Genomic DNA, 72,089 nt, shown 5'->3' with positions numbered 1-72,089 from the left:
CAGGCACACACTAACATTGACCCTCTACTTAATTTCTGAGGATGTGTCCTCCATACATTCAAAAAGTGACACGTTTAGATTTAATTATTAAAGAACACGTTGTGATAACCAAAAAATTGTAAATGCCTTATATTTTCCTCATTAGGAGAAAAAAATAAAGTTACATGTTAACAAACTGAATAATAAACAGCCATACATATAAAGAGTTAGGAAACACTTTAAGTATTAACACAAAAAATTTACCAAGAAAAACTGTAAGTGAAAAATAAGGTACAAGATATTGTATGATATGTTTCAAATATGTTCAAAACAGGAAAATAAACCAATGTACATAAATATTATTTACAGAGTCACAATTCTGAAAATTTACACAAGAAATTGATTGTTTTCTCTCTGGTTGGATGGGTTATAGGTTATGGATGGGGGAATGCGATGGGAAGACCTCTCGAGCAACTTTTTTTTTTACCTTAAAAATGTTTAACTATGCATACATATTACCTATGCAAAAATTAAATGTATGCTTAAAACAGCAAGTTTTTTCCTATTACTAAACTCATCTTGTCTGAGTCACTTCCATGTTTTTAAATTGCAATGCTATTATTTATAGTTAATCCCTCCAAATTCTTGAGTTATCCTTATTCCTCTTTTCAGATATCATGTCTATCACCAAGTCCAAATGACTGTACCATAAAAATACATGTTGAGTTCTCTTTATTCTTTCTGCTACCCACTTCCTTCCTCCATTCTCCAGCAGGCTAAGTCCCCAAATTTTCCTGAGCATAGTACTGCAAAATCTTGAAACTGTTCTTGCTTTTACACTTGCCTCCTTCAAATCCCTCTTCCCCACAGTGGCCAGAGTGGCCTTCAGATTACAAAAGCCCTACTGTAATTGTGAGTACACAGGTAGAAGAATGACTACATGCCGTATCCTGTGCAACTGCTGCCTACCTCTCTGACATGGCCTCATACTTTTCCTCCATCTGCCCATGACTTAATCACCACGTGGGTTCTTTTCTGTTCCTCCATGCACCAGCTCTTTCACCTCCATGGTCTTTGTTCTTGCTCTTCCCATTGCCTGTTCTGCGCTCTCCCATAGCTAGATTTATCTAGTTATTCAGCTTAAATGTCACCCCCTCAAAAAGGGCTTTTCTAATACCCAACCTAAAAGAACACCCTACTTGTCCCCGCTTGTTCTCCAACATATCACTGTTATATTCTTCATTTTTGACAGTTTTAAACCTATCCTCTTTGCTCTTTGACTGGCTCCCTCCACTGGAATATAAACTCCCTGAGAGCAAGGACTTCATGTAGCATAACTAGTGCTGAATTGCTGACCCATCCATACACTAAGCCTTCCAAATGATAGATACCTACAACATTTTGTAAAAGAAAGAAATTCCTTTCCACGGTTTCTGATTGGGAAATATCTGAGGAATCTGCAACAGTTTCCCAAAGAAACAACCATCGTGGGTGGAGCCAGGACTACAATCTTTTCCTCTGAATTCCAGTCTCATATTTTCATCACTACTGGATGCCTTGTGTAGTAAACTAGTTCAGGTCATCCTAAGATACACCTCTTAAAACACACACACGCACGCACACACACACACACACACATCTTTCTTTTTAATATTATAAAATTGCCTGAGATTAGAAAGCTTCCTCAGCTGAGATGAGAGGACTTCTGGAGACTAGTTGATATCTCTACATGACTTTCAATTCTTTTTTTTAATGAAATTTATTGTCAAATTGGTTTCCTTACAACACCCAGTACTCATCCCAAAAAATGCCCTCTTCAATACCCATCACCCACCCTCTCCTCCCTCCCACCCCCCATCAACGCTCAGTTTGTTCTCAATTTTTAAGAGTCTCTTACGCTTTCGCTCTCTCCCACTCTAACCTTTTTTTTTCCTTCCCCTCCCCCATGGGTTTCTGTTAAGTTTCTCAGGATCCACCTAAGAGTGAATCCATATGGTATCTGTCTTTCTCTGTATGGCTTATTTCACTTAGCGTCACACTCTCCAGTTCCATCCACGTTGCTACAATGGGCCATATTTCATTCTTTCTCATTGCCACGTAGTACTCCATTGTGCCTATAAACCACAATTTCTTTATCCATTCATCAGTTGATGGACATTTAGGCTCTTTCCATAATTTGGCGATTGTTGAGAGTGCTGCTATAAACATTGGGGTACAAGTGCCCCCATGCATCAGTATTCCTGTATCACTTGGGTAAATTCCTAGCAGTGCTACTGCTGGGTCATAGGGTAGGTCTATTTTTAATTTTCTGAGGAACCTCCACACTGCTTTCCAGAGTGGCTGCACCAAGTTGCATTCCCACCAACAGTGCAAGAGGGTTCCCGTTTCTCCACATCCTCGCCAGCATCTATAGTCTCCTGATTCGTTCATTTTGGCCACTCTGACTGGCATGAGGTGATATCTGAGTGTGGTTGTGATTTGTATTTCCCTGATGAGGAGCGACGTTGAGCATCTTTTCATGTGCCTGTTGGCCATCTGGATGTCTTCTTTAGAGAAGTGTCTATTCATGTTTTTTTGCCCATTTCTTCACTGGATTATTTGTTTTTCGGGTGTGGAGTTTGGTGAGCTCTTTATACATTTTGGATACTAGCCCTTTGTCCGATATGTCATTTGCAAATATCTTTTCCCATTCTGTTGGTTGCCTTTTAGTTTTGTTGACTGTTTCCTTTGCTGTGCAGAAGCTTTTAATCTTCATGAGGTCCCAATAGTTCATTTTTGCTTTTAATTCCCTTGCCTTTGGGGATGTCTCAAGTAAGAAATTGCTACGGCTGAGGTCAGGGAAGTCTTTTCCTGCTTTCTCCTCTAGGGTTTTGATGGTCTCCTGTCTCACATTCAGGTCCTTTATCCATTTTGAGTTTATTTTTGTGAATTGTGTGAGAAAGTGGTCTAGTTTCAATCTTCTGCATGTTACTGTCCAGTTCTCCCAGCACCATTTGTTAAACAGACTTTTTTCCATTGGATGTTCTTTCCTGCTTTGTCAAAGATTAGTTGACCATACGTTTGTGGGTCTAGTTCTGGGGTTTCTATTCTCTTCCATGGGTCTACGTGTCTGGTTTTGTGCCAATACCATGCTGTCTTGATGATGACAGCTTTGGAGTAGAGGCTAAAGTCTGGGATTGTGATGCCTCCTGCTTTGGTTTCTTCAAAATTACTTTGGCTATTTGAGGCCTTTTGTGCTTACATATAAATTTTAGGATTGCTTGTTCTAGTTTCGAGAAGAATGCTGGTGCAATTTTGATTGGGATTGCATTGAATGTGTAGATAGCTTTGGGTAGTATTGACATTTTGACAATATTTATTCTTCCAATCCATGAGCAGGGAATGTCTTTCCATTTCTTTATATCTTCTTCAATTTCCTTCATAAGCTTTCTATAGTTTTCAGCATACAGATCTTTTACATCTTTGGTTAGATTTATTCCTAGGTATTTTATGCTTCTTGGTGCAATTGTGAATGGGATCAGTTTCTTTATTTGTCTTTCTGTTGCTTCATTATTAGTGTATAAGAATGCAACTGATTTCTGCACATTGATTTTGTATCCTGCAATGTTGCTAAATTCATGTATCAGTTCTAGCAGACTTATGGTGGAGTCTATCGGATTTTCCATGTATAATATCATGTCATCTGCAAAAAGTGAAAGCTTCACTTCATCTTTGCCAGCTTTGATGGCTTTGATTTCCTTTTGTTGTCTGATTGCTGATGCTAGGACTTCCAACACTATGTTAAACAACAGTGGTGAGAGTGGGCATCCCTGTCGTGTTCCTGATCTCAGGGAAAAAGCTCTCAGTTTTTCCCCATTGAGGATGATGTTAGTTGTGGGCTTTTCATAAATGGCTTTTATGATCTTTAAGTATGTTCCTTCTATCCCGACTTTCTCGAGGGTTTTTATTAAGAAAGGGTGCTGGATTTTGTCAAAGGCCTTTTCTGCATCGATTGACAGGATCATATGGTTCTTATCCTTTCTTTTATTAATGTGATGTATCAGGTTGATTGATTTGCGACTGTTGAACCAATCCTGCATCCCAGGAATGAATCCCACTTGATCATGGTGAATAATTCTTTTTATATGCTGTTGAATTCGATTTGCTAGTATCTTCTTGAGAATTTTTGCATCCATATTCATCAGGGATATTGGCCTGTAGTTCTCTTTTTTTTACTGGGTCTCTGTCTGCTTTAGGAATCAGAGTAATACTGGCTTCATAGAATGAGTCTGGAAGTTTTCCTTCCCTTTCTGTTTTTTGGAATAGCTTGAGAAGGATAGGTATTACCTCTGCTTTAAACGTCTGGTAGAACTCCCCTGGGAAGCCATCTGGTCCTGGACTCTTATTTGTTGGGAGATTTTTGATAACTGATTCAATTTCCTCACTGGTTATGGGTCTGTTCAAGCTTTCTATTTCTTCCTGATTGAGTTTTGGAAGTGTGTGGGTGTTTAGAAATTTGTCCATTTCTTACAGGTTGTCCAGTGTGTTGGCATATAATTTTTCATAGTATTCCCTGATAATTGCTTGTATTTCTGAGGGATTGGTTGTAAGAATTCCATTTTCATTCATGATTTTATCCATTTGGGTCATCTCCCTTTTCTTTTTGAGAAGCCTGGCTAGAGGTTTATCAATTTTGATTATTTTTTCAAAAAACCAACTCTTGCTTTCATTGATCTGCCCTACAGTTTTTTTAGATTCTATATTGTTTATTTCTGCTCTGATCTTTACTATTTCTCTTCTTCTGCTGGGTTTGGGGTGGTTTTGCTGTTCTGCTTCTATTTCCTTTAGGTGTGCTGTTAGATTTTGTATTTGGGATTTTTCTTGTTTCTTGAGATAGGCCTGGATTGCAATGTCTTTTCCTCTTAGGACTGCCTTTGCTGCATCCCAAAGCATTTGGATTATTGTTTTTTCATTTTTGTCTGTTTCCATATATTTTTAAATTTCTTCTGTAATTGCCTGGTTGACCCATTCATTCTTTAGTAGGGGGTTCTTTAACCTCCATGCTTTTGGAGGTTTTCCAGACTTTTTCCTGTGGTTGATCTCAAGCATCATAGCATTGTGGTCTAAAAGTATGCATGGTATGATCTCAATTCTTGTATACATATGAAGGGATGTTTTGTGACCCAGTATGTGATCTATCTTGGAGAATGTTCCATGTGCACTCAAGAAGAAAGTATATTCTGTTGCTTTGGGATGCAGAGTTCTAAATATATCTGTCAAGTCCATCTGGTCCAATGTATCATTCAGGCCCTTGTTTCTTTATTGATCCTGTGTCTAGATGATCTGTCCATTGTTGTAAGTTGGGTATTAAAGTCCCCTGCAATGACCACATTCTTATCAATAAGGTTGCTTATGTTTATGAGTAATTGTTTTATATATTTAGGGGCTCCCATATTTGGTGCAAAGATATTTATAATTGTTAGCTCTTCCTGATGGATAGACCCTGTAATTATTATATAATGCCCTTCTTCATCTCTTGTTACAGCCTTTAATTTGAAGTCTAGTTTGTCTGATATAAGTATGGCTACTCCAGCTTTGTTTTGACTTCCAGTGGCATGATAAATAGTTCTCCATCCCCTCACTTTCAATCTGAAGGTGTCCTCAGATCTAAAATGAGTCTCTTGTACACAGAAAATAGATGGGTCTTGGTTTTTATCCATTCTGATACCCTATGTTTTTTGGTTGGTGCATTTAGTCCATTTACGTTCAGTGTTATTATAAAAAGATATGGGTTTAAAGTCATTGTGATGTCTGTAGGTTTTATGCTTGTAGCGATGTCTCTGGTACTTTGTCTCACAGGATCCCTCTTAGGATCTTTTCTAGGGCTGGTTTATTGGTGACAAATTCCTTCAGTTTTTGTTTGTTTGGGAAGACCTTTAGCTCTCCTTCTATTCTAAATGACAGATTTGCTGGATAAAGGATTCTCAGCTGCATATTTTTTTCTGTTCATCACATTGAAGATTTCCTGCCGTTCCTTTCTGGCCTGCCAAGTTTCAGTAGATAGATCGGTCACGAGTCTTATAGGTCTCCCTTTATATGTTAGAGCACGTTTATCCCTAGCTGCTTTCAGAATTTTCTCTTTATCCTTGTATTTTGCCAGTTTCACTATAATATGTCATGCAGAAGATCGATTTGAGTTACATCTGAAGGGAGTTCTCTTTGCCTCCTGGATTTCAATGCCTTTTTCCTTCCTCAGATCAGGGAAGTTCTCAACTATTATTTCTTCAAGTACTCCTTCAGCACCTTTCCCTCTCTCTTCCTCCTCTGGAATACCAATTATGCGTAGATTATTTCTCTTTAGTGCATCACTTAGTTCTCTAATTTTCCCCTCATACTCCTGAAGTTTTTCATCTCACTTTTTCTCAACTTCTTCTTTTTCCATAATTTTATCTTCTAGTTCACCTATTCTCTCCTCTGCCTCTTTATTCTGAGCTGTGTCGTCTCCATTTTATTTTGCAGCTCATTAATAGTATATTTTACTCCTCCTGGCTTTTCCTTAGTCCCTTGATCTCTGTAGCAATAGAGTCTCTGCTGTCCTTTATACTGTTTTCAAGTCCAGCGATTAATTTTATGACTATTATTTTAAATTCACTTTCTGTTATATTGTTTAAATCGTTTTTGATCAGTTCGTTAGCTGTTGTTATTTCCTGGAGATTCTTTTGAGGGGAATTCTTCCGTTTCATCATTTTGCATAGTCCCTGGAGTGTTGTGGAACTGCAGGGCACTTCCCCTGTGCTGTCTTGAATAACTTGCATTGGTGGGTGGGGCCGCAGTCAGACCTGATGTCTGCCTCCAGCCCACCGGCTGTGGCCACAGTCAGACTGGTGTGTGTCTTCTCTTCCCCTCTCCTAGGGGCGGAATCACTGTAGGGTGGTGTGGCCCGTCTGGGCTACTTGCACACTGCCAGACTTGTGGTGGTGGGGATCTGGCGTATTAGCTGGGGTGGATCGACTAGGTGCACAGGGGCGGGAGGGGAAGGCTCAGCTTGCTTTTTTGGGAGATCCGCTTCAGGAGAGGCCTACGGAACTGGGAGGGAGTCAGGCCTGCCACCAGAGGGATGGATCCACAGAAGCACAGCGTTGAGTGTTTGCGGGGTGCAAGCAAGTTCCCTGACAGGAACTGGTTCCCTTTGGGATTTTGGCTGGGGGATGGGTGAGGGAGATGGCACTGGTGAGTGCCTTTGTTCCCCGCCAAGCTGAGCTCTGTTGTCAGGGACTCAACAACTCTCCCTCCCGTTGTTGTTGTCCTCTAGCCTTCCTGCTCTCTGAGCAGCGCTGTTAACTTATAACATTCCAGATGTTAAGTCCCGCTGGCTGTCAGAATACACTCTGTCTGTCCCCTCTGCTTTTGAAAGCCAGACTTGGGGGCTCTGCCTTGCAGGGCAGGCTGTCCCTCCACTGCCCCAGCTCCCTCCCTCCAGTCCATGTAACACTCACAGCCTCTCCGCCTCTCTGCCCTTCCTACCCTCTTCCGTGGGCCTCTCGTCTACGCTTGACTCTGGAGAATCCCTTCTGCTAGTCTTCTCGTGGTTTTCTGGGTTATTTAGGCAGGTGTGGGTGGAATCTAAGTGATCAGCAGGACGCGGTGAGCCCAGTGTCCTCCTACTCTGCAATCTTCCTCTCTCTGACTTTCAATTAATTCTAAAACATTGTGATACATTCTGAGAAGTGAGAGCCTGGGAGTTTTATAATTAACAAACAAACAAACAAAAACAAAAACACTTTGTATTTCCAAAGATCACTCATCTCTCCTCTGCCCTCCTGTTCCCTTTCTTCTCTCCCCCAACTCTTTTTGTATCTGCACATGTGGCTTTGTGGTGCAGGTATCTCTGTGATTATGGTTTCTCTGTCCCTTTATTTTTTCTCCTATTTTTTCATAGGTGTCTTCTCATTTTTTTCCTTCTGTTCTTGTGTCTTTTCCATTTATCTTATATTTCTAGCTTTCTGTCTTTCTGAAATTTCAGCTTACGGATAACCTTTCAAGAAGCAAAATGACAGATATTCAAAGTTATTTGAAGTTATTTTCCTATTATTCAAACTTATTTTCCTATTTCCACAATAGGAAAAAACTTGCAAACAGCATTATCTCTATCTCTTTATTTCCTTTCTCTACCTTTCATCATGTCCCACTGCACCTCTGGCTGAACTGGATATAAATTTGAGCTAAAGTGTATTCGACTGTATATTGTATTTTTTTTTAATTTTACTTTGTTGTCTTAAATTTAATATAACTCAGATTTATCCCATCTTCACTTTTAATGTATAACAAAGAGAGTAATTAAAGGGAGCTTTGTATGATTAAATATTTTTTTCTGTATGTAATATTCCTAAGTTGACAAATAGACCTTCCTTTTTCCAATGCAAAACACATGAGCTAAATACACAAAAAAGTGAATAACTATAAATGCTATCACAAGAGAGAAATTCTTCTTGAGAGAACACATCCCTAGAAGAATTAGTGCATAAGACACCACAAAAATCTCTTATTTAAGGAGAATTATTCCTAAAAAAAAAGTTTTTTCAGCATAATATACTCTCCCTCTACCGAATTCTTTTGCTCCCAAAATATGCACATACTAACATACTTAACACTGACTTAGTCTCATTACTAACCTCTTATTAAACACCAATGCTTTCTCATCACTTACAAGAATTATATGAAAAGATCTAGAATAACTTTCCCAGACTTACTACTTTCATGACGCTTAATAAACATGTGTGACAGTCCATTAACACTGTCGCTGTTAAAACATCAAATTTAAAATGATGACATAATCCAGTGGGGTCTTAGCTGGCACATGTGTTGAATATTTTTAATCCTTAAAATGTTCTCTAATTCTGCTTGACATTCTAATTATTCCCACTGGAAGCACTCTGTATGCTTAAGATAGCTGTAAAACCCCCAAGCATACTCCCTGTTGCATCACAAATTAGAAAGCAGATTTCACAACTTACAATATCTTACTATGAGGACATACATTTAGGGAAACTTTCAGGAATGATCACTTAATCTCCTTTTCATCACAAGGAAGAGGATGGCCCCTTGTTTGAGAGTAGCACTGGAGGCCTAAGGAGGTAAAAATTTTGGTCATTCTTCATATTTAAAAAAATTGAGAGGAAGAATAGAAAAGAAGAGTCATACTAATTGTCTGGAACATCTGCTGCCTTAAAATGCTTAAGAATAGAATAATCCTGTGACAGAGAGAAAGGGTGAGATCTACATTGTGACATATAGCACTTTCTACCTTGTCCCTCAAATATGCCTCCCCAAAGTCCTCCTGATGCTTAATATTATATTAAAGGGGCTGACATCTTTCACTGCATGATTATAAATAAGTGAAAATGCCAGTATCTTAGGGAGATTCACCATCTGGATTTACATTTGAGTATCGCTCAAATGACTAGGTTTTCCCATGCTACTGCAGAGATAAGGGGGAGAAGAAAATTGGGAGTCACAAGTCAATGTGGGTAAATGAAAGAAAGGAAGAAGATGACAAAAATAGAGCAATGAGGAAGGAAAAGCAGAAGCTCTATGGAGAGAAATTGCAAGGAAAATAAAGGAATAAAAGATATGGCAAATGTAAAAAGAATAATTGAGAAAGTGAGTGTATAAAATAGAATTAGTAGGAAGAAAATGGGCAAATCTGAAAAATGTAAAGAAAAGCAAAAGGATATGAAAGGGGAGAGATAGAGGAGATGCTAGGAAGATGATCAGTCCCCAAATGCTTGGCTTTGAGAGCTGGTCTAATAGCATTTGGAATCTAGGCATACTTCATGTGGTCTGTCAACGCAGTGTTTCTGCACTCTGAGAAAGCAGGGGGCATGAGCACCCTCTCTACCTGTGCATCTTTAATGCCAGATGCATTTTTGTGTCAGTTGAAATAGCAAGGAAATTTAGAGATAATGAAAACATTCAGGTCTGTATCTTAGCCTATACTGACAATATTTCTTTGCCAATCTGACAGGAGCAAAAAGCTTGTCTCTGTGACAGTCTTTGCATTGGACTTTTTCCCCCTAGGATTTCATGTTATGCAGAGTAATGTTCAGCTGATGCACATCTGTCCTCAATCTGTGTGATGAGCACAATCTGAGAATCAGAGGAACAGAAACTATGTAAATGAGAATGGGAGAAGAATGTGGATTAAAGATGTGAAGGACGCAATTCTGTTAGTAACAGAGAGTAGAGGTGGATAATGGAAAAAAAAAAGCAGAGGAAGAGTAGGAGACTGCAACTCTCAGAGTGCTCCCTGTGTCTTAGAATTGTCAAGCCAAAGAAGCATGAAATAACTGTAAATGAGCACTTGGAATGCACAAAACCCAAGAAGAGCAGAAGGAGCTACTGACTTACTTTCCTAAGGGTAGGTTTCCATAAGCAGAGTAAGAAATGAATATGGAGGCCAATAGGCATCTAAGTGGGTAAAAGACCGAAGGAAGGTCCTAAGCAGTAATCTGAAGGCACCAAAGATGTTTTTTCCTATTTCCATTTGCTTATACTTAATATGTGTGAGTTTATACATATGTGAATAAGTATCTCTTTGCACAAATATGTGCCCATGTGTTATAAATTCCTTTTGCATAATATTTGGCTGCTAGTTACAAATGTTACCAATCACATAGTACGTATTTTCTCATGTTTCCTAATAGGTGTGCCCTAAAACACCAGCTTACTGCCTAAATTTCCCATGAGTTTATGGACTTTTTAAGGTTGATTTTTCTTTAATTTTTCCCCTTTTCCCCCCTTTCTACCTTCTTTTCCTAGGGATGCTAGCAATAATTTCTGTCAAATTTCTATTGGGAAGTTTTCCTTCTCCAGTTTTCCATATCAGTTTTATTGGCACATTAAAAAAAGATTTATTGAGATATAATCAACATATAAAATTTACCATTTTAAATGTATAACTCAATGGTTTTAAGTGCATTTACAGAGTTGTGCAAAAGCTTCATCACTAAACTTTTGGTTCCTTTCTCATAGCATAATGTTTTTGAGTTCACTCATATTGTAGCATGTCCCAATATGCCATTTGTTTTTCTTGCTAAACTGTATTCCATTATATCTACAGTACTTTTGAAAACTATTGCATGTAATTCAAAATCAAGGGAAATATCATTATATGTGACATTATAGTATTTTGTTAAAATTAGCAATCTTTCATTTTTTAAATCATTCATGTCAACAGTAAATAATGTACACATATCACAATATGAGTATTTATTAATAAAATATGGTTATACAATTATAGTAACATATAAATTATGTTTATATAAATAGAAAATAACTACAAATATAATTCTAAATACAATTGTTATTTAGACAAGATTGCAGCCTGAAAAGGGGAAATACTCCTGCAAGCAATATAATGACGATTTATCTGCCTAAATAAAGCAATACCCACTGATGGATGCTGATTAATAATATCCTCATCAGTTTAAACTGAGGAATACACACCTCTTATATTTCTTACCACTTGTGAGGAAAGAAAACCCATGGCAAAAAATAAAAATCTTAACTGCAATTCCTTTATTTTTCTCATCTGTCAAATGAGTATATCATTCTCTATGTTCTATATTACTAATCCCAGATCTAGCATGCTTTGATTTTTTGAGCTTAGATATTCAAAATGTTTTATATATTCTGGTGTTTTATATGGAAATATTTGTGGAAGGGATGTCATCTGGCTATCATTCTGAGATTGGAGGAAAAAAGAGGTTATGGATATATGGTGATCAAATATAACTAGGTTAGTATTAATTAGGATTTAAGAACAAGGTGTGCAGCAGATTCAGGATGGGGACCCAACCAAGAGTGTAACTAGGGCAATAACTCTAAGTTAGGAGAATGTAGGGATCTTGTTTGAGATCCTAAACCATTTTGGAATAAAGGTGCACAAGGACACCAAAGAAGAATAAGTAAGAAACACATTTAGAAAAGAAGGCATAGAACTAGGGAGTCTACAGGAACCAAAGGAAAGAAGAACTTGCAAAAGTACTTTGGTCTGTGGGAATGAGAAGAAGTGACCAAAACCCAGCAACTAATGTAAACATTACAGAAAGTACACCACCACTAACAACCAAACAAACAAAAAACCAACAAACCCGAAAAATTTAATAATGATTAAGTTTTGCTGTAATCAGGAAATTTCAGCTATACCTCAAGCAAAGTAGCTCAGAGTCATAGAGGAGCACAATTACATAGAAGCAGCACGTGGTTAAATGGGAATGAGAGTGTGGCTATAAAAACAATTTCTTTTGGGGGAAATCAAGAAATGAAGGGTAGAAAGATCAGCCCAAAACACAAGACAGTTATGAGCATGCATTGCTTTCAGCTAGGCAAGTCCTGGAAGTGGTAAATGATTTTATCTGAGAAGAGCTATGGAGTAGATGAAAAGGTAGTTATAACATATGATTCTTTGTTCTTTGTTATTATGCAGAGGAGAGATGGAGAGGGAGAACAGCACAGTGGTGACAGAATTTATCCTCCTTGGTCTGACCCAGTCCCAACAGGCTCAACTTCTGGTCTTTGTGCTAGTCTTAGTTTTCTACCTCATCATCCTCCCTGGAAATCTACTCATCATCCTCACCATCAGATCAGACCCTGGCCTCACAGCCCCCCTCTACTTCTTTCTGGGCAATTTGGCTTTCCTGGATGCATCCTACTCCTTCATTGTGGCTCCCAGGATGCTGGTGGACTTCCTCTCTGAGAAGAAAATAATCTCCTACAGAGGATGTATCACTCAGCTTTTTTTCTTGCACTTTCTTGGAGTAGGGGAGATGTTCCTTCTCGTTGTGATGGCCTTTGACCGCTACATGGCCATCTGTCATCCGTTACGCTATTCCACTGTCATGAGCCCTAGAGTGTGCTATGCCTTGCTGTTGGCTCTGTGGCTTGGGGGCTTTACTCATTCCATTGTGCAAGTAGCCCTTATTCTCCACTTGCCCTTCTGTGGCCCAAACCAGCTAGATAACTTCTTCTGTGATGTGCCACAGGTCATCAAGCTGGCCTGCACAGACACCTTTGTGGTGGAGCTCCTGATGGTCTCCAACAGTGGCCTGCTTACCCTGCTGTGCTTCCTGGGGCTTCTGGCCTCTTATGCTGTCATCCTCTATCGTGTGAAGGGACACACCTCTGAAGGCAAACACAAGGCTCTTTCCACATGTACCACACACATTATCATTGTGTTTCTCATGTTTGGACCTGCCATCTTCATCTATACTCGCCCCTTCAGAGCCTTCCCAGCTGACAAAGTGGTTTCCCTCTTTCACACAGTGATCTTTCCTTTGATGAACCCTGTGATTTATACTTTTCGCAACCAGGAAGTGAAAGCTTCCATGAAGAGGTTACTGAGTCATCACATGATTTGCTGAATAGAAGAATGAAATAAGCTACAAAGAAGAAAATCTAGTTGGAATTAATTAAATCACTTATTTATTAATGCACAAGGACACCATTGCATTTTAGCAAATATTGCATTTATTAAGCTCTTGCAATTTTCAGGCACTATTCTAGGTATGTGAATAAGGCAGTTGAGAGTCTAGGTCTCTTGGGGTTATATTCAAGTAGATAAAAACAGATTGAGCTATTAAACTGAAAATGACCTCTAGGAACTTGTTGGATTGAGCACTGGGTGTTGTATGTAAGTGATGAACCATGGAAATCTACCTCCCAAACCAAGAGCATACTGTACACACTGTATGTGTATATATGTAATTCATTATACATATAATTGTAAACTATATTAAAAAAAAGAAAATTACCGCTAATATCCAAAAGAGATAGTTATCTGAAACAAATAAAAAATACTGTTATGATAGAGTTTGACTAGAGATGGGAGTTTTTGCCTATGGTAGTTAAGCAAGGTCTTGTTGAATTGTGGTTAGCTGATATCCAGATGAAACATCCATGCAATTTTCTGGGGACACAAAATTCTAGGAAAAGAGGCACAAAGATCTTATAAATTGATACATTTGAAGACCACAAAGATGAATATAGTAGCTTGTCAAATAAGTTGATATATGTAAATAAGAATGTACTAAACACTGTACAGAAAATAGTATGATATATTCATGGTTTTATATATATATGTGTATATATACATATATATATATATAGAGAGAGAGAGAGAGACAATAATGAAAAATGAAAGACACGTAATAGGACTATTATGGATATAATTGGTATAAATTTGCTTTATTGTCTTTATATTTATTTATATTTTTTCACATTTTCTGCTTCTTTTTGTTTAACTGAAAAAGACAAATAAACAGATTCCCTCATAGAGTCTCTCATTCATCTTTTTCTGCTTTAATTCACTTAGCATAATATATTCTAGTTCCATCCACATTGTTGAAAATGGCAAGATTTCTTTTTTTGATCACCGAGTAGTATTCCATTGTGTGTATGTGCGTGTGTGTGTGTGTGTGTGTGTGTGTGTGTGTATAACCTCTTCTTTATCTATTTGTAAGTTGATGGTTATGTGGGATCTTTCCATAATTTGGCTATTGTTGATAGTGCTCTATAAACATTGGGTATGATGTGCCCCTTCAAATCAGCATTTTTGTATCCTTTGGATAAATACATAGCAGTGCAATTGCTGAGTCATAGGGGGGTTTATATTTTTTATTTTTTTGAGAAACCTCCATACTGTTTCCCAGAGTGGTTGCACCAGTTTGCATTCCCACCAACAGTGCAAAAGGGTTCCCCTTTCTCCATATCCTCACCGCATGTTGTTTCCTGAGTTAATTTTAGTTATTCTGACAGGTGCGAGGTGTTATCTCATTGTGGTTTTGATTTGTATTTCCCTGGTGATGAGTGATGTTGAGCAATCTTTTCATGTGTCTGTTAGCCATCTGCATATCTTATTTGGAAAAGTGTCTATTCATGACTTCTGCCCATTTCATCATTGGAGTATTTGGTTTTTTTGGTGTTCAGTTTGGTAACTTCTTCATACATTTCGGTTACTAACCCTTATCTGATATGTCATTTGTAAATATCTTCTCCCATTCTGTTGATTGCCTTTTTAGTTTTGTTGATTGATTCCATCAACATACAGAAGCTTTTCATCTTGATGAGGTCCCAATAGTTCATTTGTTTTTGTTTCCCTTGCCTCAGGAGACATATCTAGTAAGAAGTTACTGTGGCTGAGGTCAGAGAGGTTGCTGCCTGTTTTCTCCTATAGGATTTTGATTGTTTCTTATTTCACATTTAGGTATTTCATACATTTTGATTTTTTTTGTGTGTATGGTGTAAGAAAGTGGTCCAATTTCATTCTTCTGCAAATCACTGTCCAGTTTTCCCAGCACCATTTTCTGAAGTGACTGTCTTTTTTGCATTGGATACTCTTTCTTGCTTTGTTGAAGATTAGCTGGCCATACATTTATGGGTCCATTTCTGTATTATCTATTCTGGTCCATTAATATATGTGTTTATTTTTTGTGGCAGTACTATACTGTCTTGATGATTACAGCTTTGTAAAACAGCTTAAAGTCTGGAAATGTGATGCCTCCAGTTTTCCTTTGATTTTTCAACATTACTTCGGCTATTTGGGATCTTTTCTAGTTCCCTAAAATTTTGGGATTGTTTGTTCTAGCTCTGTGAAGAATGCTGGTGTTACTTTGATAGGAATTGCATTTAATGTGTAGATTGCTTTGAGTAGTATCGACATTTTAACAATGTACGTTCTTCTGATCCATAAGCATGGAATGCTTTAACATTTCTTTGTGTTTTCAATTTCTCTCATGAGCTTTCTATAATTTTCAGCATACAGATATTTCACCTCTTTGATTAGGTTTAGTCCTGGGTATCTTATTGTTTTGGGTGCAATTTGGGATCGATTGCTTGATTTCTCTTTCTGCTGCTTCATTATTGGTGTATACAGATGCAACCAATTTCTGCATGTTGATTTTACATCATGCAACTTTGATGAATTCAATTATCACTTCTAGCAGTTTTTTGGTGAAATATTTTTGGTTTCCCATGTAGAGTATCACATCATGTCATCTGCAAAGTGTCAAAGTTTAACTTCTTCTTTGCAAATTTGAATGGCTTTTATTTATTTTTATTTTCTGATTGCCGAGGAAAGGACTTCCAGTACTATATAGAACAATAGTGGTAAGAGAGGACATCCCTGTCATGTTCCTGACCTCATGGGGAAAGCTTTCCATTTTTCCCCATTAAGGATGATATTTGCTGTGGGCCTTTCATAATGGCTTTTATGATGTTGAGGTATGTTCCTTCTACCCCTTTTTTCTTGAGGGTTTTTATCAAGAAAGAATGCTGTATTTTGTCAAATGTTTTTTTTTCTGCATCTATTGTAAGGACATTTGTTTGTTTATTTGAACAAATTATAGAAGAGAATTTCTCTAATCTGGGGAAGGAAATAGGCATTCAAGTCCAAGAAGCACAGAGAATTACTTTCAAAACCAACAAAAATAATGAACACCATGACATATTATAGTGAAACTTGCAACATATAAATATAAAAAGAAAATTCTAAAAGTAGCTAGGAACAAAATGTCCTTAAACTAACAATGGCTGACTCATAAGGTAAGTAGCAGATCTCTCCATTGGAATTTGGCAAGCCAGAAGGGAGTGGCAGAAAATATTCAATGTGCTGAACAGGAAAAATATGCAGCCAAGAATTCTTTATCCAGCAAGGCTCTCACTCAGAATAGAAGGAGAGAGATAGACTTTCCAGACAAATAAAAACTAAAGGAGTTCGTGACCACTAAACTAGTCCTGCAAGAAATTTTAGGGGGACTCTCTGAGTGAAGAAAAAAAAACACACCAAAGCAGCAAAGACTACAAAGACCAGAGAACATCACCAAAAACACCATTTCCACATAACACAATGATACTAAATTCAAATCTTTCAATAATCACTCTGAATGTAAATGGTCTAAATGCTCCAATCAAAAGGCATAGGGTAGGGGGACCTGGGTGGCTCAATTGGTTAGCATCCAACTTGCCTCACTTCATTATCTCGTGGTTCTTGAGTACGAGCCCTGTGTTAGGCTCTGTGCTGACAACTCAGAGGCTGGAACCTGCTTTGGATTCTGTGTCTTCCTCTCTATCTGCCCCTCCCCTACTCTCACTTGGTCTTTCAAAAATAAATAAGCATTTAAAAAATTAAAAAAAATATGATATCACAATGAATTTAAAAAAAACAATATCCATCAATATGCTGCCTACAGGAGACTCATTTTAGACCTAAAGACACCTGCAGATTGAAAGTCAGGGGATGGAGAATCATGTATCATTGTAATGGACTTCAAAAGAAGGCCAGAGTAGCCATATTCATATCAGACAACCTAGATTTTAAAACAAAGACTGTAACAAGTGGAAAAGAAAGGCATTATATCATAATTAAGAGGTCTATCCATTAAGAAGATGTAACAATTGTAAATATATATGCCCCCAACTTGGAGATATCCATATATATAAATCAATCACAAACATAAAAAACCCACTGATAATAATACCGTCATAGTAGATTTTAAACCAACTTACAGTAATGGACAGATCATCCAAACAGAAAATCAGCAAGGAAACAATGGCTTTGAATAACAACTGAAGCAGATGGAGTTAGCAGATACATTCAGAACATTTCATCCAAAAGCAGCAGAATACACACTCTTCTTGATAGCACATGGAATGTTCTCCAGAATAGATCACATACTAGGTCACAAATCAGCCCTCAACAGGTACAAAAAGACTGAAATCATACTATGCATATTTCAAATCATAATGCTATGAAACTTGAAATCATCAAAGAAAAAATTTGGAAAGCACTACAATACATTGAGGTTAAGGAACATTCTACTAAAGAATGAATGGGTTAACCAGGAAATTAAAGTATAAATAAAAAATAACATGGAAGCAAATGAAAATGAAAATACGTCATCCAAACACTTGGGATGCGTTAAGTCCAGGTGTAAGAGGCAAATACATTGCAATTCAGGCCTATTTGAAGAAGCAAAAAAGGTCCCAAATACACAATGTAACCTTACAATTAAAGGAGCTAGAAAAGGAGCAGCAAATCAAGCCCAAAGCCAGCAGAAAAGGGAGATAATAAAGATTAGAACAGAAACAAATGATACACATACAAAAAAACAAGAAGAGATCAATGAAACTAAACACTGGTTTTTGAAAAAGTAAACAAAATTGAGAAACACCATGCCAGACTTATCAAAAAAGATGACCCAAATAGGTAAAATCATGAATAATGAGGAGATCACAACCAACACCACAAAAAAAATCAAACAATCAAAAGAGAATATGATGAAAAATTATATGCTGACAAACTGGACAAGATGAAGAAATGGACAAATTCCTAGATACACACTACCAAAACTCAAACAGGAAGAACAGAAAAATTTGTTGTGGCTTTAATGTTAATTTTAGGACCACAAATACATACTGACCATTGTGATGTACCACAGTCCAACTGCAATACATGGGTGACACTCATGGACCACAGTTAGTGATACAAATATCCCATTAGTGAAACTTCCATTTCCTTCCATTGACCTTCTCCCCACTCTGGTGTTGGTGCTGTTTTAGATTTATGTCTGCTGTTATCTACTGAGATAACATATTCAACAAGGTATTGTTATTACTTTCACTGTGTATGGTCATTTACCTTGTAGAGACATTTATGGAATGGAAATTGTTTTCAATCTCTTCCTGTTTCATTTTGTATAGCTATCGCTCCATGTTCACTAATGTTTTCTTCTTCACTGACATCTCTGCAAGTAATACCATCCAGTGCATTTTTTCAGCCAAGAAGTAGAATAGCTCAATTCCATATCTCCATATCATTTTAAATTTAGATTTAAAAAATTCTACTGTGGCCCTACTTAACCATTGTAGTGCAGCAGTACTACCTCTTCTGATGACCAAGGTAAATTACTTACAAGATAGTGACACCTTTCATTGTCATGATGTCTCTGGGAAAGGAAAACATAAAGTGATTGAGTGGCAGTGAAGCTTGAGGTTAATAGAAATCTTACTGCATCACTGGTGAAAGCATATCCCAGAACTTCTGGAACTAGAGAGCCTGAAGCTGTGGGAAAAGAAAGCATAAATTCTACAAGTGTTTTATAGAGTTTGAAGACATACAGAGAATATCCGTGTTCTTAACCCTACAGATTCTGTTTACTGGGAACAAAATTACATCTAATGTCATTAAATAAGAGTATACACTACATCCTAGAGGATGCCATCTCAAGACACCAGGATACAATCTAAACACCGTGATGCTCAAAGTCAGTCTTAATATAAAATGATGCAGGGCATGATGGACACCTACATCTCCATAGTCAATTGAACCTCCATGGTCAGATGGTCCATACCTACGGGGTTTAGTAGAATGTCAGTGGCTAATTTCCAACTCATGCATAGTTCTCTGCTGCACATGGCATACACATGCTATGATCCTGTGAAACTACGTTGTGACTCTCCTATTAGAATGTGGAAAAAAACTAATGAATGGTTTATTTCTCAGGAGAGATAACTTTAATACTGTATGATTAACCTGGATAAATGGCCCTAGGGGTAAGGCTACTTTTACTTTGTTCTAGATCTGATAAGATGCCTCCCCTGAACTAAGTTTACAAAACTGGAAACCTCATGTCGATCAATAAATATTATATACAAGTTGGAATACACTGCCTCTAAAACTTGGAGAGGACTACCAGACATTATGCTTTCTTCTTAGTGGCACAGCGATGGTACAAGATGCAATACTTTAACTTTTAAGGAGATGCCTCAGCATCCTTGCCCTGGATAAACTCTCCAAAATTTCACAAATGTGGCAAGACCCTGCCATCCTAAATGATAATGGTTTTTGTCCTCACACTTGATTCGTCACAGTGGCTTAATCTGGGAAGAAAAAAGTGTTGTTTGTCCTATGCCCTATCTTAGGAATATTGAAAATTTCACTTAACTTCTCTTTAAGTAAGTGCACATCACATGTCCTTGACCTAAATTTTTGGTCTGCCTTTAACCAGCCATGATTACAATGTTATAATTAAATTAGAGCTTTTATTTTCTAGTGTAAAACAATTATAGCATCTTAGTCCAATGTATGTGTAACAGTGCCACACTATCAACGGAGACTCCAAAACCCCATGTATGTATGTTCATTTTTAAATAATTTCTCCCAAAATGTCTGTAAAAATTCCTCACACATTTATACTCCAGAAAGAGTAAATAATAAAAGGATGTGTGCCATTATAGTCCCATTTTCCTTCCAATCCATCCTTTTTCCATTCTATAAATTTTCTCTTATTACAGGAAGCCCTGATTCATGAAGACTGCATTTCCAGCACCCTAGCATTTCTTGACCTCCAGATGGTTACAATGGATATCACTGTTAGATTAATATAGGGTGGGAGGAAAAGAAAACGAATACACACACACACACACACACACACACACACACACACACACACACTCTGCCTTAGCCCAAATATCTTCAGTAGTTCTCTGGCTCATTCTAGAACTCAGCAACACTTCCATGGCTCTAGCTCTCCTCGTGAAATTGGCCACTACATTTCCCACCTTTGTGTATAAGCCGTTATACTCAGAATAATCATCTCCCAAAGAGGTCCACACCCTAATATTGGAACTTGTGAATACGTCACCTTACATGGTAAATTGAACTTTGACAATATGATTATTTATAAACCTTGAAATAGGGAGGTTATCCTAGTTAATGTGGGTGGCCTCAATGAAATGCATGAGTTTTTAAAAGCATTGAACTCTTCATGGATCTAGAGAAAGAAAAAAGAAATCCAGAAAGGATGGATCTTGAGGAGGATTTGATTCAATATTTCTGGCTTCGAAGAGGAAGAAGATGTGACCAAAGAATACAGGCAATGTATAGAAAGTGAGAATAATGTCTGACAAAGATCAGCAAGGAAGTGGAAATGTTATTCTACAAACACCTGGAACTAAAGTTGGCCCTCAGCCAGGCTGAGTCTGGGAGTAGTTTCTTCCCCCAAAGCCAATAAGGAATATCGTCCTGCCAACAACTTCATTGTATCCCAGAGAGAGAAAAGTTGGATTTCAGACTTATCCAACTACGAGGTAAGAAATTTGGGTTGGATGAAGCTTCTAGTTTTGGGGAAATTTTTTGAGGGAGAAGAAGAAAATGAATACATGTCATTACCCTGGGGCTGTGGTAAGACTGTGTCTTCTCTTGCTGCTCCAGATTGGATTTGGTGGTAGATTCCATTTGATGTTCATCTTTGGTTTCCCCAAACATTTCCTATTAGCATCTCAGCCTTCATGTCACTAGTTTAATGAATTAAACTCCTCCTGCTTTATATATGTTTAACTGATAGCACTGAACTGTAAATATTTATGGTACTTAATGTTAGTATAACAACAACACTATTGCAATTAGACCTGAGGAAATATGGAGCTGAGGATAGGCAAAGTGCTTGACTCTACCAGAAGTCAGCTCCTCTAAAGAATTTTCACCAGTAGCTGCCTGTTAATACTATTTACTTTCATGTTATTTGCCACTTCTGTCACATGGCAGGCTTCACAATGCCACTTAATGAATTCAGAGATCTGTTTTGAATGAGGAATGGGGGAAGACTACTCAGCGGAGTCTCTTACACTGTCTGTACTAACTGCTAAACTGGTGAGGAAAATTAAACAGTGATTGTCACAGTGTAGTGAGATGCAGCTTTGTGGACAGGGTTGGAGACTCCATGGAAGTTGATAGACACCCCATCCCACAAAATGAGCTTTGGGGGCACCTGGGTAGGCTCAGACAGTTAGGCCACTGACTCCTGATTTTGGCTCATGTCATTATCTCACAGTTGTAAGATCAAGTCCCACATTGGAGTCTGTGCTAAGCATGCAAACTACTTGGGATTCTCTCTATCCCTCTCTCTCTGCACCTCAACTGCTCCTGCTTACTCTCTCAAAATAAATAAATAAACTATAAAAAAATAAGAAAATGATCTTTCATTTTCAAGAAAGAAGGAAGGGTCATGTTTGGGAAACTATAACAAATTCTGCTATATCCAGTTGTCATCACTGTTTTTCAACATTACTGTCACCTTTTAGTTAATGGAATAAGGCACAGGAAATGTATAAGAAGAAAAAAAAAGTTATTAATGTCTGTAGATCATTTTGCCAGTACCTTCAAGAAAATAGGACACTGAACTGGCAAAAAAAAAAATGACAAAAGAGATTTCCACAATGATACCATGTACCACATAAATATATAATAAATGGAAACAATAGCAATAAAGCAAATTATGTTAAAGAAAAAGATCATAGAATAGGAAAGTAGGAAATATGCAAAATTACACTGAACAAAAAATATGTTACCAAGATTAGAAGATTAGAATGTATTGTATCATAAAAGTAGGCAGACATTTAGAATGACATTAAAATCCTTCTGGATGAAAGACTCAATTTTGTAATTCTGTTCATTTTTTTCTACTTTTCTTATAGGTTTAATACTGTGATATTAAAATACCAATGGAACTTGTTTTAACTTTAGAAAATATATTTATTTAATTCAGAATAAAATATATAAGAATAAGCAAGAACACTCTGAATGAATAAAGCAATGACAACAGATTTGCCTTTCCATACATTAAATATACTGTAAACTAATGACTAGTAAAGTAAGTAGTAACACCACAAAAATTATCCAGGAAAACAAAACAGGAAATGAGTACTCCCAAAGAAGAGCCTGATTTATGAGCAAATTTGAAAGGTAATAAACAAAGCATAACAAATTCTTAGTGGAATGAATTATTATTTAATTGGAATGATGAAATTTATTTCACATTATTTCTGAAAAGTTCAGAAAGATTTGAGTTTATGTGAAAATCTCAGCCTTAATACAATGTAAAATAAAAATAATCTAGATCATTTATATTTTTCCTAAATATCACATTTATGAATGCTTTTTGTAGAAAACAAACTACTACAAAAGAAAGAACATCATATAAAATTCTCATTATTCAACTCTAGTCCTATCTCTCCACTGCCTGAGTATGGATTATTGCCTTTAAAGTATTATCAATTTTATAGGTGAAAAATGGTATCTTCTTTCTGCAATGTCAAAAGTCTTTTTTAACAATCCCAATTACTTTCTTACTACTGGTCTCTGAGGAATCTAAAACAATCAAATGAGTTCTCTCCTTTGTGCCTCCTACCAAGAGATACACTTATATACTGCTGTCTTTTGAAGTCCAGAGAAGAAAATAAGTCACTGGATGATGAAGATTAAGTATCCATTTCATACGGATGTTACCTCTGAAGTCCAAGTGCAAACTGGTAGGTTACATAATCTTGACATGCTACTCTATCTACATACCACATCGATCACATTATTCTCATTAATAACATTAAATGTATCCATAAGTGTTAAAAACAGTGCCAAATGAAACTGAGAGGAAGGCTCAATGGATTTCAAAAATTAATCTGGAACAAACATAATCTTGCTACAATTGGAAAAAAAATACAAAAATCAGAAAACACTAAACCAATGATTATTGGAAATTAGATTATAATAGCAGTCCAAGCCAATAAATTATTCTTAGACTAAAGAAATCTGGGTATGTTCAAATTCTTCAGTTATACTTATCAGTTTGAATGATTTTATTCTTTAAATTATAGCAGAAATATTGAGAAAGTGCCTTTGTTGTTTTAGAAATGCAATTATTTTTAAAAGAGACAAATGACAGAAATGTGAGGATAAAACGCCTGATTCAGAGCTTTGAAAATCATAGAATGTCACCACTCATAAAATATCGATGCCATCATTATACTTGTTAGGGATTGCTAGAAAAGCTTATGAGAAAATTCAACTTTCCTATGGTAACAGTCTGAAAATGGCCAAATAGTTAAAACACTGAGATAGTATCTTGTCTAGGACTCTGTCTTTGCCACACCCATGTGCACCTGCAAGTAAACCTATTAAGTGCTTCAAGGAAACACAGAAAGTCCAGGGGCTATAGTGCAGATGAAATCATTGTTCTACAGGTAAGAGTACAAGGTACAAAGAAGAAATACAGATTCACACCTGTGAATGAGAACTATCAAAGATGTGCATTTCCTGTTTTATTACCTTCTGAAAGAAGGACGTTTTTATGCTACTTTGGATGATAGTGTCAAACATAATGGAAAATTATGGGCCGTTACAAGAACTGTGTGTCTTGGTGACAGTAACCATGCAGAGAAAAGAGCATAAATTAAGTATTCACTATGGTTACCCAGATATACAATTTTAAAATTTTGAACTATGTAACTAAAAGATTACATGTATCCCCAAATCACGTATATTCTTTTGTTTTTTTTTTTTGTTTGTTTGTTTTGTTTTGTTTTGTTTTGTTTGGTGACAATCTGTATTAGCCTTTGGTCTAGGCTCTCATAAAAGCAAGGAAAAGACTGAAGATGAACAACTTGCCTGAAATAAGACTTGAAAAAAAGAGCTAAAATCATCCAAACAAGGAAGGTCTTAACCAGGTGAATTTATATAGAATGAGCACTGACCTATTCCCTTTATTTGTGTGTCTTTTTTAAAAGTTCATTTAGCTTGCCTGAATCCACCTCAGTCAGCAACATAGCTCTGACTTTTTTTCCATCTTTGACAAAGTCAGAGATTGAAAGAACTTTAAGGGAAATAATTGTGAAGAAGGATAGATCCAAGGAGGCTAAGTAACCCAAGATAGTACTCTTTTCAAAGAATATATCACATTTAAAGTCTTGTTAAATCATATTTACAAAGGTAAATGATTCACCTTACTCTTTACCCCTCACTAATGGAGGAAAGTGGAACAAGATTTAGGTGTTTCTATATACTTTTATCTGTGAAGTCATATGACCTAGAAAGAATATCAGATAAAAATAGATCTTTGTTCATGTTTGCAACAACTGGAGAAGAATGCACAGTTGGGACACACTTTACGTCTGATCACGTGAACTGAAGAGTCTGGCAACGTGTAGATGAGTATCTGTGGTTTTGACAGTCTAGTCTAAATAACTTAATCTTTCCTCAGTAATTGGGTTTGATCTCAGTTAATTAGATAACTGTCTCCACATGCAACTTTCTATCAACAATATGCTCATGGTCTATAATCAGTTCTTTTCAAGAATCATAATGCACTTCATATAATTTCAGCAATATTTATGGCAAATTGTTACTGCCTTTTGAGAATTTCATAAAAATGTGTCAGTAAATGCACCTCCTGCAAGTGATAAAAATCACTTTTGCTGATGGCTTCCAAAGTCTTCTCTATTATTCTAGTAACTTATGAATTCACACAGTCTGCTCTACAGCTGAACAAGGGAGAGGTTTTCTCAAATACCTAACTGACCTTGCCCCTATTAATCAACATACATATTTCATTTAGTAGGCTCAATTCCTTCCACTATCAACTGTCATGTGGTCCTGTGAAATACCTCCTGCTAAATATCTATGAAGTAGTCATCGTGTCATACATTTGTTTGCCTGCATAAGAGACAGGATGGAAATAAAGACAAGGTTTACAGACTTGCCAGTCCCTATGACATCCTGTGTGTGTTTTTTTTTTTCTCTTCTAGGCAACTTCTGAAATTCATTACAAGGATGAATGGATCTCCTGAACAACAGATCAAGTGTGTCTGAGTTCATCTTGCTGGGACTTTCCACTTCTCGAGAAATTCAAATATTCTTTTTTGCAGTCTTCTTCCTTGTCTATGTAGCCATCATAGTAGGAAACCTCCTCATTGTGATCTCTGTGATAGTTGATACGCATCTTCACTCCCCCATGTATTTCTTTCTGGCAAATTTATCATTTTTTGATTTATGTCTTTCTTCTGCTACAACTCCCAAAGTGATTGCAGACATCCTTAGAAAATGCAAGACCATCTCCCTGTGGGGCTGCATGGCCCAGATGTTTTTTACGCACTTCTTTGGGGGTGGAGAGATGTCTCTTCTGATAGCTATGGCCATAGACAGGTATGTTGCCATATGCAAGCCCTTGCAGTATCAGACCATCATGAATCACAGGGTGCTCATCGGGTTTCTGCTGCTCTCATGGGCAATTGGGTCCATACATACCACAAGCCAGATGGTTTTCACGGTAGGTTTACCCTTCTGTGGTCCCAATGTTGTGGACAGCATTTTCTGTGACCTTCCCCTGGTCATCAAGCTTGCCTGCACTGAGACCTATATCCTAGAGCTCTTGGTGATTGCAAATAGTGGACTCCTGTCCCTGATCTGCTTCATTCTCCTGCTCATATCCTACATTGTCATGGTGGTCACCATCTGGCAGCACTCCTCCAGTGCATCCTCTAAGGCAGTGTCCACACTGTCTGCTCACATCACTGTGGTCACTCTCTTCTTTGGCCCCACTATCTTCATCTATGTTTTCCCGTTCAAGAGTTACTCTGCAGATAAGTTTCTTTCTGTTTTTTACTCTATAATCACTCCCCTCCTTAATCCAATTATTTATACTCTGAGGAATCAAGAAATGAAAGCAGCCATTAAGAGACTCACAAGCTATCATATTGGTTCCTGGCTCACTTTCTAAATAAGTCTGTAACAGCTGATTGTTTTGTGTTGTCTGCTATTTGGGGTTTTGAATCTTAAATACTTAGCAGAAAAATTAAAATAAAATATTAAATAGTATCAACACTCTTCCCTCAGAATTAATGGAATATTTAAGATCAGTTTTATTAAAAATCTAATGGAAAATATTCATAGAACAGATTCAATACATAAATAAGTGTACACTCATTATTTCCTTTTACTTCCTTGTCCTAGAATTCAGGGAAACAACCTGATCAATGTTTAAAGTATCTAATCATATGTCTTTTTTCAAAAGCTTTATCAATTTGCAATGGCTTAGTATATAAAAATATGTTTAGTTTCAATTTTTATTTATAAAGTTGTATTTTGGGAGTTGAGAAGATGGTGGCGTAGGACGACACTGGGCTCACCGCGTCCTGCTGATCACTTAGATTCCACCCACACCTGCCTAAATAACCAAGAAAACCACCAGAAGACTAGCAGAATGGACTCTCTGGAGCCAAGCATAGACAAGAGGCCCATGGAAGAGGGTAGGAAGGGTGGAGAGGCGGGTGCACTACATGGACTTGTGGGAGGGAGCCAGGGTGGTAGAGTGGCAACCCGCCCGGCAAGGCAGAGCCCCCGAGTCTGACTTGCAAAAGCAGAGGGGCTGGACTGCGTGAGTTCTGACAGCCAGAGGGACTTAACATCTGGAATGCTAAAAGTCAACAGCTCTGCTTGGACAGCGGGAGGGCGAGAGGACACCGGGAGGGAGAGGTGTTGGGCCCCGGAAGACAGACCTCAGCTTAGCGGGGAACAAAGGGGCTGGGAAGCACCATCTCCCTCTCCCAGCCCCCAGCCGAAATCCCAAAGGGAACCAGTTCCCATCACTGAACTTGCTTGCACTGCGCAAACACCCAACACTGTGCTTCTGTGGATTCATCCCTCCAACAGATCTGCCTCCCTCCTGGTGCTGCAGGGCCCCTCCCACAGGGGAACACCGAAGGCAAAGCGAGCTGAGCCTGCCCCACCCGTCCCTGTGCACCTTGCAGATCCACCCTGGCTAATACGCCAGATCCCATAGAAGTAGTACCACAAGCCTGGCAGTGTACAAGTAGCCCAGACAGAGGCCACACCACTCCAAAGTGAGTCCTGCCCCTGGGAGAGGGGAAGATAAGGTACACACCAGTCTGACTGTGGCCCCAGTGGTGGGCTGGGGGCAGACATCGGGTCTGACTGCGGCCCCACCAACCAGCACAAGTTACTCTAGACAGCACAGGGGAAGAGCCCTGCAGTTCCATGCCACTCCAGGGACTATCCAAAATGACGAAATGGAAGAATTCTCCTCCAAAGAAACTCCAGGAATTAGTGACAGCTAACGAATTGATCAAAAACTATTTAAGCAATGTAACAGAACGAGAATTTAGAACAATAGTCATAAAATTAATTGCTGGGCTTGAAAACAGTATAGAGTACAGCAGAAAATCTACTGTAGAGATCAAGGGACTAAGAAACAGTCATAAGGAGCTAAAAATGCTATAAATGAGGTGCAAAATAAAACGGAGGTGACCGCAGCTCAGATTGAAGAGGCAGAGGAGAGAATAGGTGATTTAGAAGATAAAATTATGGAAAAAGAGGAAGCTGAGAAAAAGATAGATAAAAAAATCCAGGAGTATGAGGGGAGAATTAGAGAACTAAGTTATGCAAACAAGCACAACAATATGCGTATAATAGGGATTCCAGAAGAGGAAGAGAGAGAGAAAGGGGCTCAAGGTGTACTTGAACAAATCATAGTTGAGAACTTGCCTGATCTGGGGAAGGAAACGGGCATTGAAATCCAAGAGGCACAGAGAACTCCCTTCAGACATAACTTGAATCGATCTTCTGCACAACATATCATAGTGAAACTGGCAAAATACAAGGATAAAGAGAGAATTCTGAAAGCAGCTAGGGATAAACACGCTCTAACATATAAAGGAAGACCAGTAGGACTAGTGACAGATCTATGGACTGAAATTTGGCAGGCCAGAAAGAAATGGCAGGAAATCTTCAATGTGATGAACAGAAAAAATATGCAGTCAAGAATCCTTTATCCAGCAAGTCTGTCATTCAGAATAGAAGGAGAGCTAAAGGTCTTCCCAAGCAAACAAAAACTGAAGGAATTCATCACCACTAAACCAGCCCTACAAGAGATCCTAAGGGGGATCCTGTGAGACAAAGTACCAGAGACATCACTACAAGCATGAAACCTACAGACATCACAATGATTCTAAACCCATATCTTTCTATAATAAATAAATAATAAATAAATAAATAAATAAATAAATAAATAAATAAATGTCTATGTGCTGAATATGGGAGCCCCCAAATATATAAAACAAATTAATCACAAACATAAGCAACCTTATTGATAAGAATGTGGTAATTGCGGGGGACTTTAATACTCCACTTACAACAATGGATAGATCATCTAGACACAGGATCAATAAAGAAACAAGGGCCCTGAATGATACATTGGACCAGATGGACTTGACAGATATATTTAGAACTCTGCATCCCAAAGGAACAGAATATACTTTCTTCTTGAGTGCACATGGAACATTCTCCAAGATAGATCACATACTGGGTCACAAAACAGCCCTTCATACGTATAAAAAAATTGAGATCATACCATGCACACTTTCAGACCACAGTGCTATGAAGCTTGAAATCCACCACAGGAAAAAGTCTGGAAAACCTCCAAAAGCATGGAGGTTAAAGAACACCCTACTAAAGAATGAATGGGTCAACCAGGCAATTAGAGAAGAAATTTAAAAATACAGGGAAACAAATAAAAATGAAAATAAAATAATCTAAATGCTTCGGGATGCAGCAAAGGCAGTCCTGAAGGGAAAATACATTGCAATCCAGGCCTATCTTAAGAAACAAGAAAAATACAAAATACAAAATACAAAAATCTAACAGCACACCTAAAGGAAATAGAAGCAGAACAGCAAAGACACCCCAAACCCAGCAGAAGAAGAGAAATTATAAAGATCAGAGCAGAAATAAGCAATACAGAATCTAAAAAAAAAAAACAAAAAAAACTGTAGAGCATATCAATGAAAGCAAGAGTTTGTTTTTTGAAAAAATAAACAAAATTGATAAACCTCTAGCCAGGCTTCTCAAAAAGAAAAGGGAGATGACCCAAACAGATAAAATCATGAATGAAAATGGAATTCTTACAACCAATCCCTCAGAAATACAAGCAATTATCAGGGGATACTATGAAAAATTATATGCCAAGACACTGGACAACCTGGAAGAAATGGACAAATTCCTAAGCACCCACGCACTTCCAAAACTCAAACAGGAAGAAATAGAAAACTTGAACAGACCCATAACCAGCGAAGAAATTGAATCACTTATCAAAAATCTCCCAACAAATAAGAGTCCAGGACCAGATGGTTTCCCAGGGGAATTCTACCAGACATTTAAAGCAGAGATAAAATCTATCCTTCTCAAGCTGCTCCAAAAATAGAAAGGGAAGGAAAACTTCCAGACTCATTCTATGAAGCCAGCATTACTTTGATTCCTAAACCAGATAGAGACCCAGCAGAAAAGAAAAAAAAAAAAAAAAGAACTACAGGCCAATATCCCTGATGAATATGGATGCAAAAACTCTCAATAAGATACTAGCAAATCGAATTCAACAGCATATAAAAAGAATTATAAAGTTGTATTTTTTAAGTTTATTTTGAGAAAGACAGACAACATGATTGGGGAGGGGCAGAGAGAGAGGGAGATAGAGAATCCCATGCAGTCTCTGCACTGTCAGTGCAAAGCCCGATGCAGGGCTTGAACTCATCTAAAGTTGCATTTATAACTTATTCTTGTTAAAATATCTATTACTATTTGTCAACCATATGGAGTCTGCACAGAGGTATTGTGATTTGAATGAGGATAAGAACACTTTCTCACTATATATCCTCAATATGCTAATCATCTTTATAATTTAAAAAATATGCAGAAAAATATATTTTCCAACATCTTTAGTATTCAAATAATTTTTGAAGAATCAGTATCAACTAAAATGCTAAAAACTAAAACCATGAACTGCTTAACATAGCTTGCTCAACCAGATAACATGTCGATGTTTTTTCAGCTGGAATAAGTCATTCATGAAACATCTAGAAAAATATTTACTAGGTACCAAGCACTGCCCAAAGCAATACAGATACGTGATTATAGACAGAGACCTGATGCCTGTTCCGGAGAGAATATCAAAGGGGAGGGGATCTGTGTTAGGTGTGGTGGTTTCAGAAGATCACTTTAAGAGGAGACATTTATACCAACACATTAAGCAAGCTCTAGAGTTAGACATCTGAGCAGGGGAAAGAGTACATCAGTAAAAGGGCCAGTGTAAATAGACATTGTGATGTGACAAAGAGTTTTAGGTTTTAAAGGTAGACCTTGTGAAGGAGACTTATGAATAAATGAGAGAAGACATATGCTGAGATATTATAGAAAGGAAGAGACCAGAGTTTTCAGGCACAGTGGATTCCTTTTTATCGTCAAGGTAAAGCCAATGAAGTGTTTTGAGAAAGGGAGGGATGGGATCCAGCAAACATTATAGTTTGCCATACATCCGTACTCTTAAGTAGAAAATACAATGCAGCAAAAGTGAGAGCAGAGGAAGAGTTAGTAGTCTGCTTCAGATAGTAAGCCTGTATTTATTAAGTAATACAGTGAGTCTGTGGAAACTGTAAAGATTTCCAAAGGAAAATAGAAAACCTAAAATTATCCAAACATCTTGGGGGCCACCTCTTTTGACGTCTTTTAAAATTTTTTATGTTTCCCTTTTAAAAATATTTAATTTTTTTTATTTTTATATGAATTTTTAAATTTGCATATAGTTGAGACACATATTACATTAGTTTCAGGTATACAACATAGTGATTAGACAAATTTATACAGTATGCTCCCATGCTCACCAGAATTGTAGCTCCATCTGTCACCATAAATAACTATTATAATATCATTGACTATATTTCTTATGCTGTTTCTTTTATTCCTGTGACTTGTTTTTTCCATACCTGGAAGCCTGTATCTCCCACTCACCTTCACCTATTTTGCCCATCCCCCCACCTGCCTCACCTATGGAAGCCATCAGTTTGTTCTCTGTATTTATATCTCTAATTCTGCTCTTTGTTGTTGTTTTTTATTCATTTGGGTTTGTGTGTGTGTGTGTGTGTGTGTGTGTGTGTGTGTGTGCATGTTGATTACACATGAGTGAAATCTTAGGGTGTTTGTCTTTCTCTGTCTGACTTATTTCACTTAACATGACACCTTCTAAGTCCATCCGTGCTGTTGCAAATGGCAAGACTCCATTCTTTTTTATGGCTATAATATTACAGTGTGTATATACTATATCTTCCTTATCCATTCATCTAGTGATAGACACTTTGGTTGCTTCCATATGTTGGCTATTATATATAATACTGCAATAAATTTAGAAGTACATAAATCTTTTCAAATTAGTTTTTTGAATTTTCTTTGTTTAAACACCAAACAGTGGAAGTACTGGCTAATATGTTAATCCTATTTTTAATTTTCTGAGGTATCTCCATACTGTTTCCACAGTGGCTGGCTGCACCAGTTTGCATTCCCATCAACAGTGCAGAAGTGTTCCTCTTTCTCTGTATCCTAGCCAACATCAGTTGATTCCTGAGTTGTTTATATTAGCCATTCTGACAGGTATGAGGTGTTATCTCATTGTGGTTTTGATTTGTATTTCACTGGTGATGAGTGATTTTGAGCATCTTTTCATGTGTCTGTTAGCCATCTGGATATCTTCCTTAGAAAAATGTCTATTAATGTCTTCTGCCCATTTATTCACTGTATTATTTGGGTTTTTTGGTGTTCAGTTTGGTAAGTTCTTTATAGATTTTGGATTCTAACCTTTTATCCAATATGATATTTGCAATTATCTTCTCCCATTCCACCATGTGCCTTTAGTTTCTTTTTTTTTTTAATTCCTTAGTTGTGCTGAAGCTTTTTATCTTGATGAGGTCCCAATAGTTCATTTTTGCTTTTGTTTCCCTTGCCTTGGGAGACATGTCTAGTAAGAAGTTGCTGTGGCCGAGATCAAAGAGGCTGCTGTTTGCTCCTGTAGGATTTTTATGCTTTCCGGTCTCACATTTAGGTATTTCATCCATTTTGAATTAATTTTTGGGTATGGTGTAAGAAAGTGGTCCAGTTTCATTCTTCTTCATGTCACTGTCCAGTTTTCCCAGTGCTGTTTGCTGAAGTTACTGTCTTTTTTGCATTGCATACTCTTTCTTGCTTTGTCAAAGATTAGTTGGCCATATATTTGTGGGCCCATTTCTGGGTTCTTTATTCTGGTTCATTAATCTATGTGTCTGTTTTTGTGGCAGTACCATAGTGTCTTGATTATTACAGCTCTGTAATACAGCTTCAAGTCTGCAATTGTGATGCCTCAAGCTTTGCTTTTCTTTTTCAACGTGACTTTGGCTATTCAGGATCTTTTCTAGTTTCACAAAATTTTAGGATTTTTTGCTCTAGCTCCGTGAAGAATGCTGGTGTTATTTTGATAGGGAGTGCATTGAATGCATAGATTGCTTTGAGTAATATAAACATTTTAACAATGTTTGTTCTTCTGATCCATGAACATGGAATGTTTTAACATTTCTTTGTGTCCTCTTCAATTTCCTTCATGAGCTTTCTGTAATTTTCAGTGTACTGATCTTTTACCTCTTTGGGTAGGTTTATTCCTAGGTATCTTATTGTTTTTGGTGCAATTGTAAATGCAATAAATTCCTTGATTTCTCTTTCTTCTGCTTCATTACTGGTGTATAGAGACACAATCAATTTCTGTACATTGATATTATACACTGAGACTTTGATGAGTTCACACATCAGTTCTAGCAGTTTTGGGTGGAGGCTTTTGGGCTTTCCATGTAGAGTACCATGTCATCTGCAAAGAGTGAAAGTTTGACTTCTTTTTGCCAATTTGCATGCCTTTTATTTCTTTGTGCTGTCTGATTGCTGAGTCAAGGACTTCCCATACTATATTGAACAACAGTGGTGAGAGGAGACATCCCAGGCAAGTCCCAGACCTTACGGGGAAAGCTCTCTGTTTTCCCCAATGAGGATGATATGACCTGTTGGCCTTTCATATATGGCTTTTATGATGTTAAGGTATGTTCCTTCTACCCCTTCTTTTCTTAAGAGTTTTTATCAAGAAAGAATGCTGTATTTTGCCAAATGCTTTTCTGCATCTTTTGAAAGGAGCATATGGTTCTTATCCTTCCTTTCATTAATGTGGTGTATTATGTTGATTGATTTGCAGATAATGAACCAGCCCTGCTTCCCAAGATGAAATCCCACTTGATTATGGTGAATAATTCTTTTAATGTGCTGTTGAATTCAATTTGCTAGTATCTTGTTCAGAATTTTTGCATACAGATTCATCAGGAATATTGGCCTATAATTCACCTTTTTAGTGGGATCTTTTTCTGGTTTTGGAATCAAGGTAATGCTGGCTTCATAGAATGAGTTTTGAAGCTTTCCTTCCATTTCTGTTTTCTGTTCTCCAGTTCTGTTTTCTTTTCCATTTCTGAACAGTTTGAAAAGAATAGGTATTAACTCTTCTTTAAATCATTGGTAGAATTCCCTTAGGAAGCCATCTGGACCTGGACTATTATTGTTGACAGATTTTTGATAACGGATTCAATTTCTTAGCCGATTACTGACAGAGGGAGGACTTAAGTTAGTGGGGAAGTAGGGGGCTCTGGACTTCCTACGTCCCTCAAAGAAAGCTGTTGAGGTCAGATTACTTGGAATACTCAGGAAATGTACCTGCAGAGTGGTAGAAAGATCTCCACCATTGGAGGAGCCAGCTTGACACATGTGAGGTACATGGATGGGAGTTGGGGAATGTAAAATGGTGGAGCCATGAAAGGGAGCAGCCTATTTCATAGATAGAAAAAAAAAAAGTAGAGGTGTTGCGATAGTGCAGCATTGAGTTAGCACAAGAGGAAAACCTCTCTGGACCACAGACTGGGAGCGAGACTGGGAGCACTGTGTCCCAGTTCTTTTTTTTTTTTTTTTTTTTTTTTTGGCAAACAGCATGTGGAGCTGAAACTCTGAGATTTTCGAAGTGTGTGACTTTCTCTGGAGTGGAGCTGTGGTGTGTGCTCCTGGAAAGGAGGGAGCTGGCCGGGAGTGCCTACCCTGTTATAACAAATTCCAGGATGCACTGGGAAAGAACAGTCCCCTTCCTGGAGTACTTTGGAACAAGCTTTATTGACTCCTCAAGGACAAAAGACCCTGCAGGTGCCAGCCAAAGGCCTTTCATCAGCAGTGTGAGGGGCTCTTCTGGAGTAGAGGGGCCAGTCCACCTTGTGCTGGGTCCTTTAAGACTTTGGGTTTTGAATCCCATCCATGCACCAATAAGAAGGCAGAGGATAGTTGTGGTGCAGGGCATGCTGACTGCCTTCGCAATTCTGTAAGGCTGCCTGAATACCAGGGTTTGAGATCCCAGGTTCACTGAGAGATTGGGGTAGCATCATTTTCCCTTCAACACCAACACAGTGGGACTTTAGAGAGCAACACAGTGGCCCCCACTGTTCGTGGGACCTGCTTACACCGAACCCTGCCACTGGGTGCCTGGCAACTGCTTATAAACTGTAGAAAGACTGACTCCAAGTCAATACAGCTGGCCTCTTCTTCAGACCAGCAAAGCCACCATCCCCCGGGGACCAACAGGCAACACTTTTTCTTTTTCTTTTTTTTCCACTTATTTTTTCTTTTGGAATCTGGTTCATAGTTTCTGATTTGTTTTTGTTTTTGCTTTTGTCATTTCTTTTTATCTTTTCCTTTCTTTCTTTCTTTTTTTGTATCAGGCCTTTTTATTCTTTTCCTTTACCTTCTTTTTCTTCTGTATTTATTTCCCTTTCTTTTTCCTTGGAATCAGCTTTATAGTTTTTTATTCTGTTTGGTTTTCTTTTTTTCCCCTTCCTTTTCTTTTTTATGGGATCAGGCTTCCTCCAGGCTTTTCCCCCCCAAGGTTACTTCACAAACAAATCGAAGCACATCTAGTTACAGGTCCAAACACTCCACCACAGCAAGCAAGGAGGAGATCGCAGAGGGCTAACTGGTGGGAAAGAACAGCCAAAACACAACAGCAGAGCACACACATCATACACCAGAAACACTTCCTGGACTGCCAGGCCTGGACAGGGTATTAAGCCTCTTTAATCAGCAGTACTATCAGGTGCAGCAAACATAACAAGCTTTTAAAACATGCAAAAGAAAGGAACTTAGTCAAAACGACAAGATGGAGGAATATTCCCTAAAAGAAAGGTCAAGAAGAAATCACAACTAGGGACTTTCTCAAAAGTATATCCTGACCACTAAACCAGCCCTGCAAGAAATTTTAGGAGGACTCTATGGGTGGAGGGAAAAAAAGACCAAAGAAGGAAAGACTACAAAGATCAGAGAACATCAAACAATATACCTGAACAAGAATTTAGAATAACAGTCAGAAGACTACTAGGTGGGTTTGAAAAAATCATAGAAGATACCAGAGAAACCCTTCCTGCAGAAACCAAAGACCTAAGAACTAGTCAAGATGAATTTAAAAATGCTATAACTGAGATGCAAACTGACGATATAATTACAATAAGGATGAGGAATCTGAGTTCAGAATAGGTGATATAGAAGATAAAATCATGGAAATAAGAAGATGGAAAGAAAACTATTAGATCAAAATGACAGCCTTGGAGAACCCAGCAATTCCATAAAGTGAAATAATATCTATATCGTAGGAGTCCCAGAAGAGCAGGGAAAGGGGGCAGAATGATTAAACAAGTTCTAGCAGAGAAGTTCCCTAATCTCGGGAAGGAAAAAGCCATCCAAGTCAAACAAGCACAGAGAATTCCCTTCAAAATCAACAAAAACAGGTGAACACCATGACATATAATAGTGAAACTTGCAAAAATATAAAAAGAGAATTCTGAAAGTAGTTGGGAACAAAAGGTCCTTAACTTAGAAGGGTAAACACATAAGGTTAGTATCAGACCTCTTCAGTGAAATGTGGCAGGACAGAAGGGAGTGGCAGGAAATATTCAATTGTTTAATTGGAAAGTATGCCACCAAGAATCCTTTTAACCACTGAGGCTATGATTCAGAAGAAGGAGAGAGAAAGACTTTCCAAGACAAACAAAAACCAAAGGAGTTCATGACAACTAAACCAGCCCTGCAAGAAATTTTAGGGGGACTCTCTGAGTGGAGAAAAAAAAAGACCAAAGCAGGAAAGACAACAAAGACCAGAGAATACCACCGGATGTACCAACTCTATAGGTAACACAACGGCACTAAATTCAATAATCACTCTGAATGTAAATAGTCTAAATGCTCCAAAAAAAGAAATAGGGTATCAGAATGGACAAAAACAAAAACAAAACAAAACAAAATAAGATCCATCTATATGCTGCCTACAAGAGACTCATTTTATACTAAGACAACTGCAGGTTGAAAGTAAGGGGATAGAGAACCATGTATCATGCTAATGGACTTCAAAAGAAGGTCATAGTAGCCATACTCATATCAGACAGCCTAGATTTTAAAACAACTACTGTAACAAGTGATGAAGAAGGGCATTATATCATAATTAAGTGATCTATCCATCAAAGATCTAACAATTGTAAATATTTATGGCCCTAACTTAGAGGACCCAAATATATAAATAAATTATTCACAAACATAAAGAAATTTATTGATAATAATACCATAGTAGTAGGAGACTTTAATAACCAACTTGAAGCAATGGATATACCATCTAAGCAGAAAATCAACAAGGAAACAATGGCTTTGAGTAACACACTGGACCAGATGGACTTAGCAATACATAGCAACAAGAAATACATATTCTTGTTGAGTACACATGGAACATTCTCCAGGAGAGATCACATACTAGGTCACAAATCAGCCTTCAATGGGTACAAAATGAGTGACATCATACCAGGCATATTTTCAAGTCATAATGCTAAGAAACTTGACATCACCACAAGAAAAAATTTGCAAAGCCCTCAATACATGGAGGTTAAGGAAGATCCTACTGAAGAATGAATGTATTAACCAGGAAATTAAAGAATAAATTTAAAAAATACATGGAAGTAAATAAAAATGAAAATATGACACTCTAAATCCTTGGGATGCAGCAAAGGCAGTCACAGAGAAAAATACACTTCAATCATATCTAGCTCAAGAAGAAAGCAAGTTCCCAAATGCACAACCTAACCTTATACCTAAAGGAACTAGAAAAGGAGCAGCAAATAAATCCCAAAGCCATCAGAAGAAGGGAAAAAATAAAGTTTAGAGCAGAAACAAACGATAAAGATGAAAAAAAAAAATCAGAACAGATCAGTGAAACTAAACACTGGTTTTTGAAAAAGTAAACAAAATTGAGAAACACCATGCCAGACTTATCAAAAAAGAGGACCCATATAAAATCATGAATAAATGAGGAGAGATCACAACCAACAGCACAAAAATTCAAACAATCAAAAGAGAATATGATGAAAAATTATATGCTGACAAACTGGACAAGATGAAGAAATGGACAAATTCCTAGATACTCACACACTACCAAAACTCAAACAGGAAGAACAGAAAAATTTGTTGTGGCTTTAATGTTAATTTTAGGACCACAAATACATACTGACCATTGTGATGTACCACAGTCCAACTGCAATACATGGGTGACACTCATGGACCACAGTTAGTGATACAAATATCCCATTAGTGAAACTTCCATTTCCTTCCATTGACCTTCTCCCCACTCTGGTGTTTGTGCTGTTTTAGATTAATGTCTGCTGTTATCTACTGAGATAACACATTCAACAAGGTATTGTTACTACTTTCACTGTGTATGGTCATTTACCTTGTAGAGACATTTATGGAATGGAAATTGTTTTCAATCTCTTCCTGTTTCATTTTGTATAGCTATCGCTCCATGTTCACTAATGTTTTCTTCTTCACTGACATCTCTGCAAGTAATACCATCCAGTGCATTTTTTCAGCCAAGAAGTAGAATAGCTCAATTCCATATCTCAATTTAGATTTAAAAAATTCTACTGTGGCCCTACTTAACCATTGTAGTGCAGCAGTACTACCTCTTCTGATGACCAAGGTAAATTACTTACAAGATAGTGACACCTTTCATTGTCATGATGTCTCTGGGAAAGGAAAACATAAAGTGATTGAGTGGCAGTGAAGCTTGAGGTTAATAGAAATCTTACTGCATCACTGGTGAAAGCATATCCCAGAACTTCTGGAACTAGAGAGCCTGAAGCTGTGGGAAAAGAAAGCATAAATTCTACAAGTGTTTTATAGAGTTTGAAGACATACAGAGAATATCCGTGTTCTTAACCCTACAGATTCTGTTTACTGGGAACAAAATTACATCTAATGTCATTAAATAAGAGTATACACTACATCCTAGAGGATGCCATCTCAAGACACCAGGATACAATCTAAACACCGTGATGCTCAAAGTCAGTCTTAATATAAAATGATGCAGGGCATGATGGACACCTACATCTCCATAGTCAATTGAACCTCCATGGTCAGATGGTCCATACCTACGGGGTTTAGTAGAATGTCAGTGGCTAATTTCCAACTCATGCATAGTTCTCTGCTGCACATGGCATACACATGCTATGATCCTGTGAAACTACGTTGTGACTCTCCTATTAGAATGTGGAAAAAAACTAATGAATGGTTTATTTCTCAGGAGAGATAACTTTAATACTGTATGATTAACCTGGATAAATGGCCCTAGGGGTAAGGCTACTTTTACTTTGTTCTAGATCTGATAAGATGCCTCCCCTGAACTAAGTTTACAAAACTGGAAACCTCATGTCGATCAATAAATATTATATACAAGTTGGAATACACTGCCTCTAAAACTTGGAGAGGACTACCAGACATTATGCTTTCTTCTTAGTGGCACAGCGATGGTACAAGATGCAATACTTTAACTTTTAAGGAGATGCCTCAGCATCCTTGCCCTGGATAAACTCTCCAAAATTTCACAAATGTGGCAAGACCCTGCCATCCTAAATGATAATGGTTTTTGTCCTCACACTTGATTCGTCACAGTGGCTTAATCTGGGAAGAAAAAAGTGTTTTTTGTCTTATGCCCTATCTTAGGAATATTGAAAATTTCACTTAACTTCCCTTTAAGTAAGTGCACATCACATGTCCTTGACCTAAATTTTTGGTCTGCCTTTAATCAGCCATGATTGCAGTGTTATAATTAGATAGAGCTTTTATTTTCTAGTGTAAAACAATTATAGCATCTTAGTCCAATGTATGTGTAGCAGTGCGACACTATCAACGGAGACTCCAAAACCCCATGTATGTATGTTCATTTTTAAATAATTTCTCCCAAAATGTCTGTAAAAATTCCTCACACATTTGTACTCCAGAAAGACTAAATAATAAATGGATGTGTGCCATTATAGTCCCATATTCCATCCAATCCATTCTTTTCGTTTCTACAAATTTGCTCTTACTACAGGAAGCCCTAATGCATGAAGACTTCATTTCTAGCACCCTAACATTTCCTGACCTTCAGATAGTTACAAATGGGTATCACTGTTAGATTAATACAGGGTGGGAGGAAAAGAAAACGAAGAATACACACACACACACACACACACACACACACACTGTCTTAGCCCAAATATCTGTAGTAGTTCTCTGGCTCAGTCTGGAACTCAGCAACACTTCCATGACTCTAGCCCTCCTAGTGAAATTGGTCACTACATTTCTCACTTTTGTATATAAGGCATCATGCACAAAATAATGGTCTCCCAAAGAAGTCCATACCCTTATCATGGAACCTGTGAATATGTTACCTTACATGGCAAACAGAAATTTGACAATATGATTGTTTATAAACCTTCAGATGGGTAGATTATCCTGGGTAATCTTGTGGCTTCAATGTACTGCCTGAGTATTTAAAAGTATTGAACTTTTCATGGATCCAGAGAAAGAAAAAAAGAATCCAGGAAGGATGAATCTTGAGGAGGCTTTCATCCACTGTTCCTGGCTTTGAAGAGGAAGAAGATACGACCAAAGAATACATGCAATGTCTAGAAAGTGAGAATAACCCCTGACTAAAAATCAGCAAGGAAATGGAGATGTTATTCTAAAAACACCTAGAACTAAAGTTGGCCATTAGCCAGTATGAGTCTGGGAACAGTTTCCTCCCTCAAAGCCTCCAGTAAGAAATATTGTCCTACCAACAACTTCATTGTATCCCAGAGAGAAAAAAGTTGGATTTCGGACTTATACAACTAGGAGATAAGAAATTTGGGTTGGATGAAGCTTCTAGTTTTTGGGAAATTGTTTGAAGGAGAAGAAGAAAATGAATACATGTCATTACCCTGGGGCTGTGGTAAGACTGTGTTTTCTCTTGCCCCTCCAGATTAGATTTGGTGGTAGATTCCAGTTGATGTTCATCTTTGGTTTCCCTGAACATTTCCTGTTAGCATCTCAGCCTTCATGTCATTAGACATGTTCACTTCATGTTACTAAGTAATTAAACTCCTGTTTTATGTATGTAGAATGCTAACCTGACAGCATTGAACTGTAAATATTTATAGTACTTTATGTTAGTATAACAACTAACACTATACCAATTAGACCCGAGAAAATATAGAGGTGGGGAGAGGCAAAGTGCGTGACTCTATCAGAAGTCAGCCCCTCTAAAGAATTTTCACCAGGAGAGGGAAGATGGCGGCGTAGGAGGACGCGGGGCTCACAGCGCGTCCTGCCGATCACTTAGATTCCACCTACACCTGCGTAAAGAACCCAGAAAACCGCCAGAGGATTAGCAGAAGGGAGTCTCCGGAGTCAAGCGCAGACTAGAGGCCCACGGAAGAGGGTACGAAGGGCGGCGAGGCGGTGCGCGCTCCACGGACTGGCGGGAGGGAGCCGGGGCGGAGGGGCGGCTCGCCGGCCAAGCAGAGCCCCCGAGTCTGGCTGGCAAAAGCGGAGGGGCCGGACAGACTGTGTTCCGACAGCAAGCGCGACTTAGCGTCTGGGAGGTCATAAGTTAACAGCTCTGCTCAGAAAGCGGGAAGGCTGGAGGACAAAGGGAGGGAGAGCTGCTGAGCCCCCAGACGGCAGAGCTCAGCTTGGCGGGGAACAAAGGCGCCAGCGCCATCTCCCCCGCCCATCCCCCAGCCAAAATCCCAAGGGGAACCAGTTCCTGCCAGAGAACTTGCTCGCTCCGCGCAAACACCCAACTCTGTGCTTCTGCGGAGCCAAACCTCCGGCAGCGGATCTGACTCCCTCCCGCTGCCACAGGGCTCCTCCTGAAGTGGATCACCTAAGGAGAAGCGAGCTAAGCCTGCCCCTCCAGCCCCCGTGCACCTTGCCTACCCACCCCAGCTAATACGCCAGATCCCCAGCAACACAAGCCTGGCAGTGTGCAAGTAGCCCAGACGGGACACGCCACCCCACAGTGAATCCCGCCCCTAGGAGAGGGGAAGAGAAGGCACACACCAGTCTGACTGTGGCCCCAGCAGTGGGCTGGGGGCAGACATCGGGTCGGACTGCGGCCCCGCCCACTAACTCCAGTTATACACCACAGCACAGGGGAAGTGCACTGCAGGTCCTCACCACGCCAGGGACTCTCCAAAATGACCAAACGGAAGAATTCCCCTCAGAAGAATCTCCAGGAAATAACAACAGCTAATGAACTGATCAAAAAGGATTTAAATAATACAACAGAAAGTGAATTTAGAATAATAGTCATAAAATTAATCGCTGGGCTTGAAAACAGTATACAGGACAGCAGAGAATCTCTTGCCACAAAGATCGAGGGACTAAGGAACAGTCACGAGGAGTTGAAAAACGCTTTAAACGAAATGCAAAACAAAATGGAAACCACGATCGCTCGGCTTGAAGAGGCAGAGGAGAGAATAGGTGAACTAGAAGATAAAGTTATGGAGAAAGAGGAAGCTGAAAGAAAGAGAGATAAAAAAATCCAGGAGTATGAGGGGAAAATTAGAGAACTAAGTGATACACTAAAAAAAAATAATATACGCATAATTGGTATCCCAGAGGAGGAAGAGAGAGGGAAAGGTGCTGAAGGGGTACTTGAAGAAATAATAGCTGAGAACTTCCCTGAACTGGGGAAGGAAAAAGGCATTGAAATCCAAGAGGCACAGAGAACTCCCTTCAGACGTAACTTGAATTGATCTTCTGCACGACATATCATAGTGAAACTGGCAAAATACAAGGATAAAGAGAAAATTCTGTGGGCAGCAAGGGATAAACGTGCCCTCACATATAAAGGGAGACCTATAAGACTCGTGACTGATCTCTCCTTTGAAACTTGGCAGGCCAGAAAGGCTTGGCACGATATCTACAGTGTGCTAAACAGAAAAAATATGCAGCCGAGAATCCTTTATCCAGCAAGTCTGTCATTTAGAATAGAAGGAGAGATAAAGGTCTTCCCAAACAAACAAAAACTGAAGGAATTTGTCACCACGAAACCAGCCCTGCAAGAGATCCTAAGGGGGATCCTGTGAGACAAAGTACCAGAGACATCACTACAAGCATAAAACATACAGACATCACAATGACTCTAAACCCATATCTTTCTATAATAACACTGAATGTAAATGGATTAAATGCGCCAACCAAAAGACATAGGGTATCAGAATGGATAAAAAAACAAGACCCATCTATTTGCTGTCTACAAGAGACTCATTTTAGATCTGAGGACACCTTTAGATTGAGAGTGAGGGGATGGAGAACTATTTATCATGCTCCTGGAAGCCAAAAGAAAGCTGGAGTAGCCATACTTATATCAGACAAACTAGACTTTAAATTAAAGGCTGTAACAAGAGATGAAGAAGGGCATTATATAATAATCACAGGGTCTATCCACCAGGAAGAGCTAACTATTATAAATGTCTATGCGCCAAATACCCGAGCCCCCAGATATATAAAACAATTACTCATAAACATAAGCAACCTTATTGATAAGAATGTGGTCATTGCAGGGGACTTTAACACCCCACTTACAGAAATGGATAGATCATCTAGACACACAGTCAATAAAGAAACAAGGGCCCTGAATGATACATTGGATCAGATGGACTTGACAGATATATTTAGAACTCTGCATCCCAAAGCAACAGAATATACTTTCTTCTCGAGTGCACATGGAACATTCTCCAAGATAGATCATATACTGGGTCACAAAACAGCCCTTCATAAGTTTACAAGAATTGAAATTATACCATGCATACTTTCAGACCACAATGCTATGAAGCTTGAAATCAACCACAGGAAAAAGTCTGGAAAACCTCCAAAAGCATGGAGGTTAAAGAACACCCTACTAACGAATGAGTGGGTCAACCAGGCAATTAGAGAAGAAATTAAAATATATATGGAAACAAACGAAAATGAAAATACAACAATCCAAACGCTTTGGGATGCAGCGAAGGCAGTCCTGAGAGGAAAATACATTGCAATCCAGGCCTATCTCAAGAAACAAGAAAAATCCCAAATACAAAATCTAACAGCACACCTAAAGGAAATAGAAGCAGAACAGCAAAGGCAGCCTAAACCCAGCAGAAGAAGAGAAATAATAAAGATCAGAGCAGAAATAAACAATATAGAATCTAAAAAAACTGTAGAGCAGATCAACGAAACCAAGAGTTGGTTTTTTGAAAAAATAAACAAAATTGACAAACCTCTAGCCAGGCTTCTCAAAAAGAAAAGGGAGATGACCCAAATAGATAAAATCATGAGTGAAAATGGAATTATTACAACCAATCCCTCAGAGATACAAACAATTATCAGGGAATACTATGAAAAATTATATGCCAGCAAATTGGAAAACCTGGAAGAAATGGACAAATTTCTAAACACCCACACTCTTCCAAAACTCAATCAGGAGGAAATAGAAAGCTTGAACAGACCCATAACCAGCGAAGAAATTGAATCGGTTATCAAAAATCTCCCAACAAATAAGAGTCCAGGACCAGATGGCTTCCCAGGGGAGTTCTACCAGACATTTAAAGCAGAGATAATACCTATCCTTCTCAAGCTATTCCAAGAAATAGAAAGGGAAGGAAAACTTCCAGACTCATTCTATGAAGCCAGTATTACTCTGATTCCTAAACCAGACAGAGACCCAGTAAAAAAAGAGAACTACAGGCCAATATCCCTGATGAATATGGATGCAAAAATTCTTAATAAGATACTAGCAAATCGAATTCAACAGCATATAAAAAGAATTATTCACCATGATCAAGTGGGATTCATTCCTGGGATGCAGGGCTGGTTCAACATTCGCAAATCGATCAACGTGATACATCACATTAACAAAAAAAAAGAGAAGAACCATATGATCCTGTCAATCGATGCAGAAAAGACCTTTGACAAAATCCAGCACCCTTTCTTAATAAAAACCCTTGAGAAAGTCGGGATAGAAGGAACATACTTAAAGATCATAAAGGCCATTTATGAAAAGCCCACAGCTAACATCATCCTCAACGGGGAAAAACTGAGAGCTTTTTCCCTGAGATCGGAACACGACAGGGATGCCCACTGTCACCGCTGCTGTTTAATATAGTGCTGGAAGTTCTAGCATCAGCAATCAGACAACAAAAGGAAATCAAAGGCATCAAAATTGGCAAAGATGAAGTCAAGCTTTCGCTTTTTGCAGATGACATGATATTATACATGGAAAATCCGATAGACTCCACCAAAAGTCTGCTAGAACTGATACATGAATTCAGCAAAGTTGCAGGATACAAAATCAATGTGCAGAAATCAGTTGCATTCTTATACACTAACAATGAAGCAACAGAAAGACAAATGAAGAAACTGATCCCATTCACAATTGCACCAAGAAGCATAAAATACCTAGGTATAAATCTAACCAAAGATGTAAAAGATCTGTATGCTGAAAACTATAGAAAGCTTATGAAGGTAATTGAAGAAGATATAAAGAAATGGAAAGACATTCCCTGCTCATGGATTGGAAGAATAAATATTGTCAAAATGTCAATACTACCCAAAGCTATCTACACATTCAATGCAATCCCAATCAAAATTGCACCAGCATTCTTCTCGAAACTAGAACAAGCAATCCTAAAATTCATATGGAACCACAAAAGCCCCCGAATAGCCAAAGTAATTTTGAAGAAGAAGACCAAAGCAGGAGGCATCACAATCCCAGACTTTAGCCTCTACTACAAAGCTGTCATCATCAAGACAGCATGGTATTGGCATAAAAACAGACACATAGACCAATGGAATAGAATAGAAACCCCAGAACTAGACCCACAAACATACGGCCAACTCATCTTTGACAAAGCAGGAAAGAACATCCAATGGAAAAAAGACAGTCTCTTTAACAAATGGTGCTGGGAGAACTGGACAGCAACATGCAGAAGGTTGAAACTAGACCACTTTCTCACACCATTCACAAAAATAAACTCAAAATGGATAAAGGACCTGAATGGGAGACAGGAAACCATCAAAACCTTAGAGGAGAAAGCAGGAAAAGACCTCTCTGACCTCAGCCGTAGCAATCTCTTACTCGGCACATCCCCAAAGGCAAGGGAATTAAAAGCAAAAGTGAATTACTGGGACCTTATGAAGATAAAAAGCTCCTGCACAGCAAAGGAAACAACCAACAAAACTAAAAGGCAACCAACGGAATGGGAAAAGATATTTGCAAATGACACATCGGACAAAGGGCTAGTATCCAAAATCTATAAAGAGCTCATCAAACTCCACACCCAAAAAAAACAAATAACCCAGTGAAGAAATGGGCAGAAAACATGAATAGACACTTCTCTAAAGAAGACATCCGGATGGCCAGCAGGCACATGAAAAGATGTTCAACGTCGCTCCTTATCAGGGAAATACAAATCAAAACCACACTCAGATACCACCTCACGCCAGTCAGAGTGGCCAAAATGAAGAAATCAGGAGACTATAGATGCTGGAGAGGATGTGGAGAAACAGGAACCCTCTTGCACTGTTGGTGGGAATGCAGATTGGTGCAGCCGCTCTGGAAAGCAGTGTGGAGGTTCCTCAGAAAATTAAAAATAGACCTACCCTATGACCCAGCAATAGCACTGCTAGGAATTTATCCAAGGGATACAGGAGTACTGATGCATAGGGGCACCTGTACCCCAATGTTTATAGCGGCACTCTCAACAATAGCCAAATTATGGAAAGAGCCTAAATGTCCATCAACTGATGAATGGATAAAGAAATTGTGGTTTATATACACAATGGAATACTACGTGGCAATGAGAAAAAATGAAATATGGCCTTTTGTAGCAACATGGATGGAACTGGAGAGTGTGATGCTAAGTGAAATAAGCCATACAGAGAAAGACAGATACCATATGGTTTCACTCTTATGTGGATCCTGAGAAACATAACAGAAACCCATGGGGGAGGGGAAGGAAAAAAAAAAAAAAAAAAAAAAAAAAGAGGTTAGAGTGGGAGAGAGCCAAAGCATTAGAGACTGTTAAAAACTGAGAACAAACTGAGGGTTGATGGGGGGTGGGAGGGAGGGCAGGGTGGGAGGGAGGGCAGGGTGGGTGATGGGTATTGAGGAGGGCACCTTTTGGGATGAGCACTGGGTATTGTATGGAAACCAATTTGACAGTAAATTTCATATATTAAAAATAAAAAAAAAAAAAAAAAAAAAAAAAAAAAAAAAAAAAACTGAGAACAAACTGAGGGTTGATGGGGGGTGGGAGGGAGGGCAGGGTGGGAGGGAGGGCAGGGTGGGTAATGGGTATTGAGGAGGGCACCTTTTGGGATGAGCACTGGGTGTTGTATGGAAACCAATTTGACAGTAAATTTCATATATTAAAAAATAAAAAATAAATAAATAAAATAAAATCTGTATTTCCTAAGTGTTCTCTAAAGAACAGGTATTACTGTCATTTAGAATGAATGAATGAATGAATGAATGCATGCATGCATGCATTCCAGATCATGTTAAGAAAATAAAAAGAAAACCTAAGACATTTAAATATTCCTGCTATATTATGTGGATCCTGAGAAACTTAACAGAAACTCATGGGGGAGTGGAAGGAAAAAAGAAAGAGGTTAGAGTGGGAGAGAGCCAAAGCATAAGAGACTCTTAAAAATTGAGAACAAACTGAGGGTTGATGGGGGGTGGGAGGGAGGGGAGGGTGGGTGATGGGTATTGAGGAGGGCACCTTTTGGGATGAGCACTGGGTGTTGTATGGAAACCAATTTGACAATAAACTTCATATATTGAAAAAAAAAAAAAAGAATTTTCACCAAGTAGCCAGCTGAAAATACTGTTTACTTTCATGTTATTTGCCACTTTTATCACATGGCAGGCTTCACAATGCCACTTAATGAATCAGACATCTGTTACTAAAGAAGAATGGGAGAAGGCTACTCAGCAGTCTGTTACACAGTCTATACCAATTACTAAACTGGTCACTGGTGAGGAAAATGAAGAACAGTGGATGGCTCAAGGTAGTGAGATGCAGTGTTCTGGACAGGGTTGGAGACTCCATGGAAGTGCATAGACGCCTCATACCATGAATGAGCAATGGGGCACCTGGGTGGTCAGACAATTAAGCCATCGACTTCTGATTAAAGCTCATGTCATTATCTCCCAGTCATGAGACCAAGCCACATGTCGGGCTCTGTGTTAAGCATGGTGCTTGCTAGGAATTCTCTCTATCCCTCTCTCCTTGCCCCTCACCTACTCCTGCTTGCTCTCTCTCTCTCTCTCTCAAAATAAATAAACTATAAAAAAAAAAAAGTTAGAAAATGAGTTTTTGTTTTAGAGAAAGAAGGAAGGGTCATGTTTGGGAAACTAACAAATTCTGCCATAGCCAGTTATCATCACTGTTATTCAACATTAATCTAAACACTTAGTTAATGGACTAAGGCACAGGAAATGTATCTGAAGAAAAAAATGTTATTAATGTTGTATATTATTTTACCAGTAACTTGAAACAAAGAAGACAAAGAACAGGGGAAAAAAATGACAAAAGAGATTTCCACAATGATACCATGTGCCATATAAATATGTAATAAATGGAACCAATAGCAATAAAACCAATTATGTTAAAGAAAAAGATCATAGTAAGTATATGCAAAATTACATTTAACAAATAATGTGTTACCCAAAAAATTGATAATGAAGATTAGAAAATATATTGTATCATAAAAGTAGGCAGACATTTAAAGAGACATAAAATCTTTCTGAATGGAAGACTCAATTTTGTAATTATGTTCATTTTTTCAAACCTTTCTTAGAAGTTTCATACCACGAGATTAAAATGTCAATGGAACTTGTTTTAACTTTAGAAAATACATCTATTTAATGTAGAATAAAAATATATAAAAATAACCAAGAACACTCTGAATGAATAAAGCAATGACAACAGACTTGCCCTTCTATACATTAACTATACTGTAAACTAATGAGTTAAGTAGTAACTCTTCAAAAATTATCCAGGAAAATAAAACAGTAAACAAGTACTCCCCAAAAAGAGCCTGATGTATCAGCAAATTTGAAAGGTAATAAAAAAAAGCATAACAAATTCTTAGTGGAATGAATTACTATTTAATTTCAATGATAAAAAATAATTTCACATTGTTTCTCAACAGTCCACAAAGATTCAAGTTTAAATGTGAAAATCTCAGCCTTAATAAAATGTAGAATATAAATAATCTAGAATATTTATATTTTTGCTAAATATCACATTTATGAATGCTTTTTGGAGAAAACAAACTACTACAAAAGAATGAACATCATATAGAATTCTCATAATTCAACTCTGGTCCTAGTATGGATTATTGCCTTTAAAGTATTATCAGTTTTATAGATGAAAAATGGTATCTCCTTTCTGCAATGTCAAAAGTCTTTTTCAACAATCCCAATTACTTTTTTACCACTGGCCCCTAAGGAATCTAAAACAATTAAATGGGTTCTCTCCTTTGTGCCTCCTACCAAGGGATACACTCATATACTGCTGTCTTTTGAAGTCCAGAGAAGAAAATAAAGTCTCTGGATGATGAAGATTAAGCATCCATTTCATACTGATGTTACCTCTGAAGTCCAAGTGCAAACCGGTAGGTTACATAATCTTGACATGCTACTCTATCTACATATCACATCAATCACATTATTCTCATTAATAACATTAAATGTATCCATAAGTGTGAAACATATGTGCCAAAATGAAACTGAGAGGAGGGCTCAATGGGTTTCAAAAATTAATCTGGAACAAACATGATCTTGTTACAATTGGGAAAAAAAACAAAAATCAGAAAACACTAAACCCATGATTATTGGAAATTAGATTATAATGGCAGCCCAGGCCAATACATTATTCTTAGACTAAAGAAACCTAGGTATGTTCAAATTGTTTGGTTATACTTATCAGGTTGAATGATTTTATTCTTTAAATTATAGCAGAAATATAGAGAAAGTGCTTTTGTTTTTTAGAAATGCAATTATTTTAAAAGAGAGATAAATGATAGAAATGTGAGGATAAAATGCCTGATTCAGGGCTTTGAAAATCATAGAATGTCACCACTCATAAAATATTGATGCCATCATTATACTTGTTAGGGATTGCTAGAAAAGCTTATGAGAAAATTCAACTTTCCTATGGTAACAGTCTGAAAATGGCCAAGTAGTGAAAACACTCATTAAGCCAGAAAAAAATTAGAGATAACATCTTCTCTAGGCTCTGTCTTTGCCAGACCCAGGTGCACCTGCAAAGTATACCTATTGCGTGCCTCAAGGAAATACAGAAGGTCTAGGGGCTATAGTTCAGATGAAATAATTGTCCTACAGTTAAGAGTACAAGGCACAAAGAAGAAATACAGATTCCCATCTGTGAATGAGAACTATCAAAGATGTGCATTTCCTGTTTTATTACCTTGTGAAAGAAGGAAGTTTTTATGTTACTTTCAATGATAGTGTCAAACATAATGGGCTGATTATGTTTGGGGTTATAATGGGATGATTATGGCCATTTACAAGAACTGTGTGTCTTAGTGGTCGTAACCATGCATAGAAACGAACATATGATTAAGTGTTTATTATGGTTATCTAGATATACATTTTTAAAAATATGAACTATGTAACTAAAAGATTACATGTATCCCCAAATCACATACATTCTATTTTCTTTTCTTATAATCTACATTAGCCTTTGGTCTAGGCTGTCATAAAAGCAAGGAAAAGACTGAAGATGAACATGCCTGAAATAAGACTTGAAGAAGAGAGCTAAAATCAGCCAAACAACGAAGGTCTTAACCAGGTGAATTTACATAGAATGAGCGCTGACCTATTCCCTTTATTTGTGTGTCTTTTTTAAAAGTTCATTTAATTTGCCTGAATCCACCCAAGTCAGCAACATAGTATCTCTGACACTTCCATCTCTGACAAAGTCAAAGATTGAAAGAATTTTAAGGGAAATAATTGTGAGGAAGGATAGGTCCAAGGAGGCTAAGTAACCCAAGATAGGACTCTTCTCAAAGATAGGACTCTTTTGAAGTCTTGTTAAGTCATGCTCACAAAGGTAAATGATTCACCTTACTCTTTACCCCTCACTAATGGAGGAAAGTGGAACAAGACTACAATGGTAAACTTCACTAGTCTTACTAATAGTGATTTAGGAGTTACTTTATACTTATATCTGTGAAGTCATATGACCTAGAAAGAATATCAGATAAAAATAGATCTTTGTTCATGTTTGCAACAACTGGAGAAGAATGCACAGATGGGACACACTTTACATCTGATCACATGAACTGAAGAGTCCAGCACATGTAGATGAGTACCTGTGGTTTTGAGAGTCTAGTCTAAATAACTTAATCTTTCCTCAGTAATTGGGTTTGATCTCAGTTAATGAGATAACTGTCTCCACATGCAACCTTCTATCAACAATATGCTCATGGTCTATAATCAGTTCTTTTCAAGAATCATAATGCACTTCATGTGATTTCAGCAATATTTATGGCGAATTTTTACTGCCTTTTGAGATTTTCATGAAAATGTGTCAGTAAATGCACCTCCTGCAAGAGATAAAAATCACTTCTGCTGATGCCTTCCAATCTCTTCTCTATTATTATTCTAGTACCTTATGAGTTCACACAGTCTGATCTGCAGCTGAACAAGAAGGAGAGGTTTTCTCAAATGTCCAACTGACCATGCCCCTACTAACCAATATACCCATTTTATTTAGTTGTCTCCATTCCCTCCAGTTTCTATACCATGTGGTCCAGTGAAATATCTCCTGTAAAATACGAAAGAAGTAGTCATAGTACCAAAAGGGTTGTTTGCCTGGGTAAGAAACAGTATGTGAGTAAAGATCAAGTTTATGGACTTGTCAGTCCCTATGACATTCTGTGTGTTTTTCCCTCTTCTAGGCAACCTCTGATGAACTCATACGAAAGGATGAATGGATGTCCCCAACAACAGATCAAGTGTGTCTGAGTTCATCTTGCTGGGACTTTCCACTTCTCGAGAAATTCAAATATTCTTTTTTGCAGTCTTCTTCCTTGTCTATGTAGCCATCATAGTAGGAAACCTCCTCATTGTGATCTCTGTGATAGTTGATACGCATCTTCACTCCCCCATGTATTTCTTTCTGGCAAATTTATCATTTTTTGATTTATGTCTTTCTTCTGCTACAACTCCCAAAGTGATTGCAGACATCCTTAGAAAATGCAAGACCATCTCCCTGTGGGGCTGCATGGCCCAGATGTTTTTTACGCACTTCTTTGGGGGTGGAGAGATGTCTCTTCTGATAGCTATGGCCATAGACAGGTATGTTGCCATATGCAAGCCCTTGCAGTATCAGACCATCATGAATCACAGGGTGCTCATCGGGTTTCTGCTGCTCTCATGGGCAATTGGATCCATACATACCACAAGCCAGATGGTTTTCATGGTAGGTTTACCCTTCTGTGGTCCCAATGTTGTGGACAGCATTTTCTGTGACCTTCCCCTGGTCATCAAGCTTGCCTGCACTGAGACCTATATCCTAGAGCTCTTGGTGATTGCAAATAGTGGCTTCCTGTCCCTGATCTGCTTCATTCTCCTGCTCATATCCTACATTGTCATGCTGGTCACCATCTGGCAGCACTCCTCCAGTGCATCCTCTAAGGCAGTGTCCACACTGTCTGCTCACATCACTGTGGTCACTCTCTCCTTTGGTCCTGCTATCTTCATCTATGCTTTCCCATTCAAGAGTTACTCTGTAGATAAATTTCTTTCTGTATTTTATTCTATAATAACCCCCCTCCTTCATCCAATTATTTATACTCTGAGGAATCAGGAAATGAAAGCAGCCATTAAGAGACTTAGCAGCCAGCATATTGGCTCTTGGCTCACTTCCTAAATAATGTTTATAACAGCTGATTGTTTTGTGTTCTCTGCTTTGGGATTTTGAGTCTTAAATATTTATCAGAATAATTAAAATGAAAATTTTAAATATTATCAATTTTCAGTCGGAATTCATGGAATTATTAAGATCAGTTTTATTAAAAATCTAATGGAAATGTTCATAGCATACATTCAATACATAAGTAAGTGTGCATTCATTATTTCCTTGTACTTCCCTGTCTTAGAACTCAGGGAAACAACCTTGATCAATGTTTAAAATATCTAATCACATGTCTTTTTTTCAAAGACATAATGGCTCAGTATATAAAAATAGTTAACTTTCATAAGATAGCACATTATATGATGTTTAGTTTCAATTTTTACTTATAAAGTTGTATTTTTTTAAGTTTGTTTCACGAGAGACAGACAGCATGATTGGGGATGGGCAGAGAGAGAGGGAGATAGAGAATCCCATGCAGTCTCTGCACTGTCAGTGCAAAGCCCAATACAGGGCTTGAACTCATCTAAAGTTGCATTTGTAACTTATTGTTGTTAAAATATCTATTACTATTTGTCAACCATATGGAGTCTGTACAGAGGCACTGTGATCTGAATGAGGATAATAATACTTTCTCACTATATAGCCTCAATATGCTAATCATCTTTAGTAGAATTTAAAAATACACTGAAAAATAAAGTTTTCCAACATATCTTTAGTACCCAAATAGTTTTTGAAGAATCAGTATCAACTAAAATGCTAAAAACTAAAACCATGAACTGCTAGCAAAGCTTGCTCAACCAGATAACATATCAATGTTTTTTCAACTGGAATAAGTCATTCATGAAACATCTAGAAAAATATTTACTAGGTACCAAGCACTGCCCAAAGCAATACAGATACATGGTTATAGACAGAGACCTGATGCCTGTTCCGAAGAGAATATCAAAGGGGAGGGATCTATGTTAGGTGTGGTGGTTTTAGAAGATCACTTTAAGAGGAGACATTTATACCAACACATTAAGAAAGCTCCAGAATTAGACATTTGAGCAGGGAAAACAGCATTTCTGGCAAAATGGCCAGTGCACATAGACATTGCAAAGTGAGAAAGAGTTTTTAAGTATTAAAGGTAGACCTTGTAAAGGAGACTGATGAATAAAAGAGAGAAGGCCTATGCTGAGATTTTACAGAAAGGAAAAGTCCAGAGTATTCAAGCATAGTGGATTCCTTTTTATTGTCAATGTAAATTGAAGTGTTTTAGGAAAGGGAGGGATGGGATCCAGCATACCTTATAGTTGGGTGTACCTCAGTCCTCACAAGTAGAGAATATAATGCAGCAAACGTGAAAGCAGGGGGAATAGTTATTGGGCTGTTTCAGATGGTAAGCCTTATTTTATTAAATAATACAAACAGTGAGTTTGTGGAAACTGTAAAGACTTCCAAAGGCAAATAGAAAAGCTAAAATTATTCAAGCACCTTTGGAACCAACTCTTTTTATATCTTTAAAAACATTTTTAAATGTCTATCTTTAAAAATTGTTTAATATTTTTTGTTTTTTATATGAATTTTTTTATTTGAGTATAGTTCACACACATTAGTTTCAGGTGTACAACACAGTGATTTGACAAATTTGTACATTATCTACTATGGTCACACGAACTGTAGCTCCATCACCATACATCACTAATATCCTTGACTATATTTCTTATGCTGTTCCTTTTATTCCTGTGACTTTTTCTTTCCATAACTGGACGTATCTCCCACTCATCTATTTTGCCCATTCCCCCACCTGCCTCACCTCTGGCAGCCATCAATTTGTTCTCTGTATTTATATCTCTACTTATGCTTTTGGGTTTTTTTTATTCATCTGTTTTTTTTTTTAGATTCCAGATATGAGTGAAATCTTACAGTATTTGTCTTTGTCTGAATTATTTCACTTAACATGGCACCCTCTAGGTCCATCCATGTTGTTGCAACTGGCAAGACTCCATTCTTTTTTATAGCTTAGTAATATTCCATTGTGTATATCTATCTTCCTTATCCATACCTCTAGTGATGGACAATTTGGTTGCTTCCATACCTTGGCCATTATAAATAATGCTGCAGTAAATGTAGGGATGCATAAATATTTTCAAAGTAGTGTTTTCATTTTCTTTAAATACCCAGCAGTGGAATTACTGGATCATATAGTAATTCTACTTTTAATTTTTTTGAGAAATCTCCATACTTTTTTCCAGTGGCTCTGCCACTTACATTCCCACCACAAGATTCATTTTTCTCCACATCCTCACCAACACTTGTTATGTCTTATCCTTTTGATTCTAGCCATTCTAACAAGTGTAAGGTGGGTGAATATCATTGTGGCTTTGATTTACATTTTCCTGATAATTAGTCATGGTGGGTATCTTTTCATGAGTCTGTTGACCATCTGTATGTCTTCTTTGGAAAAGTATCTTCACAGGTCCACTGCCCATTTTTGGCTGGATTGTTTGGGTTTTCCTAGTGTTGAGTTATATGAATTCTTTATATATTTTAGATGCTAACGCCTTATTGGATATATCAGTTGCAAATATTATCTCCACTCAGTAAGTTACCTTTTTCTGTTGCTGATGGTTTCCTTTGCTGTGCAAAAGCTTTCAAATATACCCTGAATATCAAACTTACCTACTTTCCCTCCTCATCCCCTTCTCCTTTTTAAGTATATCTTCCCTACTTGAGTTTGGTCCTAGACCGTGTGCTTCTAACACTGAAAAATTCTATGTGTACCATGCTTACCAACTGGTTTGGGTAATCAAATCAGGGCATCAAATATTGTTCTAATATTGTATTTCTAATTTCTATATTTAAGAATCCTTTTCTTTCTTGCAAGATCTCAAATGCCACACTAAACTGTGACATATATCTCCTCAGCAGAAATATTTTTAAAAGACATTTTTCATGGCAATTCTAATTGGTAATAGCTGCATGGGGAAAATAAAATTTTTTATAAAATTCCTAGATTCTGTCAAAAAGAGTGAGAAATCTGTTAGCAATGTCTGCTATGCCTTTCTCAGTGTAGGCTATTATATTAAATATATTAATTTTACTTGAATAAATTCATTCAATTACTAACTATAAATATTGAGATTGATAAAATAATATTAATAGAATTATAATTTCAAGTCTATCATCTATGATAGATCCATTTTCTGTTAATGTGTTCATCCTTCCCCAACCAAAACACTTGAATTAGTGCTTTTTCTGAAAAGCACTTACTAGTGAAAGTTCACATGGCTGATACACTTCACAAACTCACAATCCACTTAAATAATGAGAAAGTATGTCCTTGCTCTGAACTCTAGGTAACACCAGCACGTTTATTTTAATGATTCCCTTTGGGGGTTGATCACCAGTCTGCATCTTACTTATGTTCTTGTCCTTTTTTTCTTTCTGTACCTACCAATGATTGTCAATTCATGGAGGTTAAAAAAGATAATATATATTCAGGATCTCACTGTATCTTCACATCTTTGAAGAGGCCACTCTTCAGCTAGAACTGGTAGGTTTCAATAGCAGTGCTAAAGAAAACTGCAATTGCACACTTTAATAAAGGAGAAGACATTTTATAAGAAACTTAGAACTAAGTGAAAACCATATTATTCTGATCATGAGGGCAATAGTAAAAGATAATTTTGGTCAAATAGTAACTGAACACTGTATCTACTTTCAGTAAGAGTAAGAGCCACATTCCTGATCTGAGGGATCAGTTTTATAGCTTGAGTTCATGTTCAGGAATATAAATTTGAATTAGTTTAATCCTTACAGGGTAAAGATATAAAATAAAAAATAATTTAGGATATTATAAAATAATGGAACAACTATGTTCTTCCTTGGCTAAGTTTAGCATCTGTGACAAGTCTGAAATGTAAAATAATAAAATATCATATCAAGAAAATGAGAAAAGGTGATTTCATATTATTTATCTATGTTTTACTTCCCCACATTGAGTATTTCAACACAGAAAACACATAATATGCTAAGATAATGATTAATTTAAATCATTTTTTTATTTTAATTTTAATTTTTTTACATTTATTTTACAGAGAGGGACGGAGGGAGGGAGAGAGAGAGCAAGTGAACAAGCTGATACAAGTGAGCAGGGCAAAGGCAGAAAGAGAGGGAGAATCCCAAGAGAGTTCCATGCTGTCAATACAGAGCCAAATGGGGGTTCCATCCCATGAATGGTGATATCATGACCTGAGTTAAGTCAAGAGTTGGACACCCAGTTGTGTGAAATTTGGCAGAGGACAGATAGTGCGATTTTTTTTGTCATGTTAATAAAATTAGGCCTGAGTCATGCAGGTTCAATTTTTTAAATCAATTTTTAAAAAATGTTCCCCTCAAGTACACTTACTTTGTTCACTGAAGTCATATAACCTTTCAATCAATACAATTGTCCAAGTGTACTGCTAATGTATTTGTTTTGGTAATTTTGCAACCCAAGGTCTATTTCCTATTCTTCTGCACCCACTGGCCTTTTTCCTACCTACCTTTAAAACAATTATTTTAATATTTTAAACCTGATCAATATATGAGCGTGAAGCCCTTTGTGCATCTATAATGCTGAGCCCTTTACTATCAAATATACACATTTTTTAATTAGAAAAATATTTATAGTGGCCATTTTGTCAGCAAATCTTTTACATTTGAAACATTTTTTGTTGTATTTTTTTTAATGTTTATTTAAAACAGAGAGAGACAGAGCATGCGCAGGGGAGGGGCAGAGAGAGAGAGGGAGACACAGAATCCGAAGCAGGCTCCAGGCTCCAAGCTGTCAGCACAGAGCCCTATGTGGGGCTCGAACCCACACACCGCAAGATCATGACCTGAGCCGAAGTTGGACGCTCAACCTACTGAGCCACCCAGGTGCCCCCCAAACGTTTTTTGTAGTGAGTGAATATCACCTGTGATTTATCCAATCTGTATATGGCTTCACCCTCTCATAAGAAAGATTGATAGAAAACCCTCAAGTTCAATAAAAACTGCATAGCATTTATTCTCACTAAAAGAACTATTTAAGTACATTTGTGGAAATGTATGGAAAAAGACTTTTTTACTGAACATATACACACAGTATTGGACGTCCCACAGCTTTTCTTCCTCAGGTAAGCAACCTCAGTGTAAAAAAGTACAGTAAGTTTTCATCCTTTAGTCACATAAAAAACACAGGAAAAAGTCAGACTCTCCAGTCATAGGTCATCCATCCCATTCTCAGACAAATTTCCTTCTAGAGAGAAACCAAACCATGCCCTATCTACTTTATCTGATTATTTTTCATTTCTTTTCAGTTCATCGTGTTTGTATAGTACACACCATACAAAAGCTTAAGCTTTCCATTTGAGGTTTAACTGTGGCGTAAGTTAGGAAGAATTCTTTTGTTTCTCATACTCTATTTTTGCCTGTGTCTGAGTAGAAAACTATATATTTTAAAGAGAGTTCATCTTCGATCATTTGTACAAATCCACATGTTGAATGATTTAATCTATCATAACATATTTGAATCCATCTCTATGTACACTTGGCTGGAGATATTTTATAAAGGAGTTCATAACATTTCAAAAATCCTAAATTAATATTGTTCTTTGCTTTTAATTTTCCAATTTACATATTAAGCTATAAAAATTACTTTTAGAATTCTCAATATTTTTCCTTTAGTATTTTGTGACTGAGGACTATATGGTTTTAAAACTATTCATAACTAGTATGTAACTCATTGACTACATGAACTAGAATACCAATGGTGATAATAAATCTTTGTAATGAAAACAATTAGGTAATTATATCATTTAAATTTAAAAGAGAAAAATACATTTATTTACACTAAGTCTTCTTTACCAAGTCTTCCATTGTAAAATTCTCCTGTGGTTCTTAACTGGTTTGAAACTCTATAATCACCAGAAAATGAGATAATGCTAAAAACAGAATTTTGTGAATGCACACACCTACCGTCTATGTATGTACAATAAAATATACAAATATATTCCATATATATTATCCTTTGGAATCTCATAACAACCTGTAATTTGCAGAGTAAGTATAATTTATTCTTACAACAAAATAAATCCATGTTCAAAGGAGTTAAAGAGCATATTTCCCTCGTAAATGTTGATGACAGGACTAGAATATAACTCTTGACTCTTGGTTCAGTTTTTTTCCTTATTCTACTAGTTGGGCTAAACAATAACACCTGAATATTTCATGAACTATTAAGCCAAAAACTGTGTATTCAGAGTAAATTTTCCACAACCTGTTCTGATGCTCCAGAACTAGAATGTGGTGTAAATATATGTATTTGTGTTTACGTGTATATGTATGATTCTGTATCTGTGTCTGTGTTTGGTGTGTATCACTAATAATTTTTCAAAAAAGTAAAAAACAAAACAGAAAATAAAAGCTGTGACCAAAAGGTATAAGTAAAATGAAAAAGTGTATAAAAATGAGCCATCAGTCAGTCCAACATGGGAACACATATAGAGTACAAGTGTCAAAGATATATGAGAGAGTAAGAGTCAAGAATCAGTCTGCAGACAAATGTGAAATATCAGAGGAAAGCACTGGGTACAAAGAATAATGGTACTTATTAAAAAATTGCTGGTTGTTCAGAGTCCATCTATATATTAAATGCAAAGGGACAAGAAGGCAAACTCCAGCCAGGAACCCAGCAACAATAGATTCATGAAAATAGGCAAAAAGTCTCAACACTCTAGGTCAGCAGTTTGCCCAGAAACAAAAGTATTAAAGAGCATTTAAAAAGATCATAAAGGAGGAGGAGGAGGAGGGAATGAGAGAGAAAAGAAGGAAGGGAAGAAACAAACATGGTTGTGGGGAGGAATAGAGGAAGGAGAGGAAGGAGAGGAAGGAGAGGAAGGAAAGGAAGGAAGGAGAGAAACAAACCAGTACATTGAGAAATATTTGTTTCTGCCCAGAAACTAGGAAGCCTGTTTTATTATTTATGGTTTTTGTGGGCGACGGTAAGAACATATGACAGGCTATAGCCAGTTTAAAGCTTCACGAAGAATTTGCTAAATTCCTAAAGTTATTTGCTTTGTGGCAATATAATTAAACTCAATGCACATACATGAATATTTCAAATAATAGGTACCACAAAGTTATATGACCATATTACTATCCACTTGAACTAATTCATTTGACTAATGGCCATTTGGTTCCTCTAGTCATTGACCCATTGAACTCATGGTTCATAAACTCATGATAGAAACAACAAATCCATGTGGAGACACAATCTATGCCTGAAAAATATGTTTATAAAATTTTACAATAAGCTTCTCTTTTGTGACTATCTGGCTTTAAAAAATGCAGTAAAGTGAATGTTCCTTGAATTAATCTATTAAAATGCATTTTCCAGAAATGCCCATCTTCTCTTTTTCTATGTGAATCAAGCACTACTCTCTATATGGCCATACCTTCAAAACTATCAAAACTTAAATGGTCACTTTTTCCAGATTTTCTACATTTTAATGACTTTGAAAACTCCTACATAGACTAGATAATGAATAACTCAGTGGTAACGGAGTTTGTTTTGTTAGGACTCACCAACACTTGGGAACTTGAAATTTTCTTTTTTTTCATATTTTTGTTGGCCTATGCAGCTATTGTGGCAGGAAACTTTCTCATCGTGGTCACCGTAACCTTTGACTCACATCTGTACTCCACACCAATGTACTTCCTCCTTGGAAATCTCTCCTTTCTGGATATGTGTATTTCTACAATCACAACCCCTAAGATGGTCACAGATTTTCTCAAGGAGAACAAAACTATTTCCTTGTGGGGCTGTATGGCTCAGATGTTCTTCCTCCACTTTTTAGGGGGCAGTGAGATGACTCTTCTCATAGTCATGGCTGTTGATCGGTACATTGCAATATGCAAACCTCTTCACTACACATCCATCATGAACCGCCGGGTCCTCATGGGCTCTGTGCTGCTGTCCTGGGCAGTTGGTTTTGTGCATACGATGAGCCAGATGGTTTTTACTATCAACTTGCCCTTCTGTGGTCCCAATATAGTGGACGATATTTTTTGTGACCTTCCCCTAGTTCTAAAACTTGCCTGCACTGAGACCTATGTTCTGGAGTTGCTGGTAACTGCTGACAGTGGACTGTTGTCTTTCATCTGCTTCATACTCTTGCTCGTTTCCTACACTGTCATTCTGGTAACTGTCCGACGTCGATCTTCTGGTGGACTCTCCAGGGCTCTGTCCACACTGTCCGCTCACATTACTGTGGTCACTCTGTTCTTTGGGCCAATTATCTTCATTTATGCTTGGCCATTCAGTAGCTTTTCAGTGGATAAATTTCTTTCTGTGTTTTATTCAATTATTACACCTTTACTGAACCCCATTATTTACACTCTAAGGAATCAGGAGATGAAAGCAGCCATTAGTAGACTGAAGACCAAACACACCCACAGAATAAAGTGGTATTAATTCGTCTGTAGACTTTTAAAAATATTCATCATGTATATTGAAATTATCGCATGTTCCATCATTACACAACCATGACATATTTAGGTTTTTTGGGAATTATTTTCACTGAAATTTAACCCAGTTGGGGTTAATAATTTTTTAATGTAATAAAGAATTAAATAGAAAAAAAATGTCCCACTAAACTATAGTTGAAAACCCAGAAATGTTCAAAACTAGATTTCATCAAATAAAGAGAAATCAAATATAAATTGATCTATTTTTAATTCAGAAATAGGGATCTTTCAGCTCAATTCTCTAGTTGGGTAAGTATGCATAAAATTGCATGAACTCTTCAACTCACAAGTACACACAAATAAACTCATTTTTATGGATCTTAATATGCGTAAGAATTATTACTCTCTTTGACAAGGCAAATAAGCTAGTTTCTATGAGTGGGTATGTTCAAACAGTAACTGTCATGTATGACAGGAGAAGAGGCACATATTTCTTTCTTAAGAACATAGAAATTCCATCTGATATATAGGTGAAACACAACTCATTTTACCTTATTCCTTCATTCTTGTTTGTATTCATATTTGTTCTCACAAAACTTTCCCAGAACCAAGTAAGAACATTACTACTGCATTAATCCTCATAGACAAGGAAAAAGGAAGAAGTTTCTATATATCCCAGGCATTCACTTCACAACAAAACAGGAAATATTCAACCTTATTAAGTTGTATAAAGTTTAGTCAATTATAAAGGTTAATTTATGGTCCATGGTCATTAGAATAAAGACATTCCATGACCTCTATGATATCAAATTCAAATGCTCTGCTTTTGCCCACTTAGGGTCCCTTTTATAACCTATCCAATACATTTTCTTCATTGCCTCTTAAGCAAATAAGTATTAAGCATATGCTCTTAATTATATTTGTGTAATATACTATCTGTAGACCAAAGGGTGCTTTAAAGATGTATTCCTAGCCATATGTGCATGACATATTTTAGACTAAATTTCTATTTTAAAAAACACATTAAGGAGGATAGTAACCAGGTCCCTAAGAATCATTGGGCATATTTGTATCTTTTTCTTTTGAGCTATTTTAATCATAAGGTGTAGACACCTTATGTGGCTTAGTAGAGATAATCAAGACCTCTAAGCAACCATCTATACCCAGTTATTTTACTGTAGCAAAGATCATCACTATCATCAACTCCAGAGGCATCATTCCTTTTCATGCTTTTAAAATTATTTCTCTCATTTTTCATACATTGTGCATAAAATATATTTTTTGTGTGTTTTTACCCTGATATACATGGAATCTATATATGCTATTATTGTAAAAGCTATTTTTATCTCTGTTTAGTGTCTTAAAGAGTTATCTCTTTTGTGTTTCTCTGGTTCATTATTTTTTACTATGAAAAAAACATGTAACATCTTAACCATTTTTTAGCGTACAAGTGTTAACTTTGTGTACCCTGTACAACAGATTTCTAGAACTTTTTCATCTTGCAAAATAAAAGCCTATATTCATGGTTCTAGAATTCCCCTTTCTGCCTCTAGCTAGCTCCTGGAAATCACCATTTTACCTTCCATTTAAGGGTTTAGCTGTGTTAGATACTTCATGTAATTGGATCATGCAATATTTGTCTTTTTGTGACTGGCTTGTTTCACATAGAATAATTTCCTCAAACTTCAACCATATTGTAACATATGACAGAATTTCCTTCTTTTTAAGGCTAAATACTATCCTGTTGTATGTATATGCCACATTTTCTTTATCCATTCATCCGTAAAAGGATATTTAGTTTCCTGTCTCCTCTTGGCTATTGTAAATAAAGCTGTAATAAACATGTGTGTGCAAATATGTCTGCCAGACTCTGTTTCAGTTCTTTCGGATACATATCCAGAAGTCAGACTGTTGTATCATATGGTAATTCTATTTTTAATTTTTTGAGGAACCTTCATACTTTTTTCCAGAGTGGCTATACCATTTTACATTCCCCTTAACAGTGAAAAGGTGTCCAATTTCTCCGCATCTTTACATCCTCGTCTGTACTTGTCATTTTCTGTTTTTGTTCCTGTTTTGATAGTGGTCATCCTAACAGGTGTGAAGTAATATTCTGGTTTTGATTTACATTTCTCTGATGATTAGTGATTCTGCGCTTTTTTTTTTCATATGTTTGATGGCTTTTTGTGTATTTTCTTTGGACAAAAGTTTATTCAAGTTCTTTGCCCATTTTTTCATTGGGTTACTTGTTTTTTTGTTGTTTAGTCAGGGGAGTTCTTTTTATATATATTATGGATATTAGCTCCCTATTAGATAAATGATTTGCAAACATTTTCTCTCATTCTGTAGGTTGCCCTTTTACCTTGTTGATTATTTCCTTTGCTGCATGGAAGTGTTTAAGTTTGATGTGGTCTTATTTGTCTGTTTTTCTCTTGCTGCCTTAACTTTTGGTGACACATCCAACAAATAATTGCCAAATCCAATGTTTTAAAGATTTTCACCTATGTTTTCTTCTAAAAGTTTTATAGTGTCAGGTCTTACATTTAGGTATTTAATTCGAGTTAACTTATGTATATGGTGTATGGTAAGGGTTCAACTTCATCTTTTACATACAGATATCCAGCTTTCCCACCATCATTTATTAAATCTAGTGTATTCACTTTAATGTCTACAGAATCTAATTTTAAATAGACTAAAATTTATTTAAACCTCCTCCTCTTGGGAGACATTTAGAGCTCTCACATTATTTACTCTTTTAACTAATGGGTCAATTGAACATACATCTATGTATTTCTTTGTGCACCTATGATAATTTCTCTAGGATATGTACTCAGAACTGGAAGTGCTGAGTTTTAATTAAAAACATTCTAACTTTATCAGAAATTACTAAACCTTTTTCAACATTGCAGATATTTACATTCTATGAAGAGTCCTAATTTCTCCATCATTTTGTCCATACAGGATTTTATAAGGTTTTTTTCTCTCCCAGTTGGATGAGTTTAAAAATATTTTATATTTATTGCATTTCCTTAGTTAATAATGAATTTGGACATTAATTCAAATATTTATTGCACATTTTGTTTTGTTGCTCCAGTTCATACTTTTGTTGATTTCTCTTCTGGGTTCTTCTTTTTAAACTGATTTTTATAACTGTATACATGTAGTTATAAATATACATATTTTATAATATACATATCCACACATAGATTGAACTGAAAATATCTTCACTCTTACAGATTGGATTGACATTTTGATGTTTATACATACACAAAATTTAATATAGCTGCATTTGTCAACTATTTTTGGTTTGTCATTTTATGTCTTATGTAATACATCTTGACAGCTGATAGCCCAAAATATTGTGTTTTTTCTTTTTTCTATATTTCTTTTCTTTTCTTTTTTCTTTTCTTTCTTTTCTTTCTTTCTTTCTTTCTTTCTTTCTTTCTTTCTTTCTTTCTTTCTTTCTTTCTTTCTTTCTTTCTCTCTCTCTCTCTCTCTCCCTCTCCCTCTCTCTTTCTTTCTTTCGAAAGAGAGGGGGAGAGGTGGGGGAGAGGTGCAGGCAGAGGAAGAGGGGAAGGAATCTTAAACAGGCTCCTCTCCCAGCAGGGAGCCTGACAAAGGACTTGATCTCATGACTGTGAGATCATAACCTGAGCTGAAATCAATAGTCAGATGCTTAGGGGCGCCTGGGTGGCTCAGTCGGTTAAGTGTCCAACTTCACCTCAGGTCATGATCTCGTGTTTCATGAGTTCAAGCCCTATGTCGGGCTCTGTGCTGACAGCTCAGAGCCTGGAGCCTGCTTCAGATTCTGTGTCTCCCCCTCTCTCTGCCCCTCCCCTGCTTGTGCTCTCTGTCTCTCAAAAAAATGAATAAATGTTAAAAAAATTTTTTTTTAAATAGCCAGATGCTTAACTGACTGAGCCACCTTGGTGCCCTTGTCTTTCTTTTATAATTTTAACCTCTTTTTTTTTATTTTTCCTTCCCCTCCCCCATGGGTTTCTGTTAAGTTTCTCAGGATCCATATAATTTTAAACTTTTATTTTTTTCACATTTGGTTATTTAATCCAACTGGAAGTTACATTTTCTATTAGTATCTTATAGGAATCAAATTTATTTTTATATGAATATAAATGATCATCCAAATACCATTTACTGAATAACTTTTCCCTACTGACTGTAATGTCATCCAAGATACATGTAAAGTATCCATTCATCCATGTCTGTTTCTGGCCTCTGTCAGTCCTTCCACCAGTAATTTTGTTTCTCAGAGAGAACACTACACAGTGTTAAATATAGTTGCTACTGTCATTTGTCTTAAATGCTCTGCTTTAAGCATATACCAGTTCCATCTGTCAATCAACTCTTCTAGATGATTTCTGGATAAGTTGTCAAATGCAAATAATTTTAGGATAGCAATTGAAATTGGATAGAATTTATTGATTAATTTGGAAAGAATAGATAACTTTATGATTTTGATTATTCTAATTCATCAACCTAACATATCTCTTTATGTTGTTACATTTTTATGTAACATTTTATATACTATTTTCAAAATTTGGTAATATTTTAATTGATTTGTCATCAGGCATCATATTTTGTTATTATTACAATGGAATCTCTTTGGTGCTATATTTTAGTAGGTTGTTACTGATGTAGAAAAATATATTTTTGTTTGTTGATTGCATATACAGCAAATTTATTGAACTTTCATACCATTCATTCTTATTTTGTTTAGATTCCTTTGAGTGCACTAGTTTATCTAGAAATCAAGTAGTAATTTTTTTCATCATCCTTTCCAAACAAAGTGTTTGCTGGTTTTTTTCATTTTGCAGTATTGCATTTGGTTAGAACCGCCAGTACAATGCTGAAGGGAAGGAATTTATTTTCCAGCATTATAGTGTCTCTTTCTAAAATATTATCATGGGCTATATATCCTTCTTCAAAATTAACATATGCCTTTTCTATTAATTTCCAATATTTTATTAAATCATCAATGATTGTAGAATTTATTTAAAAATTTATGCACACTTTAAGATGATTGCATCTTTTCTCAATTCATCTGTTATACTAGTGGATTGACTTAATATTGTTAACATTTCCTTGACTATGTAGTTGAAACTCCAAGTTGTAATAATATGGCTTTTCTTTTGCTTTTCATGTCTCCAGATTTAATTTACTAATTTTCTTTTCATTTGTTTTATAATTGTTCATTGTATAACTTTCTCTCTTTTTCTATTGTCTGAAACAGTTAAAAATATATTAAGGATTTTGTTACTTATTTTTAGAAGTAACAGATGAATATGGGGGAGAAAGAGGGAGACAAACCATAAAACAGAGACTTAACTATAGAGAACACACTGAGGGTTGCTGGATGGGGAGGTGGGTGGAAGGGAGGGATGGGTTAAATGAGTGATGGGTGTTAAAGAGTACACATGTTGTGATGAGCACTGGGTATTGTATGTAAGTGATGAATCACTAAATATTATACCTGAAACTAGTATTACACTATATCCTAACTGGAATTTAAATAAAAACTTGGAAGAAAATAAAGAAGTAAATAAAAGTTGAATATAAGCTCCCTCACCTACCACCATCTGCTCTAAACTCACACCTGTTCACTTTCACGTTTTCCAGAGTGGCTGCACCGGTTTGCATTCCCATCAACAGTGTAAGTGGGTTCCCATTTTTCCACATCCTCACCAGCACCTATTGTTTCTTGTATTGTTGATTTTACCTATCCTGACAGGTGTGAGGTGGTATCTCATTGTAGTTTTGATGTGTATTTCTCTGACGATGAGTGATGTTGAGCATCTTTTTATCTGTATGTCTTCTTTGGAAAAATGTCTATTCATGTCTTCTGCCCATTTTTTAAATTATATTATTTGTTTTTTTGAGTGTTGAATGTTATTTACATATTTTAGATATTATCCTTTATCAGATATGTCATTTGCAAATATCTTCTCTCATTCCATAGATTGCCTTTTTGTTTTGTTGCTTGTTTCTTTATATCATGCAGTGAGGAAAAGATTTAGAGCACCAGATGATATATATTGGCCATTTTTCCTATATCTTTTCTATTCTAACCCTTACATAGCATCAAGATAAAAACAATGTCTCAGTTTATTGTATACTAGAGTCTATTTATGTTTCTTCTAAATTCTTGACTGCAATTCTCTTCAAATAGTCACTCATCCTAAATGGATTTACTATCTCCCTTTATATATGTTAATTTCCTTATAAAATAGGAATGACTATTCTATGAATGCATATGATTTATTTTACAAAATGCCATTCTATGTTCTTTTCCTCTCAATACAATTCATATTGTTTTATATAAGTGGAGTTCTTACTTCAAAGTGTTACTATTATCCAGTAGCACCAATACCAATCACCTTACTACCTATTCACCAAATGACAGCTAAACTGCTTCTGATTTCCTGTTACCATAAATTATTTCTTTTTTTAAATGTTTATTTTGGAGAGAGAGAGAGAGGGAGAGAGGGAGACAGGGAGACAGGGAGAGGGAGAGAGAGAGAGAGGGAGAGGGAGAGAGAGGGAGAGAGAGGGAGAGAGAGGGAGAGAGAGGGAGAGGGAGAGAGAGGGAGAGAGAGGGAGAGGGAGAGAGAGGGAGAGGGAGAGAGAGGGAGAGGGAGAAAGAGGGAGAGGGAGAGGGAGAGAGAGAGGGAGAGAGAGAGAGAGAGAGAGAGAAACAGAGACAGCACAAGTGGGGGAGTAACAGAGAGAGAGGGAGACACAGAATCCAAAGCAGGCTCCAAGCTGTCAGCACAGAGCCCAATGCGGGGCTCAAACTCACAAACCGTGAGACCATGACCTGGGCCGAAGTCAGACACTCAACCAACTGAGCCACCCAGGTGCCCTGATGATTTCATGATTAATAACTGTCCAACAGTCCTATGTAGGTGAAACAACTTCTCTAAGATAAACACCCAGAAGTGAAAAGAAATGGACATAAAGCATTTACCCACTTAATTTCACTAAATATTACAGACTGCTTTCCAGAATGATTGTAACTCCACCTACAGAGGAGGATCCAATTGCTCATGTCCCCACTACAAAATAATAATTTGCCTTCCTAAATTTTGTTTGCATATAGAATAATGTCTTATTGCTTTAATTTGCCTTTTTCAGGTTATCATACCTATTAGTTATTCAACTTTTGTATGAATTACTCTTTTAAGATCTTGGTCCACTTAAAATGGGTTTACTGGGCTTTTCTTGTTGGTTTGCATGCTGTACCTATGCATTGCTCAATACTTTAGCTAGTAACTTATATGTCTGTTTAAATTCTAGTTTAAATGAATTAAAATAAATAAAATCAAATGCATATGCATGCATATAAACATACATGATTTCCGTTTCTATTAACCTCCACTTTTTGTCTTTTATTTTACCATTACCTTGTTATTTTGGTAGCATCAATTGGTATATGGCTTAATATCTAGTTATTTTAAACTTGCAAATATCATCTTAAGTTTGCCTATTATAAACAATAAAGTAATTTTTGCTATATTATTAATAATATTGAATATTGGTCTTATATGTATATATAAAGATATACAAATATACAGATAATATATTTACATGAATAGATCTATGTTTATACAAGGTATACAGATAGGTAAATATATTAAATTATATTTCATAATATAGATATACATGATTATATACGTGTACATATTAATATGTATATGTTACATATGTATTATATATACACATATAATTTTATTTCTGAACTTTGAGAGTAAGTTCTAGACATAATACTCTTTTACCTCTAGCCACCTCAGTGTCTATTTCCTAAAACAATCTAATTTTCAAAAGGAAATCAACATTAATATAATATAAATAATATATCGACCTTGTTTGACTTTTTGGCCAATTATGAGAATAATGTTCTTTTAGAAAACAAAGTATCTGGTCCAGGACCAATTCAGGATCACAAGTTGTATTTCATTGCCATATCTCTTTTTTACTTAATCTTCAATAATTCCTCAATTTTCCTTTAATTTAATGTCCGTCAGGGCAGAAATCTCATTGCTTAGTGGTGTGCTTCCTGTGTTTCATTTTGCCCAAATGTGCAGATATATGGTTCCTTCCCCTCTTATTCTCCTTTTTGCTTGCTTACTGTAGACATTATTTTGGTCTTTTCATTTAACAATGTATCTTGGAAATATCAGGTCATATGACCTCCATATCAGTTCATAAAGATCTTCCCCACTCTTCATCACAGCTGTGTGTGTCTCAAATATTCTAAAAAATATGGAAAAAATAGAAGAGAAACACAATTCAAATGCTCTTTGGCAGCTTATCATACAACCCTAACAAGTTCTCATGTGACTGGGACTAGAGTATTCGTGTCAGATCAGTGTTACCATAGGCTTCAGCAAGATATTCTCATAATCCTTAATCTAGTTTCTCAGATCATTCACTTTCTACTCATTTCTGTGTCATTGCTACGTTAGACTTCAATTAAAGAGGCTGCATCGCCTAATAGCTTGCTCTCAACTTGCCAGGAATAAAAGAAATATTTCTTTTCTTTTTACAGATTAACTCTTTATGCTCTGCTGGTGAGGTTTGATTCTGTAATTGATTCAAGGTACAAACACAAGGATGCTCAGACAAGGAGGGATTGAACCACATTTAAATTCAATGGAAGTAATCCAATCACATCTTCCCTGGGGTAAGGAGGTGACATGTTTCTGTATTTACATCTGAGGTCACTGCAAATGATTTATATGTAGAGACTTCTATGTTTTGTGGCTTCTTAAAAGCTTTGAACACTTTCACATTTTGGTAATACCATTAGAGTAATAGTGCCTTGCTAACAAAGGATTTTTTTAAAGATATATTTACCAAGCACATTCACTGCCAAAGTGCAGGTACATGGCTGACATTCCATCCATCTGATATCTCTATCTGTGGGAGAATTCTGTTTTAAAGTGAGTCATATAAATAATAAGGATGGAAATAGTTATTCATTTTGCTGGCACAGGAAGCAATGAACTTTTCTTAATCTGATCATTTTGAAATCCAAAAATTAAAACAAAAATTAATGGTTGCATAGTCACTTGAAGAGAAGAAAGTAAGCCGCCAGCTCTAAAAATGTCCCTAATCTCCCTAGTAGGTCTTACCTCATCTGTCCTTTCAAATCGTTACTGCTCTAAAAGATAATACCATCACAAAACTGAAGCATTATTCTCTCAACAGACAGAATTCCTAGTAAAATCATCTACTGAAGATTGTGAGAATTTTCTAGTACATATTGGACATGACCTAATACTAGCAGAAACTATATTCAGAAGTCTAGGTTGGAGTTTATACATCTTAGCAACCTGTTCCTTCTAAAAGAACTATGAATTCAAAAGATTCCCAGCCATCTAGAAATTTTCCCATCTCAACACGTTATTACTGCTTCTGAACTGATAAGCAAAAGAGATGTTGCAAACATAATAAAGTCAATGCATTTGCCTGTTAAAGCTCACATAAAATAGCAAATGTTAGCCGAGTTTGTTGTAATCAGTAGTGAAAGGCACGCTCGCAGGTTTGGAAAGATGTGTTAGAGACTCTGGAATATGAGCTAGAAGAAAATTTAACTGAGAGCTATGAAAATTAAGAGAGATAATTTACATGAAGTTCTGCAAACAGCAGAATCTCAATAAATGAGTATATTTATTGTCATTGAGGAAAGATTTTTCTGCCAGGCAGCGTGCTAGGTGCTAAGAAGACAATAAATAAATTTTAAAAATTCATAATCTTGGAAGACAGAAATATATAAAAATAACTACATCACTAGTTATAAAGGCAGTACTGAATGCACAGAGAAGAGAAATATTAGTTCTGACTTTGTTAGGAAAAGACCAACTGAAAAGGTATTATTTAATGTTGGCATTGAGGGCAAATAGATTTAGAAAGTCAAGAGGATTCATTTATGTAGATGCAGGTATTTCTTCTTGATGTGGGGTTAAATTTCCTGAAACCATCCTTTCTCCAAGTCTTTGTAAAGACAGGAAGGCTATGTCTAAATTAAACTATTAAAACATGTAGTCAACTCTCAATAACCCATGCTAATTTCAGAAAATCTAAGCATTTTTACATCCAAACAGGTAGTTGTATTTGGGATTTTCTTGTGGTGTGGTTGCTTAGGCTCCACCAGTTCCAATAAAGAAATTGTCAGAGCTATATTGCTGATTTTGGAAATGTTCCTGTGAGGCTGGGAAAAATAAAGAAGAGGTTAGAAAATACAAGGCTATGCTAGACAACAAATACAGAGCTGCCCTGAACTACTCTTAGAACCTGCATAAACAACAGAAAGGAGATCACCCGGGATAGGCTTTATTTCAGTGACCTCACCCATAACTACTTCCACTTTGCTATGCATGCGCTCAGTTTTTTTGTTTGATCTGCTCAGCAGCCCCGTCTAATTCCTGTCCCCAGTGGGAATAGCAACATTTCATTACCCACTTTCACTCCACTGTATATTGGGCTAGAAAACAAAGAAAAGTAATGGGGCTCTGGGAAGACTGGCTAGGTCAAAGTAAGGAAAACAAATTGGACCTTACCATTTATTTGAGGAGTGAGGAAAAGAATGGGAGTCAATAAAA

At 36.9% G+C, this 72,089-nt stretch overlaps 4 protein-coding genes across 4 annotated transcripts; all 4 read left to right on the top strand.

Annotated features, from left to right (window-relative positions):
• Positions 1–12,452: 12,452 nt before the first annotated feature.
• Positions 12,453–13,379, top strand: LOC122221242 (olfactory receptor 4N5-like). Its single transcript, XM_042940557.1, has one exon. It carries the CDS (start codon positions 12,453–12,455, stop codon positions 13,377–13,379), a length of 927 nt encoding a protein of 308 aa, XP_042796491.1.
• Positions 13,380–25,619: 12,240 nt separating this feature from the next.
• Positions 25,620–26,561, top strand: LOC122221241 (olfactory receptor 4K13-like). The gene has a single exon (XM_042940556.1). The coding sequence runs from the start codon at positions 25,620–25,622 to the stop codon at positions 26,559–26,561; it is 942 nt and encodes a 313-aa protein (XP_042796490.1).
• Positions 26,562–31,029: 4,468 nt separating this feature from the next.
• Positions 31,030–53,013, top strand: LOC122222575 (olfactory receptor 4K13-like). Its single transcript, XM_042943140.1, has 4 exons — positions 31,030–31,097; positions 49,612–49,729; positions 50,818–50,928; positions 52,040–53,013. Exon 4 carries the CDS (start codon positions 52,072–52,074, stop codon positions 53,011–53,013), a length of 942 nt encoding a protein of 313 aa, XP_042799074.1. The 5' UTR covers positions 31,030–31,097; positions 49,612–49,729; positions 50,818–50,928; positions 52,040–52,071.
• A 7,525-nt stretch (positions 53,014–60,538) lies between these two features.
• LOC122222574 (olfactory receptor 4L1-like) lies at positions 60,539–61,477 on the top strand. Its single transcript, XM_042943139.1, has one exon. It carries the CDS (start codon positions 60,545–60,547, stop codon positions 61,475–61,477), a length of 933 nt encoding a protein of 310 aa, XP_042799073.1. The 5' UTR covers positions 60,539–60,544.
• Positions 61,478–72,089: the final 10,612 nt, after the last annotated feature.

This window comes from Panthera leo, chromosome B3 (genome assembly GCF_018350215.1).
Source record: "Panthera leo isolate Ple1 chromosome B3, P.leo_Ple1_pat1.1, whole genome shotgun sequence".
Taxonomy (NCBI): Eukaryota; Metazoa; Chordata; class Mammalia; order Carnivora; family Felidae; genus Panthera; species Panthera leo.
Note: the sequence above shows the minus strand (reverse complement) of the source record. Positions and strands in the feature narration are given on the sequence as shown.

What these genes read in the sequence shown, in the direction of transcription:
- LOC122222574 (XM_042943139.1), top strand. Translation starts at nt 60,545, where the DNA reads ATGAATAACTCAGTGGTAACGGAGTTTGTTTTGTTAGGACTCACCAAC.
- LOC122221241 (XM_042940556.1), top strand. Translation starts at nt 25,620, where the DNA reads ATGGATCTCCTGAACAACAGATCAAGTGTGTCTGAGTTCATCTTGCTG.
- LOC122222575 (XM_042943140.1), top strand. Translation starts at nt 52,072, where the DNA reads ATGGATGTCCCCAACAACAGATCAAGTGTGTCTGAGTTCATCTTGCTG.
- LOC122221242 (XM_042940557.1), top strand. Translation starts at nt 12,453, where the DNA reads ATGGAGAGGGAGAACAGCACAGTGGTGACAGAATTTATCCTCCTTGGT.